A 71,034-nucleotide genomic window follows, 5' to 3' on the forward strand; every position below is an offset into this window, starting at 1 on the left:
TGCAATGAATCGTGTGCTGGGTGAGTCCAGTTTGATAATATCCTCAAGAGGTGTTCGAAAAAGGTTTTATTATTCAGAAACCCGGCCGGTTGGAATTTATTCCAGAATAATAAATAAAGATTTTGAACTAGACAACTCTTGGAAAAAGATATTAATTAATTAAAGTCAAATAGCAGACTTAAATTGATTAATGGATATTTATATCTTTAACACGGGAAATAATAAATTAAAGAGGTAAAAGCCCGGATTACTCGTAATTTGGGATTGGACGGGCAGTTAATATTATTATACTATAGTGGATGATAATAATATTCTGTTTGGACTTATATTAAATTGGGGCTCAATTTAATTAGTAAAAGTCCAACAGGTTTGGCCCAAGTCCAACCTCCATGGATCCCTAATCTGGCCCACCTTAGCTCAATATAAAAGGAGATTAGAAAGGAGACTTAATAGAATTTTAATCATTAATTTTCGTGCTCCCCTCTGGGAGTGGACGAAAAATCGGTTTTTGACAAAACTGATATTCTGTCTTCTTTCTAATCAAGCCCTTTTCGATTCTGACAAGCTTTGCCCACCCAAATGTCATAATCTGAGTTTGAGATACAGATTAGAAGATTTATGGTTGAGTACGAAGATCATCTCGTGGAGAAGGCGCAAGCAATCGACGATTCTTTGGAGAATCAGATCGGTAATTCTAAACCGTAGGAAATCATGAATTAGGGTTCTTATTCCTTAAACATGATTTATTTGTGTTCTTGAATGCAATTTGATTTGTTTAACATGTAGATAATTAATCCCATAATCGGTCAAATAGATCTGTAGATCTGATTTATTTGTGTATGCATGTCTTCCGCTGTGCAAGGGGCACCAATCCCCAGCAGTCCGTTCTTAGTGAACAACACTCCATGTCCTGGAGTTCCTTTCAAATATCGACAAATCCTTAGTGCTGCCTCCATGTGATCCGTCTGCGGTTTATGCATGAACTGACTAACGACCCCCACTGCATAGGCAATATCCGGCCTAGTGTGTGAGAGATATATGAGCTTTCCGACTAGTCGCTAATATCGACTACGATCAGTCAACTTGACTCCTTCTCTGATTTGCAATCCATGATTAACTACTATAGGAGTGTCTGCTGGTTTACATTCCAAGAGACCTGTTTCTGCTAGGATGTCCAAGATATACTTCCTTTGTCGCAGAAAAATTTCTTTGGTTGACCTTAGTACTTCAATCCCAAGAAAATACTTGAGATTCCCCAAGTCCTTCATCTCAAATTCTTGAAATAGATTCTTCTTTAAGTGCTCAATCTCTTCTAGGTCATCACCTGTAATAATCATATCATCAACATATATGATTAAACATGTAATCTTATCACCTCGCCTCTTCAGAAATAGAGTATGGTCTGAATTACTCTGTGTATATCCATAACTACTCATTGCCCCGGCAAACTTTCCGAACCACACTCTTGGGGATTGCTTTAATCCATACAATGTCTTCCTTAGTCGGCACCCTTCACCTGCTTCGAAATCTGATGCAAAATCCGGAGGTGCCTCCATATAAACTTCTTCTTCCTTCCTCAACTCACCATGTAGGAAGGCATTCGTTACATCGAACTGGTGTAATGGCCAGTCCTTATTAGCAGCAACAGATAACAGTACTCGGACAGTGTTCATCTTGGCTACTGGAGAGAAGGTCTCCGAATAGTCCACTCCATATGTCTGGGTATAACCTTTCACCACGAGACATGCTTTATATCTTTCAATCGAGCCATCGGGTCGTCTTTTGATGGTGAAGACCCAACGACACCCTACAGGTCGTTTCCCTGCTGGCAATTTGCATTTTTCCCATGTCAGATTTCGGATCAATGCATCCATCTCTTTCTTCATTGCTTCACTCCAATGTTTGCAACGCATAGCTTCCTCCCATGTTTGTGGAATTTCTTCTTCCTCATACAGTGCATTCTCAAAAGCTAGAGCCATCTCTGATAAATGGCCTTTAGCTAGATTCACAACAGAGTAGCGCGTTTTCTTGTTAATCTTTTCGGGTGTGTACCTCTTTGGTGGAACTCCTCTGTTTGGTCTTGGTGGAAGTATGTATCTCCCAGTGTCAGGATCAACTCCTTCAACTTCGATTTCTTTATCTTCCCCTTCTTCATCCTTGGTTGGGCTTTCTAGTTCTTCTGGGCTTACAGTATTAGTTAAACAATTATCTGTATCCACAAGAGAACTTACATTGGATAAACTTAATGGAGAGACAGTTGGAACGATGGCACCTTTCACGGTAGACTCCACCACATCAGTGACTTGCTCAGCGGTACTGCTTACTGCCTTCTCTGTTAAGTCTGCCTCATGATTACTTGACATTGGCATTGGCACTGAGATCCAACTTAGCGGGTCCGTACTACTGTTACTTTCAATATTATTCTCCCCCTGACCGCTAAGGTGGGTAAAGAAATACTCGGTCTCAAGGAAATTACAGTTCATAGTAGTGAACATGCGATTGGATTTTGGATCAAAGCGCCTATACCCTTTTTGATGTACCCCATATCCCACAAAAACACATTTAATAGCACATGGAGATAATTTGGTTCTTTGGTGTTTAGGAATGTGGACAAACACAGAGCATCCAAAGACACGTGGTTCAAGGGTTAAGGGTGGAGGAATTTTAGCGAGGGTGGATAAGACTTGTAGTGGAGTTCGGTGTTTAAGGATACTTGTGGGCAATCGGTTTAAGAGGTATGCTGAGGTGGCAATGGCTTCGGGCCAAAAATGCTCTGGGGCTTTTGACTCTATAAGCATTGAGCGGGTCATTTCAAGGAGAGATCGGTTTTTCCTTTCGGCTACACCGTTTTGCTCGGGAGTATAAGCACAAGTGGTTTGGTGTATAAGACCTTTTTTTTGGAAGAATTGCTTCATACTCGAATTTACAAACTCCCCTCCATTATCTGACCGAAGAATTTGAATGGTTTTTTGAAACTGAGTTTGGATGAGATTATAAAAATGGGTAAAGTGTGAAAAAACTTCTGATTTCTGTTTCATGAAATATACCCAAGTCATGCGAGTGCAATCATCTACAAACACTAAATAGTATCTAAGACTTTGCCCCCCAATAATTGGTGCGGGCCCCCAAACATCAGAGTGTACCAAAGAAAATAGGGATTCAACCCGAGTTTGACTTAAAGGATAAGAATTTCGATGACTTTTGGATAGAAAACAAGTTTCGCAGTACATGTCATGCTTAGGAATAATATTCGGAAATAACAATTTTAAGTAACCGATAGAGGGATGTCCCAAACGCCGATGCCAAAGCCAAGCTTTCCGGTCGGCTGACCCGTGAGTTAGCATGGCAGTCCCTTTTTGAGCTATCTCATCCACGTAGTAGAGTCCATCGCGTTCAGTGCCACGCCCAATTATCTCCCCGGTTCGGATATCCTGTAATAGACAAAATTGTGGCTGCATTAATAATGTACAATTCAACTCCTTAGTGACATGACTGATGGACAGAAGTTTATGAGACATCGAAGGGATATAGAGACAATTTGATAATTGCAAAGTGGGTGAGATGTTGACAATCCCGGCCCCCTCAACTACCGTAAATTCTCCATTGGCAGTCTGGATATGGGATTTTTGAGGTTTCTGAAGATCGGTGAGGTCTGAGGCATCATATGTTATTGTATCGGTTGCTCCACAGTCAAATATCCATTTGTCATTTTTTTCTGACTATTGGACACTGAACACGCAAAACCAAGCTTCTCGAGGGGCTGAAATTTATTTTGCAACAAAATCTGGGCATTTATAGAATTTTTAAGAGATTTAGGGGCTAATTGTGGCTGAATATTTTGGTGGGGTATATTCTGCCATTTTTGCAAACTTTGGGGGTCTCTAATAAAAGAGCCCCCAAACCCTTTTTTACCTGATAGATGCGCCGCCCCTTCTTCTCCCAATAATTCACCACTCCAGTCATTGACGATGCTCCCACTCCCTTCGGCGACGAAGTTCGCCGCCCCAATCGTGCTCGCCGGCTGGACAGCAGCGGTGTCGGCCCTTTTTGTCGGCTGGGCAGCGGCGCCGATTTGTGCGGTCTCCTGACCGCCGTGGACAGCGGTTCCTCTATCCCCTCCGACCGCTACGGCGGCGTGCCCGCCGCGGTTCCAGGCTGCTCGCGACGGTGGTGGCGGCGGCTTTCCGTGCTTCTCTTCCCACCACTCTGGATAGCCGATGAGCTCAAAGCACGAGTCTTTTGTGTGTGTTTTTCGTTTGCAGTAGGAGCAAACTAACTTTGATTTGTCTTCTTCATCACTCCGTCGATTCCTGTAAATTCCGGCGCGCCCGCCACCCCGAGAGCCGTCGGCGTGGTTCTGCCACCCACGGACGGCGAGACCCGCGCCGATTCCTTCGGTGGTGACCGCACCACTGGTGTTCGCCGGCTGCAGCACTTGGAGGCGTGTCTCTTCTTGTTGGACCAGATTGTATGCAAAATCAACTGAGGGAAGTGGATTTAATTTCAGTATCTCCCTTTTGGTTGATTCATACTTGCTATCAATTGCATATACAAATTGACACAATCTCTGATCTTGTATGAATTTATCGTGAATCTCTATATCCTCTCAGTATTTCATTGGGTTCTTCTGCTTTTGGTCGATCGCGATCCAGATTTCTTGTAATCTGCTCCATATCTCGTCTAATGAACTGTGTCCTTGCCTCAGTGTGCTCGCTTTGAACTGGAGATCATACACCTGGATTCTGTCTCCTCCGCTCCCATAAGTGACAGCCAAAGCATCCCAGATGTGCTTGGCCGTCGGATGCTGTGAAATTCGACTAACTAGTCGAGGCTCGATGTTTTGAATCAGCCATGTGAACACGCAGTGGTCAGCCTGTTGCCACTGTGCGAAAGCTGGATCGGTTCGTGGTGGGGAAGGAGGCACTCCGGTAACGTGAGATACCATTCCTCGACCGCTTATCGCCGTCTTCATGAGCACAGACCAAAGGGAGTAATTTTCTCCATTCAATTTGTTCCCACCGATGTCGAGGGGCTGCGTGTCTATTTTATATGGCTGAGCAGGGTTTTCTGGTGGATCTGTGTTGGATTTGTTCATCGCAAAACTATTGCGCATGAAATTTGCGAATTGCCGGGCAAATTCGTCGGCCATGGCTGTGTTTGTGGTTTCGGTTAACTGATTCTCTTCTGACATTGTGTGCTACTTGCACAGGTTTAAGATGCGGGGAAGATAAAAATGGAAAAGAACAGGAGGGCCGAGAGAGGTATCATGGACGATGATGATACCTAATCTGAGTCCTAACCTGCTCTGATACCATGTTAAATGGTATAGGCATCATACTTAGAGAAGAAAGTAATAGATAGCAAAAGATTGTATTGATTCGAATGAATGAAAAATACCCAACACCCATGTATTTATAGGGATGTTAGGGACTTTTGAAATACTACAATAAATGTGTTTCTTGGAACAACTCATATTGGAACAAGACATTATTAATGTTGAGTTCTTGAAACTCTAATTTCTCTTGGAACCCAAATATTCCTTTTCTCAACACGCGTTTCTATCAGATTAAAATAAATTCCAAAGAAAACAAAGTTAGAGAGTTAGAGGGAAACGAGAGGGCAGAGAAGAGATCATTAAGTGCAGCATGAGAGATATGGAGAGAAGAGAAACCGAGATAGAAGACGGTGAGTAGGGGCGGCGGTGGTGCTGTGTTTTGTCGGCAACAACCAGCGAAGCAGATGGGAACGGAGAGGCGCAACGATACGGCAGCGGCAGCAGCGATCGGTTGGCACTGGGAAATAAGAAAGAGAAGAGCGAGAAAGGGGCGGTGCTACCAGGAGCAGGAGAGAGTCGTTGGCAGCGGCGAACTTGCCGCTGTGATTTCTGCATTAACGTCGGGTTGACGAAGGCGACTGATTTTAGGTGATGCGAAGAGAGAGATGGCAGGACGCCGGTGACAGAGACAACGGCGTAGTGGAGCTGAGCGACAGAGGCAGAAGGAGGAGGGAGCGGCACGGGAGGCAGCGGAGGCGATTGTTTTGAACTGTGAACTGCCCCGATTGGGCAGGAAATCAACGACGCTAGTTGAGAGAGAGATGAAGGAGATAGACAGAGGTGGAGCTGAGCTTGTCGAGCTCATCGCCGATGAATAGAACGTTGGCAGCGGCGGTGCCGAGTTTTGCCGGAGAGAAGAAGTTTTAGAACAGGATAGAGAGAAAGAGATGGGAATCTGTTTTGGGGACAACGTGAGCAAGAGAGAGATTGAGAGTTCTATATTGAGGTGATGCACGAAGGAGTTGAATGGGAGAGATTGGAGTTATATTCTTGAGATGATACAGAGTGATGAAGAAAGAGGAAGACTCCTCCATTTGTGTTTCAATTGACTTTAATAAAATGAGTTGTACTCATTTTGATGATGGGTTAGACGTTGGAAATGTTAGATGGGCTTGGGATTTGTTCTAACTTGAGCCAAATTAATTGAAGAAGAAGTGAAGGATGTGCTAATATGTTCGTTTAAAGATCGGCCAATGATGGGAGCGTGAATGGACAGCCGACGTCACCCGCAACGTCTTGGGCGGTGCCCTCGAAAATAATTGAAAGAGGAGGAGCATGGACTCAAGGAAGGATTTTTCTTCGCAAATAAAATTGGAGTCGAAGTAAGGAAATTCAAATTCAGAAATTAAACGATCGAGGTGGGCTTTCGAACTAAAGTTTTCAAGAGCTTTCGATTTAATATATATCGGTTTGAGCATCATTTTATGTGACTGCAATTATTTAAATTCCAAGCATGATGTGAAATTTGTGATTAAAGTGAGAGTATTGAAAGTGATGTTATGTGATAATATGTGTTGATTTATTGAGTGATATTGTGATTTGTTCGACTTGTTGATATGATGTGAGATGATGTTCGACTTTGACAGAAAAATGATTTATGTTTCAAATAAGTTTTATGAGAAAAATGGAGTTTGCAAAGGGTATGTCATGCCATGTTTTTGTTTTGAGAAATGCCTATCTGTTTGTTTAGCAAGGGAGTTGTCCCTACTAGACCTATTGAAATCGAGTTCGGGTCTGACTAGGGAGTGAGTCCCTACTCAGACTAGTGTACACAATTGGGGATCGTGAGCCGTCTTTTGGGTCGGCCGATCTGGTGATCGAGTTTGCGGCCACATTCTCGTTTCACATGTTGTTGATGTTGAGGTTGTTGAGATGATGATGTTGAGATTGTTGAGATGATGAGGTTGATGATTGCTTAGTGGGGAGTGAGTCCCTACTATGAGTTTAATCGAATTCGGGTCCTAGCAAGGGTGCATCCCTACTTGGACTAGTGTACATGATGAGGACTGTGAGTCATCGAATGGGTTGGCCGGTTTTCGTGCTCGTGGAAAGTGGCCCCCTTACACGGCACTCTAAAGAACAGATATGACAGTTTCTTAAATAACTCAAGGAAAAATGGTTGTGTTTTGAAATGATGAGGAAAAGGATTTGAGGATGAGATGAAAGTTTGTGCTTGAAATGATTTTAGTGTCTCGGGCCTTTTTAAAGTTAAACCCTGAGGTCACTCAATGGTGGCATGACATAACTGTTTTATAAAATTGTTTTGGCATATGTTCACTAGTACATCAAGTACTCAGCCCTGCATTTGTTTTCCCAATGTGCAGGTTGAGCTGTGACGAGCGCGGTGGGTGTTGAACATAAAAGTGAAGAATGTCTATCAAATGTTCAGATTATGTTGTGTCTTCATACATAGCATCATTCTACTCTCGAAATGCTTCCGCTGAATGTTGTTTCTTTTAAAGTTCGTGTATAGTCGAGATAGTTTCATTTAGAGTTATTTCTAGCTTTATTCGAGCTATTTCTATTATATCGAGCTTTGGCCGAGTTTTGTTGTTTACCCCTTTCCTCCCCGCTTCTTTAACCCTCCCCTAGTCACGATTCCACTGTCTTTTCTATCCTTAGAAAATGCGGGCGTGACAATATCTTAACGAAATTCGGTGAACCGTACTTTTACGATATACCCGACTTTCAACGTTCAATGAAAATAGAATATTTGAGTTTTTGAAATAGTATTTATATTCTATAATTTAAAAAATATGTTAAATATATTTTTTATATAATTATATTTATAATTCACAATAAATTGTATAATTTTAAAATATATAAAATATATTTTATGTATAATTATATTTAAATTTGACTGTATACACCGAATTTCGGTATGTCGCAGTATATTGCGGTACCGAAAGTTCGATATTTTTGATATTTTTTCGGTATAATAAAGCCAATATTTCAGGATTTTTCCGCAACCCTACTCAATCCTTATAACACTACCTTTAAGAGGTTCCAAAGTTAAAAAATGTAGTACCAAAATTGCAAAGTTACAGTAGGAGATATTTAAGCTTCACAATTACTAACAAAGATGATATGTATAGAATTAAAAAATTCCAACTAATAAAGACGGAAGATAAACTAAAGATAATAATAAATCTAAAAGAAATACTCTCTCCGTCCCTAAAAATTTGTCACTTATTTTCTTTTTCGCCCGTCCCTAAAAATTTGTCACCTTTCACTTTTATCATTTTTGGTAGTGGACCTTACATTCCACTAACTCATTCTCACTCACATTTTATTTTAAACCTAATATATAAAAATAGGACCCACATGCCACTAACTTTTTTAACTCACTTTCTATTACATTTCTTAAAACCCGTGTCGGGTCAAATGGTGACAAAATTTGGGGGACAGAGGGAGTACTTCATCAATAAAGTTAATAACATACTTATTTCGATAGTCTTCTGGAATGTCTTTTTGGATTTCCCATGGATTTGAAACTTCGTTTTCCACTCTATAAATAGCGAGTTTGAATATGAGAAGTAGATCAAATACACTACTTCCGCTATGTCCACTACGGAACGATTTGATCAGCTATTGTCTCTAAATCACTCATTTCCCCTGGAGATATAACCTCTAATATTCTGCAGAGGCTGGGGCGGAAGAGATTCTTACAAGGGCCCTGGAGATATAACGAGGCTAGGGGCGGAGGAGATTCTCACAAGGGCACAGGCGGTGTGTACTAAATGGTGGAAGGTTTCCAAGGATCCCGTCTGGTGGCGAGTCATCAATTTCTGCAACCCTAGGCAGGGGCTTTTCAATAAAGAGTACAATGCTATGTGCCGCCGCGTAGTGGATCGTAGTCAAGAACAATTGATTGACCTCACCGTCCAGTACTTTGGCGATGATACACTCATGGACTACATCGCCAATAGGTAAAATTATATCAACTGTTACATGGGTTGCAATTTCACCTAAATTAGATAATGATTTTCAAGTTGTTCATTGTGTTCTAGAGTAATTGTTGGAAAGGATTGGTTAATCTTTTTCTTTGCTAATTATTTCACAGATTCATTTTAAAGATTTTGAATTGGATTTCAAATCTGTAATTGCGTTAGAAGCTTTACAAATTGGCACTACATTGCCAAATTAGTAAAATCATGTGAAGAATAATGATTCATGTGTTATCAGTAGCTAACTCTTCTTAGATTACTAACTACAACTAATTAGAGACATCAAACTGTCGGGGATGATCAATTGCTAACTCATCATTTAATTGCTAATTACAACTAATTTAAGATCATAGGATTTTAGAAAACGTGTGGTCTACAATTTGCCACGTGTAATTATGTTTTTATTAATTAAATCGAAAAAAAAATTCCAAATTAGGGTTTTGGATGAAAATGTATAGTGTTTTGAAAATATCAACACAAAGCTTTGGGAATGTCGACACAGTGCTTTAAAAATGTTAACTCATTGCTTATATTGACATTAACATATTTTATATAGTATGTTGACATTTCTGCTGTACGAAAAAATTAAAAAATTTTGAATTTTTTTTAAATTTCGACGTCGGAACATATGCATGTAGGATATCGTTGGAATCCTTATAAAATTATCTTTAATTTAATATATGTTATATGAATTTAAAGTTTTGAGATTTCTTTTAAAAGTTAGTTATAATTAATTTTGTAGTTAATTGGCATTAATACTCCTATTGATATTTTTTGTGCATGATATGGCGTGTTCACCTTCTTTGTTATAGCCAAATAAGGCCTCATTTGTGTCCAATTTAGAGTGTTCACCTTCAATGTATTTATTCTTGCTGGCCCTAGAGATACACCAGGCCCGCACTGTACCTTGAAGAAATAGCCATTTTTCATTTCTTTCAAAAAGGGTGGTAATTATATATGCATCGATCTATGAGTCCAGAATTGACTGTGAATTTCCTTCTTTACCTATGCATTTTGGCTTTTGCAACCAGCCACCGCCACTCTCTCTCCACTCTTCTCTCTCTGACTTCTTCTTCTTCTTCCCTGATCTCAATTCCTCTCTCAAATTAATGCTACCAAATTCAAAAAAACAAACGAAGGTCGCCACCGTCTCTGCACTCTCCTCGCATGCCCACGCCGCACCAGTCGTTTCCCACACACGGTCATACCGCAGACGTATTTTGCTCCGGTTGTGAAACAACGATTTGACTACAGTTTATGTAAATTACATGGTATGCGATTGTATGGATGCAAATGGATTTTGGGATCGATTTTTGTAGTTTCTGTAAAATGCTATGAACAGCCTCTGTATGTGTCATGAATGAAGTGAGGAAAAGTGGCTAACTTTGGGGAACTGATGAAAGTTGAAATTGTGAAGAAGATGAGAAAGCTCCTTGTTGGCTTCTGATAAAGAAAACTTCATGGGTCGATTTACAAAACTAGTAATTTAGAGATTGCAGATTTTTGTTTGATTGGAAAAGGAAAACAGGAATTGAAAGGGTGGGGGTGGGGGTGGGGCTTCTTCTTCTCGTTGAAATCTGCCAAGAACTTCCATGAGGTAATTTTTCATTCATTAATTTCCTTTTTATTCCACTACTAGTTTCCATAGATCTCAAATTAACAAAAAAATATGCTCTACCACACTCCGCCATTGGACTATTCTAGTTGGGATAATTTTTTGATTTTTTGCTATTATGTGTTTTAGAGAGGAGAGAGAGACAGAAACACAGAGTAAGGGGTATTATCGACCAACAAAAATTGAAGGAAAAAATTAAATTCAAAATTAAATTCCATAATATCAAAACTTGGGCTATTTATAGAACACTAAACAATGGGTTATTGGTGTAATTATGTGGGCCACCCAAGCCACATTTCTCATCTAGTTTCAATTCTAGACAAAAGAAATCAAAGCATCAGCAGCGGTGCTCAAAACGCCGTCCGTCCGTCCGTGCCAGCGGCAAAGACGATCTCGTCCGCCGCTGCGAGCAATCCGTCCGTGCCGCTGAACAGCCCTACGTGGCGGCGTTTGATTGGCCAACGACATAGCCGTTTGCAAATTCGATTTTTAAATTTTTTTAAAAAAAATTTGAAATTTATTTAAAAAATTGTTTTTAAATAAAAAAAAATATTTTCCCACTTCCCAAAAAATTATATCCGTTTTCTACCCACTTTTAATTTATTTTTCAGTTTTTTTTCCCCAAAATTCACATTTCATCTATAAATACCTCCACTTCAACACAAAAAAAAATCACATTCTCATCTATTCTATCATCTACATTTCTCTCATCTTTTTTCTCATATTCTCTCGTCTAAATTCTCACCACATTACACAGTGTCCGGATCCGGCGATCACCCCTCCGGCAATCGCGGTTGGAACCACGATTGGTTCGACTCCGACTCATTTCCTAGTCTGAAAACGCAATTTTACGGCCCCTTCTCAAAACCAAGGTTCGCAAGCTCCGGGTGGCTACCGTCCTTACCCGGTGCACGACCAAAATGCCTCCGGGTTTGGGTGGGCACCCGAACCCGGATCGGGAGGGAGCAGCAGCTCTACTCCTACTCCTACTTCTATTCCTACTCCTACTTCTCCTGTCCGTGGCACCCGCACCCCGTACACTCTGGGTCAGATGATGGCGATGTTCAAAGCCTACTTGGCAGTCTCCGAAGATCCGGAAGTTGGCACGAACCAAACTGGGGAAACGTATTGGTGGCGCATCACTCGTCTTTACAATGAAACCCGGCCAGGGGAACCATCTATCGCAATGATAGTATGGTGCGCAATTGCCTCTCCAGATGCAACGAGGCAATCGGTAAGTTCCAGGGGTATTACCTCCAGGAAGAGCGGTCGGCGGGGAGCGGCACGATCGAGCTCAACATCATCACTGCCGCCTTGGCGACCTACCAACGCATGGAGTTCAAAGCGTTCAAGTACCTCGATTGTTGGCAGGAGGGGCGCCTACATCTGAAGTATAGGGGTGGCATAGTAGCATCCTCCTCTAGCTCCTCCAGCAAACGGTCGAGGACGGTAGCCCTATCTGACGGCGCCTCCGATGATGTGGCTATCCAGCTTGCCGAAACTAACTTGGGTAGCTCCGACGCTGGCCCAAGCAGTTTCCGCCGGCCGCAAGGAAAAAAGAAGGCGACGACCACCCGCCGTCGCGCCTCGACTCCATCCGCCCCCGCCCCCGCTCCCTTTGTGCCTCCTCCACCCCCGAACAACACGTTGTGGACCCTCTTGGGTCAACTCTATTTGAACGATACGTCTAAGATGACTCCGGATCAACTTGCAACACATGAGCAAATGATCCATGGTCTCAAGAGGCAATTGGGGATAGAAGACTAGTCTTCCACGTGTGTAATTTTTAATTTGTAGGATTTTAATTATGTATTTTTTAATTTTCTAGGATTTTAATTATGTTTATCTTATTTTTTAAGATTTTAATTATGTAATTTTTATTTTTTAGGATTTTAATTATGTAATTTTTATTTTTTAATGCATTTTAATATTGTGGAAATGTTTTTATTTAAATTGAATAATAGATTGGTGGGACCCTTGAGCTTGTTCTTAGCTAAGAGCACGAATGTGGATGTTGTGCTCTTAGCTAAGGACAAGGAGTAAAAGTGGGTCCGGAGCCACTTCGTGCTCTTAGCTAAGAGCACGGATGAGGATGCTCTCAAAGAAGGTGAACTCAAGGGTTGAATGATCTTCACCTTTAATTTAAAATTCTAATGCCTATTATTTAGTTGTAGTTAGCAATTTGGTGGTAAGTTAGCAATATAGCACACCCATATAATTTATTAAATCTATTAATATGATGCCTTGAATATGCAACATCGTATTGACATTTTATATGTATTATATTGATATATTTGATAGTTGTGTGATACTAAAATGCTTCTTGAAAAATAGTATGAAAATCAAATTTTGACATTTAAGAAATTTATTAACTGGAAAGAGAAAGAATAATTTATTTATTTTCCTAAATTTATTGCTTCTGTTCAACCTTTTTTATATTTTGCCCGATTGATCATAGAAATTATAATTTATTTATTTTTTAAAATTTATTGCTTCTGCTTCGTCCTTGCTTATATATTTCTTTTTCCCGATTGATTATACTTCCTCCATTCATGAAAAATAGTTTCATTTTTCATTTCGATACGTATATAAAAAATAGTCTCATTCAAAAATTAAAAGTTTTTCTTAAATACTTTAACCATTTTTTTCTCTCTCTCATATTTCCTATCTTTTACTTTATCAGTTTCTTATTAAAATTTGCGTTATCTACTTATGGGATTCACGAAAAATAGTCTTATTTTGTCATTTTGGGACGTCCATAAAAAATAGTACTCCCTCCGTCCGCGATTAGGAGTCCTGATCACTTTTGAGCACTCATTTTATAAAAATGATAAAAAATAGTTAAAGTAGAGAAATGGTAAAGTAAAAAAGAGAATAATGTTGTGAAGACTCTTGTCAACATTATTCTCTCTCTTACTTTACCATTTCTCCACTTTAACTATTTTTAATTATTTTTATAAAACGGGTTTGCAAAAGTGACCGGGACTCCTAATCGCGGACGGAGGGAGTATCATTTTTAAAAATAGAAAATTTCTCTCATACTTTACCTACTTTTTCTTCCATATCTTTTACTTTACCAATTTCTCATTAAAACATTCGCCCCTCATATGAGACTATTTTTTGTGGACGGATCGATTGAGTAGTATAATGTAGTAGACATGAGAGATATGGCTTGTTTAGAAAATTTTCTCTTTATTTTATACCGGGGCTTCCTTTATCTTTAAAATTTATCTAATCATTTATTTGTTTTTCAGATCACCAAATCTGAAACGAGTTAAACTTAGAACTTGCTTTTTCATATCAGGAGATTGTGCAACTAGAATGGTTGCAAAACCAAGACACTTGGAAGAATTACACTTTACTATTAGATCAGGGATTGGTAGTACCCACATTGAAGCTATTGGTAATTCTTGCCCAATGTTGACATCATTTTCGTGCAATGGATTTAAGTGCAAGCTTCCAACACATGAATATAATGATTTTGATGATCAGTTTCGGAATTCTAGTGATGATTTTAATGAGCAGTTTCGGAATATATTTGCTCTTGCAATTAGAAAAAGCATGTCTAATCTATGACATCTTCAAGTTTTTGCTCATTGGATGGGAAATGAAGGACTTGAACTCATCCTTAACGGTTGTCCGCACCTTAAATCACTTGATATCCGACGATGTTTTGATCTCGATCTTCAAGGGGATTTGGGGAAAAGATGTCGTCAGCAAATAAAATATCTTAAACTCCCTCATGACTCGGTTAGTGACATACCGTGGCCAAATTGCGATGGTGGTGATCCGTTTAGTACTTCTGCAGCTTTGAACATTACGTATTAGACTATTTTTTATGGTTAGATAATAAATATTATAATCAGCCAGCGTTTTAAGTACAACTGAAGTAGATAGTAAAACTGTATTTCCTCTATTGATTTTTGACTTTTATCTATATGCACAAATAACAGGTACTTTTTTTCATTAATGTGTTCTGTGTTTAAATAAGTTGTGGTTATAACTGTTCTATTTTCGGTGTATCAATAATCCTTTATGTCTTTATTACTACTCTTTCTCATCAATAGACTTTATGCATATATTTTATTTTAATGATTACTATTCTCTCCATCCCATTCAAGATATCCACCTTTCCTTTTTAATTTGTCTCATTCAAGATGTCTACTTTCTATATTTAGAAATAAATCTCTCTCTCTACTCTTTCCTCATTAAGTTATTCAACTACATTTTCCTTTCTACTTACTCCACCTAACAATTCCTCATAAAATCTCGTGTCACTCAAGAATGTGGACATCTTGAATGAGACGGATGGAGTATAATAATAATGCCACTCTAGGCAATTTTGGGCGGGAAAACTGCTTATGTAAGAGTGTCTACAGTGGTGAGCGCCGCGGCGGAAGAGAGCGTGCCGCGTACGCGGCGTGGACGGGGCGCTGCCGCAGCGACCTATTGCACACCGCTGACCCCGCTGCGGCGGTGTCATCCGATTTTTATATTTTTTTTTTCTTAATTTATTTCTATAAATTCAACATATTCCTCTCATTTTTCACTTCACACATCCACATCTACACTACAATTTCACAATCATATTTTTATCTTTCTAGATTTCTTTACTCAATATGCAAGGCCACGATAGTGATTCCCTCGTCACTAGAGAATCCGGGTACCCGAGCAGCGGGTACTACAATAGCGGGTCTGGTGTAGCGAGTACCGGCACCAGCACTAGCAACCCCGCAGTCGACTCGGGGGCAAGCGCCGGCTATGTCAACCATTATTATAGTCATGCTCCGCCTCCATCCCAGCCCCCATCCCAGACGTGGAGATCCAGTCCCCCTCCCCCTCCATCCCAGGTGTGGGGTGGCCCTCCATCCCAGACATGGCAACATCCAGCCCAGTTGCGGGGTCAAGTCCTCTTACTGTGGGTCGTCCCCAATCGCCGTATGAAGAGTACCGACCCAACATGGACGCGGTCAACAATCCACGCGCGGATACGACTATTATCACCGTCCTAACCACCTAACCACTCGCTGGGTGATTTTGATACTTTCACATTCGAGCTGAGTTTGAGTCCGGGACGGTGGGACCCCGCTGTACCGCCCCCGTCATTGGCGTCGGTACAGGGACGCATGGAGACGCCGGAGAGGCGGAGGCTGCGGTCGCGGTGGCCACGGCAGTGGGAGAGGCGAGGCGGCGGCAGTGGCGGAGGGGTAGGGTCTTACTACTCGAGAGATGAGTCCATTGTTGTTACAAAAGCATGGGAGGCCATCACGACAGATGCGGCAGTTGGTACATATCAGACAGAAACAGGCTGGGTCTGCGTCCTGGAGGCCTACAATGAGTTCAAGCCGGAAGACGCCGCGCGGCGGAATGAGGATCTGGTCCGCAAAAATGGGCAAGGATTGCGGCCGTCGTCAAGAGGTTCTTAGGCATCTACGAGAACAACCTCCGCACAACTGAGAGCGGCCGCAGCGAAGCCGACATAAGGGCTATGTCATACGAGATGCATCGAGTTGGTGGGCACCGCAGATTCACCTACGGGGAAGAATATCTCATTCTCAGGATTCTCCGAAATTCAAGGCTATTAGTGAGGGAGAGGGTGGGTCTGGGCCGAAGCGGACGAGACTTGGCCTAGCCGAGGACTATAGCAGCAGCAGTGGCTCACATTCTATCGACCTCAACGAAGAGGTCGAGGAGGAGCCCCCTCCACATTCTCCCGCCGCCGACGTCCCCAAGCCAGCAATCGCAATCCAGTGTCCGAGACGCTAGAGCCTCCGGTGCCGGTGCTTTCGTGTCTGGATCCCGCTCGGGATTGTCTGCCTCGACTGAGGTGCTGGACAAAAACTTGGACCTCTAGAGGACGAGGCAGCTGATTGAGGTCGCTGGAAGGTACGAGAGCTTGACCGACCCGATCACCAAGGGGGTGTACTTCGACCTCATGCAGAGGCTGAGGGGTCAGCTAGAGATGACGGGGGCATGACGGAGATGGGGATGGAGATGAAGCGGCAGATTCTGATGATGCCACCAAGTGAGCGACGGTTGTTTTTTTTTTGTGTTTCGAGTTAATTGCTTGGTTGTTTGGTTAGCCTATGGCTAGGTTGTGGGAAGTCCATAACGATGTGGCAGGCAGAGTTTTTGGCTAGCCTATGACTATTCCGTCCCTTATTGTGGATGCTCTTAAAACTAATCAGGTCATTTGAACTAATGAGGTCAGAAATGCTAGTCAGTGTGCCATCACACTAAAACTAACTTTCCACCCATCTACACTGCCGTTCATAATCTCCTATTCCGAGTAAGATAGTGGAGTAATAAAAAAGAAGTGACACGGTTTTATGATCTCTATACATTATCAGTGAGATAAATGCCCCAACAAAGTAACAACAGTGAAGCATAACACAATTAGACACATTAAGTTACAAAAGAGCAAAGACATTATAGCACATCAGCTTGTCACTACAATACAACTCTACAACCAGTTAGGTGTCGCCTTCATTGGTAGTGGCTTTGAAGATGGACTCTCTGAAACTTTAGCTAGCGAGCGATATTGAAGCTTCACGCTTTCTGCATTATCCAAAGTCTTCACCACGTACCTAGCACGTTGTATAGGTGAAGCAGATTGAGCAAAACCGCCATACAATAGTAAAAGACAAACCAAAAGGCACATCAATAATCAACGGATAATATTATTTCAATAAAAAACAGAGGAAGGAGTTCATTTCATCTGTTTTGTCCTGACAAGCTTTGCTCTCCCTAGGATTGCACATTCAAGAACATTGAAGTTTTACATGCATCACAGCCACCTGGGAACTTGCAGATGTGAATCTAATCTGAGTATATTTTTCATCCCTCAAAGAAATTTAGAGCATGAATACTCAAAATGCTCTCTGACAGCCTGATGTTGCACACAAGAAAATTGCATCCGACTTGGAAGGCATTTTACCAGCTCCTACACTCAACTTTCTTTGGTAATCTCGATTCGCTATCATTATCTTTTTTCCTACTAATCAAGACGTATAGAGATTTAGTGGAACAGATGCTACTCAAACCATGATGATAGGAAATTCATTTGCAATTATTTAAACTTCCTCCAAAAGATCAATCTTAAATCTTCCTAATAAACAGGGAGTGTATACAACATATGCACATAGAGTATACAGTAACAATGCCCATTTATCAGATAAATACCCACATAATAATGAAGGCTATCATATAAGAATAGTACTGCAAGGTTTTAGGACTAAGATTTACCATCCATTCAAGCACTGAGTGGTAACAATTGCCTCACGCCCCACAAATCGTTGAGGTGTTCTCTTGTTACCCTGATTCAGTTATTCAGAGTTAGAAATAAAACTTGATTCACCAAGTTGTGCACAGGAAATTTTGATATTCTTCAGATAAACCTTTATTATAACTCGATCCATAACGGAAAATGGGAACTGGACACCTTTTGCCCTTGGCTGATCTGTGAGCATAGAATCAACAAATGTCCCCTTCTGCTGTACAACAGGACAATGGAAACTTTTTTAAATTCAACAAATTATAAATGAAGCCCTGGGCTATGGAAGGTCGAAAAATTAGTGTAGTTAGAGAAACCAAAGTACATATTTAATGGTTTATTCCTATTGGCTTCTCATTTTGAAGGCTTCCTATATTTAATTACAAGAGAAGAATAGTAGAAGATGAGTCGATGACTAACCAGATCATATCTTTCTCTTCTTCTTTTTGGCACATAATTAACATGTGATTCTTCTTCCCTAATGAAAGCCTGAACAGCTGCGCGTAGAGCTGTAGAAAAAAAAGCCAAAGAAGTACATAAAAAGTTAAAAACAGTTACATTTTCGTTATACCAACTATCATTTGCAGAGCTTTTAGCCATTCATAATTCACGAATTTGCGTAACTGAGAGTCCAGATATTATGTCAAGAAAAGAATTTTTAAATGGATTTTACATGTGTTTAGTTTGCAAGCTAAAATATATGATGAGCCCTCAAAACAACCTCAGAGGCCTGAGCATTTGTCATGTAATAAAACTGCAAACCAAACATCCTATCATTATATATGCTCCAAACATAGTTATAGAACCTAACCCTATCGCGACTTGTCATATCTAGTCACCCAAAGTAACCAGACCCTAAGGGTAGGTACTGGGTTGAATAGAAAAGAATGATAATCCAACCTCTATTTAAAGAGCCCAAAAGGATGATTTGCAAGAAGTACTTGTGATAGAAAGTGAAGGCAGAAGTGGAAACGATGTATAGAAAAAAACACACATCAAAGTCCATAACATACTTGTCGAGAGAAAATGGTATTGACATTCACACCCCAAGAGACACTAGGGGACTCTCAAGTTTAACAGTTTTTCTTTCCCCAATAACAGAAGTGTATTAAACTTACAGAGGTTTGGCATAATTCTGTCCTCTGACACTGGTTGCGAGCATGTATAGCAAGCTTTCTGAAAATGCATTAGCTATTTTTAATTGCATATTGTGCATTGTTAACATAATTAATAACACTAGTTAACTGGAAAAACCTAGAAATTCGATATTTAACTGTATCAGTTGTTTGATATTCCTTTAAACATAATTCAAAAAATATTCTCATGTTAAAAGAAAGTAAACTCAATATAGACAATCATAGTAGCATATTAGCTGTTCTTGTAGGGCTTAAACTATCGTTTGGTGCACAATGTACTTAAGTTTGCGTTTGACAACATGCATCACAATATAGTTTATTTGTATGCACATTTGTATAGAACCTTTTAATTTATTAAAGTTCTCTAGTAAGTTCTAAAATCTCAAACTAGATTATGCATAGATTGAAATTTTAATAAAAAAGTAAATATGTGATTTAGAATATTACTCCCTCCGTCTACCAATACAAGGCCTAGTTTGACCGGACACGATTTTTTAATAAATGTTGTGGAAGGTGGGTCCTACTTTTATATATTAGTTTCATAATGAAATGTGAGTGAAATAAAGTTAGTGGAATGCGGAGTCCATTAGAAAAAGTACTAAAAAGTAAATGGTATCAGTGGAAGGACGATAATAGCAAAATGAGATTATTATTGGTGGACGGAGGGAGTATAATGCTAGCTGGAGCATACTGAAGTTCCAGTTGGTGGTATATATTATGTGGCTGGAAAAGAAAGAATCATTTCGTACTTGTATCATGCAGTTTCCGTCATTGTTACTGTATCATGCAATTTGGCTGCATACCAAAGATGCTACTGTATCATGCAGTTTCCGTCATTGTTGCATTCCTAAGTTCATACGTTCATCCCTTTATTTCTATGACAACCTATAGATTTGAAATAGAGTGCAGATTTCTGAATCCATTAAGTTACTATATATATGTTAATATTAATGAAAACTAGTTTGAACATGTGAAAGGGGAGACTGATTGATTGGTTGGATATGAAATTTAGATAGATTGTAAGCCAGGGGTTAGAATCTCTTAGCTACTAGTCCTTGCAACTTTGCAAGCATTATTCCTTGAGAGAAAGTTTAAAAGGTAAATTAGTTACATTGCTATTACGAATAAAAATTCAGTGTTATAAACAATAAATATGTTCTCTCTCAAGAGTGAACTTATAGCTTTCCTTGGAAACTTACCATTCTAACAACTTGTTGTATTCCATCACTGCCGAAGGAATGCCCACAAGGTAATATCATAGCTTCTTCCATAAGTGTCCCGCTGTAAAGAGGGAACATTAATGCTTTATAATATCTACTGACATTACATAAAACCTACTAATATATCATAGAAGATAAATGATGACAGATAACACTATTTAGTAGCAACCACCTACATGTTATTCTTTTATGTTTCATTTTCCCAAAGAAACAAGTATTCCCTCTGCCCACCATAAGCGACTCGTATTCCTTTTTGGGACGTCGCAGCTAAAGTGAGCCATTTACTTTTTTGATAAAATATAACACAATTACTCGCTTTTACTTTATTCTCTCTTCACTCCTCTACTTTATTCTTTCTCCACTTAACTCTCTAAACATCATTTTCTTAAATCCCATGCCCAAAAGAAACGCCTCGCTTATGCCAGGACAAGTACAGTACTATTATATGCCATTAAATATACTGATTCTTTTACCATGGGCCCATGAGATACAAAAACATTAAATACAGTGAAGCAATACATAAATAAGTCTGCTAAAGGTATAGAAATTCCATTAAAAGATAGTACTACTCTATAAAATAAAATAAGTGAAAGACACTAACTATCCTTCTTTTCAATCACAAGACAAACCAGACAGAAATATATCCATTAGGCTAATCTATCAAAATACATGTTTAAGAATGATAGCTGCATGTTACTTTCCAGAATCAGGTACTCATTTTCAAGAAAAGACAATTCCTTCCTAATTTCTGAAAATGCGATTACCCTAAAATGATCATCATCTCCAATTCAACCGACCACTAGTGTTAGGCACCAGAAACTAATAAAGAACTTTGATCCCTTACTCCCTGTCCCAATTTGAGTACTTGAAAAAATATGTGTTGCACTGATATCCTTCACAGTTAGGATCAGCCATTTAGTAAATTAACAAAAATATGTGGGTGTACTTTCGATTCAACTACGTTTAGGAATAATCAAATACGTATAGCCAAATTGCAGTGTGGACCAAAACTCAAATGGCGCGCAATAATTAGCCACAAATAGAATGCAAAAACATGTAATGGAGAAGCACATACGTTAGCGGGTCCAAAAAGGTAGCCCTCAAGGAATCCCCCGATTCACTTAGATGTGAGCACTCCTTACTTCCACTAAATCCACAACCATTCTCTGCGGTTGGAATCTCCTTCTGCCCCGATGAAGTGCTGGGACCCTCTGCCCCATTCAAATACTGCGAGTAGTATTTTCCAGACTGTCCCATATTTGCATCTTTGAAACCTAAATGGCAATAGAGGATAGATGAAGTTCAATAACATTGGAAATGCAACTGATCACCTCTGAGTTTAAGGGAAACAGGTACACGAATAAACATTGGTTTGATTATTTCTTTCTCTCTTTCAACTCACCTAATGATGAAATGTGTTTCATCTTGTGACTATTACTGTTAGCACTATACCTATCTTTCTGATTGCTGTCACATGCTTTAGCAACAGTAACAATATTCTCCATATCATTTCCAACTTCTTCCTCCTCCTCCTCCTCATCGTCCCCGTCGTTGTCTTCGTCATCATCGTTGTCGTCGTCCACGTCACCAGGCTCCACCGCGTCACCGCCAGAGGTGCGGGTGCTGGCATTCCATTGGTGGCGGAATTGGGACGGCTGAGGGTTGAAATAGTGGTGGTGATCGAGGAAGGAGGCGGTGAGCTCTCGGGTGGCAGCTTTTGGAGCGGGATCAGCGGCGGCGGAGGGACGGCGATGCGGCGGTGGAGGAGTGCAGGCGAAAGCTTCTGGGAAGACTAGCTGGGGATGCTGGTTGAGAATTTGTTGGGAGGGGACTATTCCCAACTTTTCAGATGCCATTAAGATTAGGGTTTTGAGATTGGGGAGAGCGATTAGGGCGAAAATTGGCGATGAAGAGAAACGATGGAAGAGCTCTGCCTGGTCTAGCCTAGGCACATATGTCAAATCATCTGCTGCTCAGCCGCAACTTCTTGTTTTTATAACTTAATTTTGATTTTTGATAGGTGGATCAAAAACTAATTTTAATATATCCTTAATCACTAAAAAATATGAACATTTACTTTGTTACAAATTTTAAATTATAGTAATTGGTAAAATAAGACATAATAAATGATAATTAATATAAATGGAGTCAGTGGAGAGTGAGCTCAACGTTATTAGTAATGTAGTGTAATGATATAAGTTGTAAATAAAATGACGCGTAAAGGTATTTAGTTATTCCAAAATTAGAAAATTCATACTCTCCGTCCATGAATAAATGTCTCATATTTGACCGGCTCGGATTTTAAGAAATTGTTTGACTTTGTAAAAAAAAAGTAAAGTGAATAGAAAAAATTAATGGGATGTAAGTCCTACTTTTATATATTACTTTTATAATAAAATGCGAGTAAAATGAGTTAGTGGAATAAGGAGTTCACTTACTAAATATAGTAAAAGTGAAATATGATATTTATTGACGGACGGACAAAAAAGAAAAAATAAAATATTTAATGATAGACGGAGGGAGTACTTTTTTAGAACAAACTAATATGGGAATAGTTGTTACATTGGTAAATCAAAATTAAAAAAAGAAAGAAAAAGAATTACATGGAAAAAGTATGATTAATTTTAAATAAACGGACGTAAGTATGTGTTGCATATTGGCTAGCGGCTATTTCAATTTTCACTCCATCAAAAATTGGAATATAACGGATCCACGTTTTAAATACAAAGGAAATACATAAAATTGATTAAAATATGCTCCTCCGTCCAATTAGAAATGAAATATTTACTTTTTAGTACGGAATTTTATGTATTATTGTTTTGTGAGTCAATAAGGAGAAAATAAAGTAAAAAAAATTAAAAAAGTAGAGATGATGTTGTTTCCATTTAAGGAAACATTTTATTTTTAATCTGACAACTTAAAAAGGAAAACGTTTCCTACAACAAAAATATTATGTCACCTACAGTCCATCAAGTAACCTATAAGCGAGACTTGTATTCTCCAATTTGGGGTGTTCATATATCAAGAATATAACAAGAAGTCTTTCTAGTATGTAATGGGCTAATGGCTTTGTAGAGAATAAAGTAACAGAGAGTAAAGTAAAAGAAATAATCAAGTGGGTATGATTAAATGTGTTGTTTTTAGCCAAAAAGAGAAATGACTCAAATAACTTAGACAATCCAAAATAAAATACGACTCAAGTAACTTGGGACAAAGGGTTTATGAAACTTTCTTCGCCTCGGAGAAAACTGGCATATTTGATGGATGATAAGAAATTTTAATAATATAGCATTAAACTTTCTTCGCCTTGGAGAAACAACATATTTGGTGGATGATACAAAATTTTAAGAGATACAACACACGAAAGATGATTCAATCTCATCTCCATCGAGTAATGATAAGGCTAATTTCATGCATTGGTTATAAGGTTAAATTCTGCAGTTTCCCAGGCCTAACAAACCTTTTTGAGCCAGGTGTGTAAAGAAAATGTCAGCCCCAGGAGGATTACAGAGATCGCCTGGTAAAGGAAGCTGGTAAGGAAAATTGAGCAGAAGGATGAAGAGCCACTAGACTGAGGAGCATCGACTGGAGGGCAAAATAGGAATCACAAGAACAGTCTAGAAGCTCTATCCGCTATAAAAAGGAGCACACGACCTACATGAGGGATATACTTGATCATCACTTTTTCCAGCTCCTAATTTAGTTTTTTTTACACACTTGGGGGAAAGTTCAGGGGGTTCTCGTTTCATCGGAAGTTTGGGTGCAACACCGTCTCTACGGAGGCGAAGAAACAATTGTCTTTAAATTTATGTCTGTTTTTGGTACTTGCCGAGTCCTCACTGTTCGAGGCTCGGCTTTGGTGTTGTTTCTATCGTTGGATATCGCATATTTTGCTATGAATATGTCCGTTTATGTTTTGTTTATCTTATTGTGTTGTTTTTGGGTTTGATTTGCTGATCTTTGTTGGTTGATTGGAGTTTTGAAGCTGTTAATAAGAAATCTGTTGTTGAAGGGTCGAATTTACGTAAATCAGTGAGGATCGGAGATGGTAATGGTGTTTGGTTGTTGTGGATGGCTTGGATCCGGAGTGGATTAAGCGTCTCATGGTTAGATCTGCTTGTTTGTGTTTCATTTAGTTGTTTAAATTCTGCATTCTCGTTTTACCTCGTCTAGTAGCCGTAGATCTGCTTTAGTTTTAACTGTTCTTCGATTTTGTTGCTTTTAATTCGGTCTGCTTTGCTTTGATTTTCGTCCTTGCTCTGTTTTAACTGGTTGTTTCATGATAAATGTTGGAGAAGATAATGTCGTTGTTAGTTGGTCCTCTAGTTAGTTATTTTGCAGCTTTTCAATCGTACTCTACTTTTTCAGAAAATGGTCCCCACGTTAGTTGTTTTCCCAGGTCTAGGTTAATTTAGGAAACTGTTTGTTTGATCTGGCAATTGTCTCGTTCCATTTCCCTTAATATGCATACATCTAAGTTTCTGTCTAGATCTAGCTGTTAGAATAGCATATTTCAATCCCTGTGGAATCGATCCCTACTTCCACGTACTAGTTTCTTTTAGCTAAACAAGTTGAGGGTTTTTGAAGAGGGAGTTAAGGAAGTGATTGTGTGCCCGACGACAGGTAGCTCAAGGTTCTCTGAGTTCCTAGACCAGTGTCTAGCAGATTTCTTGGACCGAGGGTTTACTTCAGTATTTTTAAGAACACGCTTTCACTAATCATCATTAGCTTCTAGACACACCATCAAGCAACTCTTCAAGTGACCTACAACAAAAATATTATGTCACCTACAGTCACTTGATATTGCTTAAGCGAGACTTGTATTCTCCAATTTGGGGTGTTCATATATCAAGAATATAACAAGAAGTCTTTCTAGTATGTAATGGGCTAATGGTTTTGTAGAGAATAAAGTAACAGGGAGTAAAGTAAAAGAAATAATAAAGTGGATATGATTAAATGTGTTGTTTTTAGCCAGAAAGAGAAATGACTCAAATAACTTAGACAACCCAAAATAAAATACGACTCAAATAACTTGGGACAAAGGGTTTTTTATGAAACTTTCTTCGCCTCGGCGAAAACTGACATATTTGATGGATGATAAGAAATTTTAATAATATAGCATTAAACTTTCTTCGCCTTGAAGAAACAACATATTTGGTGGATGATACAAAATTTTAAGAGATACTACACACGAAAGATTATTCAATCTCATCTCCATCGAGTAACCTACAACAAAAATATTATGTCACCTACAGTCACTTGATATTGCTTAAGCGAGACTTGTATTCTCCACTTGGGGTGTTCATATATCAAGAATATAACAAGAAGTCTTTCTAATATGTAATGGGCTAATGACTTTGTAGAAAGTTAAGTTGTTGGCAAATGAAAGTGAAGAGGCCTGAGCGAAACACATAAAACACATCTCAATTTGGAGTTGAAGACTAAGTAGTCTGATTGGACAAAACATATTGAATCTTAAAGTCAAATAGAAGGTGACGAACATGGAAAAAATGGGTTGTGTTTGATCCGCACTTGAGACACAAATGAAGCTATGTTGTGTTTCAAATTTTACAACAAAGACAAATCTATTATCTTAGGTTCGATGTATCGACGCCTACGTAATGAATCATGCATTGAGACATAAAATATGTCAAACAATTTTTTTTTAAACAAACTCCTATATGAAAGAGGAAATTACAACTGAAGTCAAGAGGCTCGAACTCGTCACCTCATACAATAATATCTAAGCTTCATGCCGCTAGGACTAAGGCTCTGGACTACCAAACAAAGTTATCATTGATCAGTGATTAGGATCAATCAAGGCAATATCCAACGATTGAATAAAAGCCTGTGAATAATCAAGGCAGAACAAGATCAATATTAAAGAAATAAAAATCTTACATTGGAGTCAATTATTTTTCAATCCATAAGGTTATAAGAATATAGCTATCTACAAATAAATAAATTAAAACCACAATTAAAAACATTACTTGTCAACTAAATTTTGTGTTTTTCAGCCGTATTCTAATTTCCTAAGATCTCCTTTGGATCATAGATTCTTCAATGATTTTAATATGAATAACCGATTTAGATATGGAATTATATACTGAGATGATGTAGTTTACTATTTATAGGGCTCCAAATCTCTATTTTTGAGTTGAGATAGGTACTGATTAGGTATTTTTGGATTATGCATAATATAGCTCCTAGTTGGAAAAGATTTGGCTTCAAGTGGTATATATTAAAACATCTTGAATTTTCGCCAAAATTCCATAACTTTTGGACTGGACTACATAACTTCCGTAAAACAGTCATAACTTTATTTACGAACATCAATTTAAGCGTACGATATACCCACGCGAAGCTATTTCAAAACTAGAGACGTTGGTATCCATTGAAGACTTGGTCAGAATACACCAGCTTTAACTATTTTTCCTTCAAAACTTAGCAAGCATATCAAAAACACCAAAATTTTTATATATAGACTAAGATCGTAAGATGAACTATATTAATGCAATATTCATTCATTTCAAACCATAACCCCTAAACATCCGTGTTTATTAATTATTAGTTACCCTTGTGTTTATGGCATTCCTCTTGATTTTCGAGCGTATGCAACCTTTCATGAGTTGAACCGTGACAAAAGAGCAACAAAACCGACTCCAACAAAATATAATTGAAGCAATTTGGGCCACTTTGGCCACATCGATGGTCCGTAAATTATGTGTTTTTAATTTGAATTACGTATTGAGATTTTAGTTGTATAGTGAATTTATTTATTATATTTTATTCATAAATCTTAATTTTAACATTATATAATAAAAATAATAAATATAGATCAATGTCAAATGTTTGATTTAAGTACTCCCTCCGTCCCAAGGAAGATGACCGATTTCTTGGGCGGCACAAGATTTTATGTAAATTTATTTTGTGTGTTGAGAGTAGAGAGTAAAGTAAGAGAGAGAGAATAAAGTAGAGATAAAAGTGTTTCCATTTTAGGTAATGGTCATCTTAATTGGGACAAACTAAAAAGGAAAGTAGGTCATCTTCAATGGAACAGATGAAGTACTTTAGAGTGTACAAGATGTATGCATAAAATAGATTAAATCACATAAATTAATCAAGTAATCAGTTTGGTTGTTAAGATTTTATTTGAAAAAGTAATCTAATTTCTTAAATTGTAAATTTTTATATTTATCTGGAGATTAATCAAATTGGGAAAGCAATCAAAGTTCTGAAAATAAGGAAATTAGTAAAACATTCCTTATTTCTGTATCCTAACTTGTCTTGGGTATTATTTTTTCCAATTTAGGATTCATTCATATTTAGATATTTAATGAAGTATAGTAGTATAATTTTATTATGATTATTATTATTGGTATTAATTAACTAATTAGAATATTTCTAAAACTAATTTATTTTTTTAAAATTATAAATCATACAGTACTACTTAATTTCAATGTACTCCCCCCCCGTCCACGAAAATTTGTCTCAGTTTTCCATTTCTGTCCGTCCCCCAAAATTTGTCCCATTTCACTTTTGCCATTTTTGGTAGTGGACCTCATATTCCACTAACTCATTCCTACTCACATTTTATTATAAAACTAATATATAAAAATAGGACCCACAATCCACTAACTTTTTCAACTCACTTTCCATTACATTTCTTAAAATCCGTGTCCGGTCAAACCGGGACGAATTTTCGTGGACGGAGGGAGTAATAAATAACTATTATTACAATTATAACAAAATAACTATATTATTATATTATTTATAATTGTTACTATTATCATAATAGTAATTATAATTTATTAAATAATAATGTAATTAATTAAATTATGAATAATAATAATAATAATATTAATTATTATATTATATATTAATAATTAATCAATCAAACATGTAGTGAAATTTCAAATTTATTACTATAGAGTAAAGGTTAAAATTAGTCCTAAACATATAGCCAGAATGCGAATTTGGTAAAAAACATTCACTTTTTGAAAACCGGATCCAAAACATTTGAAATCGTTATCAAAGTGGTCCTAAACATTTGAAATCGTTGTCGAAGTGGTTTTTTTCCATAAAAAACTAACGGTCAACACCCAATTAACGATTTTTGACTTAATTTGTATAATGATGTTTAGTAATTTAATAAAATTTAAAAAAAAATCAAAATAGAGTTCTCTAGTCCAGAAATCTACGCCGCCGCCGCCTATCTCGACCCCAAAATCAGCCCTATCCGAAAGGAATGGGGGTTGATGGCGACAACAATGGTGGACGGCGACGGTTTTGATCTGGAACAGTAGCGATGCAGAGAAACATACTATGACGACAATTTGTGGAGGAGCGAGCAAAGAGAAAAGACGCGACGACGTTGAGCACCGGAGAGAAGAAGAGAGAGATTCCGATTTAGGAAGAACGAAGGAGAGATGGAAGAGAAGGAAAAAGAGGGAGAAATAGTCGATTTTGGAATTTCTTAGTATTTTATTAATTTTATATTTAATTTTGTTTAATTAATTATGAATTAGTATATTAATTAAGTTTTAAAAGATCATTAATTAGGCGTTGACCGTTAGTTTTTGACGGAAAAGGACTACTTCGACAACGATTTCAAATGTTTAGGACCACTTCGATAACGATTTCAAATATTTTGCACCCAATTTTAAAAAAGTGAATATTTTGGACCAAATTCATATTCTTGGTATATTTTTATGACCAATTTTGACCTTTACTCTTGACTATAATATCAATAAATATTATAATTATAATAATAATCGTATTCATTATTATATTATTTATGATTATAATAGTAGTAAATAACTATAATTACAATAATATATATTATTTTTATATTTTAAATTAATAGTACTAATCTATTAAAAACATCTTAATATATAATAATAATTATTATGTACAGTATATTTTATTGACAAAAAAGTAGTTATATATTTTTAGTTTAGTGTTTAAATCAAATATAAATCTTGATATTTTCTAAGCACGTGGATTCATTTTTTCAGGAATTATTTTCTAAGCATTAATCAAACATTGTGTAAATCTAATGCAGAAGATATCACTAAATAAATAAAAATAAATAGAAGTAATTAAAAGATACGGGTAAAAATATCTGAAATAGCAGCAGCAAAGATCCAAAGAGAATCCGGTTTCTATTGTGCCCGCGCAAAATACTTGTGTATCCCACTCTTCCTTTCCCATCACCGGCCGCTGATGGAGCCCTCCTCTCTCTTCCCCGACGACCCCTCTCGCCGGTCGAAACGCCTGCAAGCCGGTATAATCTCTAGAATCCATCTCGAGAACTTCATGTGCCACAGCAATCTCGACATCGACTTCGGAGACTTTGTTAACTTCATCACCGGTCAAAATGGGAGTACGCTCCCTCACTCTCCATATAACTATACCTATCTGTGTCCATGTGTGAATGTGTGTGATTTGGTTGCTATTTTTAATTTTCCCTGTTTATTTAGGTGGAAAGAGCGCAATATTAACGGCACTTTGCGTAGCATTCGGGTGCCGAGCTCGTGGTACGCAGAGAGCGAATACTCTTAAAATTTTTATCAAAACTGGCTGCAGGTTTGTTTTATTTTTTCACTTCCTGGAAAGGTTTAGGTTTAGGTTTGAGTTAGAAATTGCAATCAGATACATTTTGTGAATTTAGGGAAGATGCATGTGTGATATGTAGTACTACTTGTTTGATTTGAAATTTTAGTCTTCCAAGTTCGAAATCAAATATCATGTCTCCTCAATTCTTTTATGCGTAATTTATGAGATGACTTTGCGCATCTCATTTCTACAAATATTTTGAAGTGTGCCTACTATGTAATACTATACACATCATTCTGTAGAGTGTAGACATCATCTGTCCAATTTGGAGCTAGCAAGTTATTACTACGTAATTGACTAATTGTTTCTTGTTATACTGATCTTGCTACCAACCTTTTTTTGTTTCACATACAGCTCTGCACTTGTTCAAGTTGAGATAAAAAATCAAGGTGAAGATGCTTTTAAGCATGAATTGTATGGAGACGTCATCATTGTGGAGCGTAAAGTTACAGAATCGGCTAGTGGAGGCATCACATTAAGAAACAATCAAGGTTTTATTACTTGGTTCGAAGCTCACATTTGATATGGGCAGTATGAGCAGAAAGAGTTGAATATGTTTTACTTATTTACTTTGTCTAAGCTCACATCTGCTTTTTGTATATGTCCAGAAAAAGTTGAATATCTCCAAACTCCAAAGTTACAAACTCCATGCCATTAAAATGATATTTTAAGAAGTATATATAAGAGTAAGAGTGATTGTGAATTTTCAAACTCCTTTTGTAATGCCTTCTTTTAACTGTCAGATTTTTTGATGCTTTGCCTTGGGAAATTGTTTCTTATAAATAAATTACCTTCTTACATTTTAGTGCAGCTTACAAAAGAATTAGTGCCATGAGTATTTATTAGTAAAGATTGTCCCTGTATCTATACATATATATAGCTATAATTGATTAACCTATACCTATGACATGCTCTTTGTTACACTACTGAAATTTCCTTTTGACATAGGAAGAAAATTAAAGTGTAACATTAGTTTTCTCCCATGAGAAAAATTGTTGTCTTCGTTTTTTTCAGTGTTCAGGTAACAATACTTTTTGTAAGATGTGCTTCCTTGCATATGATGTTTTGAATTTCTGGCATCTTGGTAGTCTTCAATGTTGTTAGTATTCTCATGCATGTTTCTCTTTATATGACTCCCTCCGTCTCACTCTAAGTGACACATTTTCCTTTTTGGGATGTCCCAATCTAAATGACACATTTCTAAATATAGAAACATCACTCTCTCTTAATTTATTCTCTCTCCTTTATTATAAAACATCACAACATAAAATCCTGAGCAAAATTAGAAATGCTTCATTTAGAGTGGGACGGAGGGAGTATATAAGTTTACTATCTTTAGTTAATGACAACACTAGATATCTGAACTATTCTGATTGCTCACTCATCCAGGTAGGAAAATTGGCACCAAGAAAGAGGATCTTCGTGAGCTTGTAGATTACTTTAATGTCAGTACTACAAACTTTTTTAATGCATTTTTTGATTCATGAAAGATGAATTGATCCTGCTGCAAATTTTTTTATGTAATTTTACTTCTTTTATAACTTAGGGAAGCTATCCTTTTGGTTTGATATGAACAAGTTATTGACTTGGTTATTTGTCCCTTATCTGAGTTCTCAACTCTGGCCTTGTTGATTCAGGATTCTATCACTTGATGTTTATTGATCAAACTATATTGATTCACTTAGCAAATTGACGTAGTCATTTGGAGTGAAAGGGAGACCAGGGGACTATAATGGAGAACTTCATTAGCACTTACTGTACCTCAACTTAAAGAATATATGTTTGAGTCCAGACATATCTTCCAATGTTGTTTTTGTTCCACCCTTCCATGATGCTAGCGTGAGATAACATTATCTTGACACACTATATCCTACCTGACCGTAAAGTATGGTATTCTTTGTGGGCTATAGTCCTTGAGGTCCTAGAAATAGTTTAGTAATGCAAATTTTTCTAATATCTTTTAGTTGGTTAAGCTTTATATAATGCAGCGTTTCATGGAATGTTCGAAGCTTTAGTTGCTCAGCTATCTCTCCCAGTTGATAATTACTGATTTGCTACATTAGATATAATATCGGGAATCATTCTCTCTTTCTAGCTAGAGGAGAGAGAAAGATATCAATCTGCTACCTACAAAGCTATCCTCAACTGTACCAATGATTGGACCACCTTTATATGTTGATTTTGTACTAGCATGGTTGTCATGGTATCTATTCAGGAGAGGAGAATGCTTGCTAGTTAGAAGTGATCGTTGGTGGCCTGGTGGGAAAGAATTGTGGTGTGCCTCTTTTGACTTGGTATATTGTTGAAGCCTGAATAGGAAGTTGGGAAAAAACATCTCAGTGGGAGTACTACTAAGAAAGGACCATGTGACAAATATCCTTTTTCTCCAACTCTTTTGTATGTCTGGTGAGTAGAAGTAACTTGTAAGTGCTGTTAGTGAGTGAATTTTTTTTGTTGATTACTGAATACTGACATAACAATTATGGATGTTGTGTTTACTCTTAGGGATGTCGATCCAGTCTGAAACTGGTGTGTCGGTCATAATAAACTGAGAAAAATGGAGATTTAATAAGCCTGCACTGAATGGGAGGCATTGGAAAGCCAATTCAAAATATTGGCAATCATATGTTACTCATTTTGAGAGTTCAAGTATTTTAAGAGTGAACAATGTAAAATTATATAGTTAGAAGTAGAAAAGTCACTAAATATTTCCATTCCCCATGCCCCCCTCAATTTTCTTGTGTACATTAATCTTCAACAATCATAAATTCTTCTGAGAGCTGCTTATAGTGTACTCGTTCATGCAGGGATGATAATAAGTACCATTTTTACTAGATTTTCCATGGTTAAGTGTTCTTAAGGATCATAGTGTGACTCTGCTTAGCAATCCACCAGTGAACTGACACTGTGAAAACTTACCTTTTGATATTTCCACAGTTTTCAGATAGTATAACCATGCCTGTCATATGATATGCATGTGACAGAGTTCTACATATAGCTTAGCAATTTATTATGTATTTACAGCCCCATCAAATGTAAATTTATCTCATTAAAGAGTAAAAGAAAACAAGAGAAAGGTTTGATACTGGAGATAGGCAATCCTTCACTATAAATAGATACATTCAGTTTGCAACATGTAAGATCTCTTTGTTATATCTTCAATAGATATGACGACTACTATCAGAGTTGTATGCTCTTGACTGTGCTAGTTAATACAAAAATTCCATGTGTAATTTGGTATACTTCAAATTCAAACAATTGGTCAGCTGGTTTGAGGTGTCAATGTGCTAAATCACTTATTTGTCATGGAAATTATCAACCAAATCTATTAATGAGCTTGGCTTTCCTTATTTTAGTACTTAGATTTAGAACCTATGTTCATATTAACGTGGACTATCAATTTAGGAAGTGTCTTTATTTTGGGCTTGCCTGTAGCCAATCCTTTGGTGTAACTTATCATAGTATTCTGTTGAGCTATCATTACTGCATCTCATTTTAATATTTCATCATTATACTGTTTAAATATATATTGAAAAATGCCCCGCTTCTTATGCCTCAAATATGAGTGTGTTTTTGGGAACAAAAAGGGACACAATACTCTTTTATTAGATAATTTCATATCCTCTAATTTAATTATTTATATCCCCTCCCCTCTCTTTGCCTTTAGTTTTGTGGATGATACTGTGATCTTTATTTTCATGTGGTTGACCTGTCTTGTGATTCTGCTATATAGATTGATGTAGAAAACCCATGCACAATCATGGGTCAAGACAAGAGCAGAGAATTTCTACATTCAGGGAATGGAAAAGACAAATTCAAGGTAACAATGAACTTGTAATTAACTAATTTGTCACTTCCGCATAGCAACTGAATCTCGTTATTTTGGATAAGTGTAACCACTAGTTTTACAGTTCTTTTACAAGGCAACACTTCTTCAACAAGTGGATGACCTACTAAAAGGTATTGGAAAACAATTAATGATGCAAAGGGCCTAGTTAGTCATTTGGAAGATTCCTTGAGGCCGGCAAAGAAGGAACTTGATGAATTGCAGGAAAAGATAAAAAACATGGAAGTTATGGAGGAGATAACACAACATGTGCAGTTATTAAGGAAAAAACTAGCTTGGTCGTGGGTATATGACGCTGATAGAAAACTTGATGCGCAACATAAGTTGATTGACAAGCTAAAAGGAAGGATACCTAGCTGTCAAGCGAAGATTGACCAGAATCATGTATGTAGATTATTTTCCCCTGGAAATAACATTATCCATTCTTTGTCTGTTTATTTGTCTCCAAAGTGCCTGGACACATTGCAGATCTTATGTGTTAATGTTTAATTTCCTACCACTGAGTAGTGAAAATTAGCTGGGGGTGATGTCATTCATTGCCTTGGTTGTGAAATTTAGTGGAATCTAAAACCTTATTCTTCAGAGTACTCGCTAAACCCTATTAGTGCACCCATCCTGCTCTCTCCAGTTTGGCCAAATTTCTTTTGCCAGATACACATGACCTCTTGTCTGAGATTTGATTCAAAGACTTAGCTAACAGAAAAACTCCACATTGCTTATCACAGCACAAGATGGAAGAGCTGAATGATCGATTGGAAACAAAGAAAAATGAAATATCAAATATGATGGAAAGAACATCTGAAGTTAGAAGAATGAAGGTGGATCTGCAGCAAAGTCTTTCTATGGTATGATAATTGTATTCCACTATATTCTATGTACGATCAAAGGCTGAAAAATGCAGTCTTGTTTAGATCTCCCACTTCCCTTAGGTTCTAGTTTTGGCATTCATTTTCTATCATGTTCTTCTGCTTGTGCCAAATAAATGTTCTTTGGAGTTAGCCTCCATAAAATCTTCAACTGTATATCTTCTCCTTTTCTTGTTTCATTAAGAATACTTGTTTGCCTCATCTACTTTAGCAACTGCTTGACTTGTTTTCTTTTACATTCAGCAGCATAATTAGTGTTCTCACTCTTTTAGAGTTTCACAACAGGGTTGTTTTTGTGGTTAAGATCCTTGCATGTAATTTTTAGGCTGTGAAGGAGCAGCTCGAGCTAACTGGGGAACAAGAGCGCATAAATAGGCAAATTGCAAATATGGTTAAACAGGTCAGATCACTCGAGAGGCACATTCAGGAAATGAATGAGCAGTATGAGAAAAATACACAGGTAACACACTTGCTGAAAATATAATATACAAATGCCAAGCGGCCCTTTAAAACTCACATAGGTGAAACAAACTAATCTGGGGTCATTGGTGTTACTTTGAGATGTGTCTAGACGATATTTATCCTAGGAATCTGATATACATTCCAATGTATTTGAAAAACTGCCTCTCATTACTTCCTGTTAAAACCTCTCTTATTCTTGTCCCACATCGACTTGGTGATGATCTTGTCTCATCTACATAATCTTGGATAACCCTCCCCTCTTATGAAGCCCTTTAAGGGGGTGAGTGGCCCATTTCTAACACATCCCAATAGCTTGTGCCTGAAGCTACATTTGATTCCTTATTATTCCGTGAACAGCATTGTCATGTCTTTGAGAATATTATATCAAATTTATCTGAGAATAGAAAATAGATCCTATTGTGTTTCAAGCTCAAATAAAAATGGATTATTGTATGTAATGCCCTATTTTTTTTAAGAGTATCTATCAGCTTTTAAACACCAAACCAGATGACTATAAAAAGGAAGATAAACTAGATTCTTTGTTGATGTGTGATTTTTTGACATCAATGTATTTCTCCCATGTCTACAAATGAAGGATTTTGCAGCTGTTCTGATATTGAGATTTACACAATTTTTCATAAATTTAGGCCTAATGACTGAATTATAATCCCTCCGTCCCATTTCACGTGACACATTTTTTTTCCGCATGTGTTTTGAGAAAATCATAATAAATAGTTAAAGTGAAGAGAAAGTAAACTAAGAGAGAATAATGTAGAGGAGAGTCTCATCTACATTATTCTCTCTCTTACTCTAGTTTCACTCTACTTTAACTATTTATTATGATTTTTCCAAAACACGTGCAAAAAAGAAATGTTTCACATGAAATGGGACAGAGGGAGTATATCATATCTTGGCATTATTTGTTCTCTCCACTTCTTATTATCCAAAATTTAACTTATACAACAGTTGTAATATATGCTCTCTTTTTTAGTAGGTGTATCATAACTTGCCTTTTTTCCCCCTAGTAATATTCTCTTTCTAAAGTATTCCTGTCATTGTCAAAATTTCAGATATGTTCAAAAGTGGATTTAGATGCTAATATGATTTGGCAGAAAATAAACTAAGTTTAAGGGTTCTGAACTTTAGTGCTAAAGTGAACTTCAACACAGCAGGATGCAATTACTGTCTTTTGCTTAAGGCTATAACATGCAAAAATAATGCCTTACTTCAGTTTTAATTGTCAAATTGAAATTATGCATGAGACTAGAGCATTTCATATTTGGTTAATGAATTGATGGCTTTTACCTTTGGTTAGCAAACCTATCGAACTTCTTTGGGTAGTATCATAGAATGCTAACTAGATTATTGAATTTAGACCCGTTCGTAGAGTGATTTGGTGGTTTTGAATGTGACATTAATATGAGATCATATTAAATCTGTTCATATGTATACATCTGTCACTAAAATACAACTGAATTAGCTATAACTTGCACAATAGGCTGAAGAAAGTGAGATGGAGGAAAGGTTTATGGAGCTTCAAGTTGAAGTTGAGGAAGCCAATGTCAACATTCAGAGGTAGCATTCCATTCCAAAATTCTGTCATCTGCTATGTGCTTGCTTTCATGATTTCAGAATTGAATGGTCTTTTCATTAAAATGAAATTGTCATTCAGATCGAAGGACGAGGAGGAAAAGATGAGGCAAAGGATAGCATTGGTAGAAAATGAAATACAGCAGATTTCCTATCAGGTAATGGTATATGTATGATGCTTCAACTTGTGCAATAAGCTAAAGGCATGAAATGGAATTGCATACCAAGAACTGGTTGTATATCATTGATGTGAGGAAATATCAACGGAATTCAAGTCTTTTCAATGTCCTTTTTTCTCTCACCATGGAATTTGTATTTGAACCTCTGCAATATGTCATGTTTCTAGATGTTTCCTGTGCCTGTGTCTTTCCATGAAATCTTAATTTATGGATATTTTAGTCAGTAAGTTTCTCCTTCTCCAGATTGAAGATGCCGAGAAAAACAATCGTGATATTGCCTCGCGGATACGTGAAATCCAAATGCATCAAAGAAATAAGGTCCTGAATGATCATTTTGTTGATATGCGTATATTATGTTACATCTAATTTCTTCTATGATCTCAGTTTTTTTGTCCTTGAAGGTTACTGCATTTGGAGGTGGTCGGGTAACTAATCTCTTACAGGCGATCGAGCGGAATCAGCATAAATTTAGTATTCCACCCATTGGTCCTGTAGGCGTCCATGTGGTATATTATTGAAGTTCACTGGCATGCTTCATCTTGCATGATACTACCTATTTATGCTTGTTGATGGATCTTCATGGTTTACTATTAGTTCTTGCTACATAATATTCTTTTTCTGTTTCTCCACATATCCCTTAGTGAAATATAACCAGCTAGTGCTGTTTGAGATGAAAAGCATTTGTCTAACAAATATGCTGAAAAGGAAAAGCAGATCACTTAAGCCAAAGTTTGAGTTTGAGAGCAATTAAAAACAAGCCATAAAATCTAATGTACCAGATTTGTTCTGGCTGAATTAACTTAAATGTGTATCCACTTGGAAGATACATATTAGGATCTATTTTTTTGTTCATTGTTGTGAAACTTTGAAGTATCATCGTGTTGCATTGGTTTCTTATCAAAGTAATAGCAACATGCCCTTTTATGTATTTTTTTCTATTTTTTGTGAAGTATTTGTACTGTGTCTATGATGATTGATTAAGTAAGTTGCATCATTAATCCCATCTTGGTTTATGATTAGATTCTAGAAACTTGTGGACTTTGACTGATGATAAAATGGGTCATATTAAAAGGATTCTTGTTCCAAGTGAGTTGATAACAATTTCAAATGCTTCTTGTTGAAAAGTAAAAATGCGGAAAATAAAAATACTCAAAGCTATATCGACTACATTGTATTTGGTTTGAATTGTCCTTTGTGATACAATGGACATCTCTATTTATAGGACTAGAGAATTAAAGGACCTAGGGACTTATAAACTTGGGGACTCTACCATAGTAATGATATATTCCCTTGAGACCATAAAGTTACTCTCTTTCCCACAATCTTGAGACCCTCATATTCTATTTCCAACACTCCCCCTCAAGTTAAGTATCGAGTTTTTTCAATACTTAACTTGCACGATTTTCACTTTGATAAATAGTTTATACTCGTATTTAGGAGTGCTTCAATTTTTCTGATGACAGTTTAGCTCGTGTCTAGAGCCATCTTTGGCAGTTTTAGCTCATGCCATTAGGAGCCATCTTCGGCAGTTTTAGCTCGTGCCATTAGGAGCCATCTTCGGCAGTTTTAGCTCATGCCATAGGAGCCATCTTGGCAGTTTTAGCTCATGCCATTAGGAGCCATCTTGGCAGTTTTAGCTCGTGCCATTAGGAGCCATCTTCGGCAGTTTTAGCTCGTGCCATTAGGAGCCATCTTTGGCAGTTTAGCCATTCTGAGTGGCCTCTTCACGGATTCTCACCATTATCTTCTCGGCTACAAGATCGACTGGCCATCGTCCCTTTTCCAAAAAATTCAATCTTCAACCCGTCAGCAGGCAACAACCTCTCCGGTCCACCGTCCGAACACTGTGAGCTCTTCATGATGACCTCTGTCTATTCCGTCGGCTCACTCTGCTCTATCGTCGACCTTAGGCTCTGCAGATTTCTCGACGGCATCTGCTTGGTGCCGGTGCCGATCCCGCTCTATTCCCGGCAATCTTCCAGGCCTCTCATAGGCTGCCCTATTCTCCCTGTCAGATGAAGGACTCCATTTTAGGGTCTTTCCTGTCTGCTTCTTTTCCGGACGGCAACACCAGTATACTTTCTCGACTCAACTCAATTTGGTGATGAGTTTTTCGGTCAGATACTTCCTCTCCTCCGGTAAGGTACTTCATTTCCCCTCTGCCGGATAACTGCTTCTGTATTTTCTTCTCTTATGGAGGTGGAGACTCATCTCTTCCATAACTGCTCCTCTGCAGTCTTCTACTCCGTCTATGGCGGCTCCTCCGCCAACTCGTAGGTGTGTGTAAACTTCGGCCAGCTGCTTCTTCATCGGTCGGAGCTTCTTCTCCCCCTCGGCCGGACAAACCGAGGACCCCTCCTCTGTTTTCTTCTCTTGACAGCGGCTGGGCGGCACCGCTCTATTGGCACCATTGATCTCTTGGTTGGGCTGCTCTCGACAGCCACGGCTCTTCTTTCGGTGGTACACACTGTCCTGCTCTCTCTCGGCATTCTTCTAGGCACGATGAATCGTTTGGCAGTGTTTGTCGTCTCCCCCTCGCCGGACGATTCATCAAATTCTCTTCTTCCATTTTTTGTGTTTGTAAGATTGTGAAAGATGCTTGGTTGGGCTGCTACTCTGCGGCCTTTTTGACAGCATCGGTTCTTTCCTCTGCTATGGCTGTCCGACGACTTCACTTTCAGAGTCTTCTTGCCTTCCTCTCTTAGATCTCTCTTGCTCGCTTCCACCTCCAGATCGATGCTCACACCGGCGACCAATCGACCCCTACTTGCTAGTTCTCTGTCGGCACTATCGCCGCTTGCTGCTGCTGGCAATGAGTTGGTGTCTGCATTCAATCAGCCTTCTCTGTTTTGAAGAGGGAGACTTGGCTCATGCTGTGGCTTTGAAGTTGAGTGGAGAGTGGCTGAAAAATTAATTACTTCGGTGGACAGAAGGCTTGAATTTTGGTGATTTTTTTTTTTTTTTTTTTAACAAACTAACAAAGGATTGTTGGTGAAGAACATTCTGTTGGGTAGAATTTCAGCCTCTTGCTAACTGCAGGGCCTCCTCATTTGATTGTTTTTTTTTTTTTTTTTTTTTTTTTTTTGCTATAGAGACAGATCGATCCATACGGAGGATCGAACCTGCTCTGATACCATGTTGAAAAGTAAAAGTGCGGAAAATAAAAATACTCAAAGCTATATCGACTACATTGTATTTGGTTTGAATTGTCCTTTGTGATACAATGGACATCTCTATTTATAGGACTAGAGAATTAAAGGACCTAGGGACTTATAAACTTGGGGACTCTACCATAGTAATGATATATTCCCTTGAGACCATAAAGTTACTCTCTTTCCCACAATCTTGAGACCCTCATATTCTATTTCCAACACTTCTCCTCCGTGCATGTCATTTTTTAGTTTCCATGTAAAAATTTCACCCAAGAGCATTATGAAACTTAGTAATTAACTAATTGTAGAGGACATTTTATTCTAGTAAGGATATTATTGTTGTTATTTGTTAAATCCCTGACTAACCTCACCTACATCCAAATCCAGGAGTAACAGGATAGACACTATTGTTTGACTTTGTGAATAAAAGGACTCTTGGTTGTTTTTCTGGCATGAGAGACTTCTGCAATTATTTAAGGTAGTGTAACTCCTTACGTTCTGAATTTTTTATTGCAGGAATTGGAACATGGAGACATGTGGGCTATAGCTATCGAAGCTGCAGTTGGCAGGTTGCTCAATGCTTTCATTGTCACAGATCATAAAGATTCTCATATCTTAAGAGCATGTGCAAGGGAAGCAAACTATAACCACTTACAGATTATCGTACATGATTTTAGAAGACAGGGGTTGTTAGCATGTCTATGCAGTAGCATCAATTTCTGACAATGTGTTGCAGTTGATTGGCTCTCACAGTTTAGTTGTTTCTATTGGTAGGATCAACATTCCGAGGCACATGCTTCCTCAGACTAATCATCCCACTGCATTGTCAGTTCTGCATTCTGACAATTCTACAGTACTTAATGTTTTGATTGATATGGTAAGCTTTCAGCATTTCTTGCAACACCCCTTGTTTTTACATAAAATAAACCTATTTTCTTAATGTTTTACACTATACATGATGGCCCATTCCTTGTATTGCTTTTCTTTTGGTGTTAATAAAATACTAAAGTGAAAAAAAGGAAGATTGCGTACATCCAGTGGTGTTTGGAAACGGTTCTTGTTCTTTTTTAGGGGGAAAAAGTTCTTGTTCTTATTGTAACTGATTCCTCATATATTTTGCCATTTCTGAGATAGAGTATGTATTTTCATGATAAAAAAATTTACATTCAGAAAGTTACTGCCGACATATTTTATGGAGAAAAGACTTTTGGTGTTGGGTGATGAAGTGTTAACTTTGATTCCCACTTGATATTTAATCACGAGTCTCCCTGTTTATGTTCTCTATCTTCTGCTGCGTATTGGCGATATTTCGTTTTTTGATAACATGTGCATCACTTGCAGGGTAATGCTGAGAGGCAAGTGCTCGTCAAAGATTATGAAGTTGGTAAAACGGTTGCCTTTGATCAGAGAATACCAAACCTTAAGGAGGTTTACACAACGGATGGGTACAAAATGTATGTTGATATGGAGCCTGTGTACATACAAACAACACGAGCCATCTCTTTATGTTTATGCCTTTTCTTTTTAGGAATGCATCACACTGATTCATCTTATGCTGAAAAATGATCATAATCTTGTTTCTATAGAAAACCAATGGGATGTGTAGTATTCAAACAACATGACCCCTCTGTCCCGCTATAGTAGCCTGCGTACCTACCTTATTGGGCTGTCCCACTATAAGTGCCCTAATCCAAAAAGGGAACTTCTTACCCTCAAAATGTTAATCAACTTTAGTGGACCCTACCACTTTATACACAATAAACAACTTTCTTATTCTACGTTCCCAATTTGTGTAGGCCACTAATAGCAGGGTGAAGGTGATACTAAATTTTATGACTGATTGGCAGATTTAGTGTAATTTTGATGTACCACTTGTTAAATTTATATTATAATCTACTAGACAAAAGAGGAGGGTACAGTTGCACTCATTATTTTATGGGTTCTTAACTTCCTAAAGAATAGTAAGTACATTCATATCACAGAAACTGATCTGAATGCTTATCTATATCAATTTTCTGTGTAGATAAGTAACATTCATATCTAATTGCATTATCTTCTTTGAAAATTTGTGTATTCAATTTAATTTGTTGATTAACAATTGAGTTTCTTTTCCCTTTTTATTTGCGTGCCAGTTTTTAAGTGGTTTCAACTTTCAAGTTTAATTTTTAGGTAAATTCAATGATGGAATTTCGCAGGTTTTACCGCAGTTCAGCCCAAACTATTCTTCCACCAAACAGAAACATGAGGGCTGGCCGTCTCTCTGGTTCATTTGATGATCAGATTAAATATCTAGAGAGAGAAGCATCAGAAACAAAACTGAAAGCCCAACAAGGCCGTGGACAGAAACGGGCCATGGAGGAAGAGGTGATTGATCTTCAAAACACCTTAAGCAATGTAAAGGTAACCCTTCACACCCTTCAACTTTTTAGACAGTAACAGTCTCTAATACTCCCTCCGTCCCACTATAAGTGAGGAGTTTCTTTTGGGCATGGGATTTAAGAAAATGATATTTATTGAGTTAAGTGAAAAGAATAAAGTATGAGATAGGAAAAAGTAAGAGAGATAAAGAGAGAGGGAATAAAGTAAGAGGGATAAAGGTGTTGCTTTTTGCCAAAAAAGAAAATCAATCACTTATGGTGGGGCAACCCAAAATGGAAAGTTGAACGCTTATGGTCGGACGGAGGGAGTATAATGCATTAATTGTGATCTCAGTAATTCTGATAGAACTGTATCGTTTAAAGCCTCGGAACAATTATTGGCTTATCATTTAATCACGATTGCCTATTTCACGGTGACAAATAAAACCAAAGCAATTGTAAGATTATGGGGCTTAACATTGGTATATCAATGATTGGAGTTTCTAATAGTCATATTCCTTCATATTTTTAAAGAATCTCTGGATCATTATTTGCCTTGATTGTGCTTCTAGTCTTATAACATCTGATGATATGCGCTGCATGTATTCCTAATTTATGATGCAAAAATTCTGGCTACATTTTTTCCTGGAATGTTGCTTGATTATGCTGATTCATATTTGCTTTAACTTCTTGCAGAGAAGGCGCATCAATCTGGAGCGGCAATGTATGTCGAAAGAATTTGAGCTGAAAGATATGAAGAAATTACTTTCATCCGAAGATAATGCAGCAGATGACTCTAATCTGGATGAGACTCGTCAAGAGATATCTGTGCGTCTATTTAATAAGTTCCACCTTAATCGTTGTCCTACTTTCTTGAGCTGATTTAATAGTGTGTATTTGGAGATCTGGTCTGTGTAGTGGGCATCTTATATAATAATTCATTCATGTTCCCTGACTTGGAATTTATGTGTAGAAACTGCAAGATGAAATACCAAAAAAAAACGTATTTGCTAGAGAAGGTTCAAAGTCGAGTGAATGAAGCAGGGACTAACGCTAAAGATCTTAAAATGTCATTGGAGAATCTTTGTGGTATCCTCTTTCTGTATTCGATTGTTTTGTTCACTCTTAGTGGTTTGTTTATGCCTTATTTTAGTATTTATAATGTAGATTCAGCCAAGGCAGAAATTGATGCATTAGCAGAAGCAGAGAACGAACTGATGATGATTGAGAGAGATTTACAAGAAGTCGAAAGGGTCCATTTCATTTACCGTGTTATTTATTCTCCCATCGTTTCTCTTCTTTTGCTATAATTTCTTTGCAGTTTACTTGTATGATTCTTTTACAGGTTAAAAAGCACTATGAAGGAATTATGCAAACTAAAGTCCTTGCTGACCTAAAAAACGCTGAGACTGAGTATCGGGAGCTTGAGAATAGCTGTCAGGTGCTATAGAAAGATACGGATTACATTTTACATTTGTAGTTAAAATGGTGATGTCTTTTGCAGAAGTTTCTTCTGGTCCTGATATATACCTTTTCTAATATCTTTGCCATGCCACATCCTTTTTAATGCAATACTTTCTGATCTTAATCCCCTGCAATTGTCCTTTTGCTCATTGTCCCGTTACTCTTTTTAAATCACATTACTTGGTCCCTGTACTTCGTAGTTGTCAACTGTAATTCATTTGTTCCCTAAAAATGTGGGTTTTTGGTTCTAAGTTTGTTCTCAAATAAAACCTAGACATGGTTCATGGTGAAATTGCAGGAGGGTCGTCACAAAGCATCAATTATAATTCCCGAGGATGAGATTGAGGCATTAGGATGCTTTAAGGAAAGCAATCCTGAGAATCTCAGTGCCCAACTCACTAGGTTGACTGAAAGACTTAAGCGTGAGACCCAAAGTTAAGTAAAATTTGGAACACTTACTCCTATCAGACGTTAAGTTGTTTTATCCTTCTGTTGTTTGAAGTGATGATTTCTTATGCAGATTTCCGGAATCTATTGATGATCTCAGAATGTTATATGAGAAAAAAGAGCGGAAAATATCAAGAAAACTGCGTACTTACAAAGCCTTCCAGGAAAAAATGGAAGTGGGTTATAGCATCCTTAATTTATCATGTTTCTTCTCCACTATTAATGTGGTCTATGGTTGCTTGATATCTTGAAGCATGTTAATTTATACTATCTACTTTAGGCATGTGAAAAGGCACTAAACTTGAGAAGGAGCAAATTCAATAGGAACGCAACTCATCTGAAACGTCAGCTGTCATGGCAGTAGGACCTCTTCTCTTTTTGGTTTTCTCCTCATTTCAAGCGTCTTTTTGTTTCTTATTGTAGGACTATGATTTAAATTAAGTATAGCTGATCTAATAATTATGTCTAATAGATTCAATGGTCACTTGAAAAAGAAAGGGATCAGTGGTCAAATCAATGTTAATTTTGAAGATCAGACTCTCTCAGTAGAGGTAAAGTGCCTGAATGAAATAAAACTCTACTCTCATCAAGAATGGTTACTATCTTAGGTCCACTGCTTGCGATCTAAAAATAATTGATAGTTGGCTTGGCTGGATAGTTTCCCTCATTTCAATTGGTCCTTACCTGGTAAAGATGCCACACGATGCATCAAGCAGCTCTGTTCATGACACTAGTGGACTTTCAGGTTTGATCCTTCTTGTTTAATCAACTTCTATAGAAGGTTGTGCTGATTTTCTCATTATACGTTTCTATGTTTTGACTGGTTGTCGGAAGTATGGAATAGGGATAGGGAAAAACACTGATATATCGAAATACCGCACTAAAAGAATACCGAAAATACCAGTTTTTCGATATACCGTAATTTTTGGTACATTTGATACCGTACCAAAAGATTTTGGTACGGTAACCGTATCAATTTTCCTATACCGGGTATACCGAATCCTCGATATATACTGAAACCGGTATATATTGAAATATTATACTATATATTTTATTATATTTAATATATTTGTATACAAAATAGAATTAAAAAGAAAGACCCTTCAAAACCCTACTTTTAAATATTTTGGGTATGAAATAGGTTTTCTTCGGTATAACGCAATTACGGTATGCCGTACCATATTTCAGTATAATGTAAAAGTACGGTATACCGCAATAAAGTATAAAAGTCAACCATGATGTTCTCGGTATGGTATAGCGACCCACCCCTAGTATGGTTTTTGTCTCATTTGTGCTAATTTATAATAATTGTTATGAATTAATTTGTATATTGCAATAACTAAGTACCAATTCTCTGAACATGTTTTTGTAGTAATGTCATAGTGTATGTAGTTAGTTTCACACATAACAATTACGAGTACAATAATATTCTCATTTCTAGTTTAAATAAAACTTGTCAATAATTCTAAAAGTTAATTACTCCCTCCGTCCCAGTTAAGATACTCTCTTCTACCTTATTCTCCTCTTACTATACTTTCCCTCCACTTTAACTATTTATTATGATTTTCCCAAAACACGTGCGAAAAACGAAAAGGGTCATCTTAACCGGGACAGAGGTCCCAGAGGGAGTATAAGTTATTGCAATTAGTGAATGAGGGTACTGACTGTGTTCGCTTTGATTCTTCTGACTTTCTATAAATGGATAAAAAACAACTGAAAAAATTAGCTGAAAACTCCTTGACGTATCCAGTTAACAGCATATGTCAACATTGGCCATATATATATAGGATACTCATATCCTGTAACACCCTCCTCAAGCTGGAACATCTATATCAATCATGTCCAGCTTGGTACAAAATGTTAAAATGCTAACTGAAAATGTTAGAAAGCTAACTGAAACAAAACAGAATCGGCTAGGATACTGTTGTAATTATCTCTTATTTGATGTTTTAACAGGTGGTGAAAGATCTTTCTCCACATTGTGTTTTGCCCTTGCACTTCATGAGATGACAGAGGCACCTTTTCGGGCAATGGATGAATTTGATGTATTTATGGTACGTCCTTCCACAGCTACTTTTAACTTCCTATCGTTAAATTGCTTCCAAGACGACGATATATGTGTTTGTCATTTATTTTTATCTAATTGATGTAATTATGAAAATCATTTGGAGTTGAGGGTTGACATGTTTAGGTCTTAATATAATCTGAAATTAAGGTGGTACAGAAATTTCATGAATTCTTCAATATATATTACCCTAGACTTTAAAAGTGGAAGGAACTGTATGAAAGCTTGGAAATTTCTTGAGATATCATAGACTTTAAAAGTGGAAGGAACTGTATGAAAGCTTGGATATTTCTTGAAATAGGACAATGCCAATAGCAAATACCAGCAAAATGCATTTCCTCACTAGTATGAATGAAGTGGCATCTGTAAGTTTCCTTGTTGGCTACAAAAAAGCAAGTTCATCCCAAATAAACCAGCTAAATATCATTGTTGTCAGATATCTGCCATAACGATGGCAGTTTTTCGACCAAACGCCACTGCCACGCTGTGACATGGAAGTTTTGTGTGGCAATCTATGGCGGCCGCCATGGCAAGATATGACACATCATTTGGTTCATGGCTCCCAAGTTGGGTTTGTCGATCCCATTAACCCACCAACCCAACAACCCATTCAGCCAATTAAGTAGTGGTTTAGGTCAGCAATCTCGATTCTCACTGAGCGAACTGCAATGCACACCTCCATTTTCTGGATTCCACTCTACCTTCGTCATTCCATTACTGCACCGGCGACCCACCTGTGCCAGCAACCTACTACTCAGCCGAAATTTTATTTTTTCTTTATTCTTTGATGTTATAGAATATAGAATTATTGAGTGATTGCAATAATGTCCGTTGGTGAAGAAATTTCTTTCAACGGTTGCTAGTGGCAAAGGTTATAGTTCACTACTAATATAACTGATCTGGGCCGGAAATTTTGCACTCAAGTTGACAAAGGATTGACAAGCAACATAATGTTTAGCTTTTATGCAAAATTGATGAATGGCGATTTGCTAGAGGCAAGGAGTATTTAGGAGTTATTATTTCCTAGTTGACCTTTTATGATACTTTATTTCATATTTACTGATTCAACAGCAGTGAAGTCCCTAATTGTTTCTCTTATTATAAATTGCAGGATGCAGTAAGCAGAAAAATCAGTCTGGATTCTATAGTGGATTTTGCTTTGGGCCAAGGTTCCCAGTGGATATTTATAACCCCACATGACGTCAGGTAACAGCATAAACTAATTCATTTTCATATGCACTTCTGGTCCTTTAGTTACTTCTCAAGTCCTACTGACTTCTATTGAACATCTTCAAGCATACAATCGGGTTTTGTGTCATCCAAGGTGGTGTTCGGTTGCCAAGATAAAATAATACCAAGATATCTAGGATTGAGTTGTTAGATTATTTTAGTCATAGGGAGTTAGCTATGACTAATTATCCCATGATTATCCATCTAGGATTGAGTTGTGAGATTGAATCTCATGAACCAAACACACTACTAATTTAATGCCGGATACAATCTTGCAAACCGAACACCCCAAGTGTACGTTTAGTCCTATGTCAATCATGAAAATGAGTAATTCTCAATGACTATAGCACCGTTTTGACTTTTGAGATGACTACTGCTATTTCAATATAACATTACTTTGTTTAGTGAATACTGAAATCTATTGTCTTCTGCATATGATTCAGTATGGTTAAAAATGACGAAAGGATCAAGAAGCAACAAATGGCTGCTCCTCGCGGGTGACCATTGAGAACTTCAACTTGTATCATAAAGTTCTGTCTATTCTCAAGGTTTTTGTTTGATTATATCCTTTCCATTGGGTGGTCTAAGCTTTATCTATTGAAGGTTCTCCCGTAGGTTTAACTGGGTTCGGAAATGGCACAGGTTTTTGCCCACAGGTTCACTTAATCTATGAGCCATCTTGATTAGTTGTTGGTGAACTTGTTTTTCCAGATGGAATTTGTTTTGGCATTTACTTTCCTCATTTGATATTTGCCATAATCAATTATGCATTTAATTTTGAGTGAACGAGGGATGTAACAGAACAATCAAGCATATGATCATATATTTCAAACACTAAAACCTCTAGCACAAAATTATTTTTCCAAATGTATTTTTCAGTTTCACATACTAAAAAGCAAAATAGTACTACTCCACAAATTAGTTAAAAATCTTACACAGTCCATCAACAGTAGAAGGGTCAGCTTGTCACAAATTATTAATTCCACACATTAAAAAGCGTGTTGCCATAACCGCGATTTAGAATTGAGAACCACTAAATAAAGGCATAACCCCATTCTAAAACCCACTCAATCTAATCTTCAGCTCAAAATTTCTCCAGTATCAATTTGGGTAGAGATCAAAGGTATTTTTCTGTATCTCAAATTCTCTATCTACCTACTTTCCCATCTTTCCTCCCCACCATTTTTGGGGAGTTACTCGCTTGGTTTTTCATTATATCGTCTGCCTTAATCCTCTTTAGATTTATTGGAATTTCTATTGATGATCTTGCTAAGACAGTATTGGCTGGAGATGGCCTATTAGGAAATTGGAATTGTTTATGTTATGGAATAAGATTTTCTGTCGTGAAATAACGACAGATTGTAAAATGTTTTGTAGGTGTATAAGTAATTTTGGTTGGCTGGTTTAGCTTGGTATGGAATCTGAAATTCAATCGAAAAGAACTTTTTTTTCAAATTCATGTTTCAGTTTTGAACCAATACAGGACAAATGATTTTCAAATAAAGAATAAATTTTTTAACATAAATAAATTAAAAAAAGAGGATAATAAATATATAATGAAATATATGATTAAGAATGTCTGTAAATTACATTATTCATAGTATTATAAACAATTAATAACATTATAAGCAATAACAAAAAAGAAAAGAAAAATGCACTTCTCCCACCTCACTTTAAATGAAATATTTCATATTCGGCAAACAATACCTACAACTTTAGTTTATGAGAGTGGAGTACATAAAAAAAGAGATCGAACAAAAAAAACTGTAAGCGGAGTAAAATAAAATAAAATAAATGAACCATGTATTACAAATGCTATGCACGGGACATAAGAAATCTGAGTCTAACTCGTCCCGAAACCCGACCTTATAAGGTCCCAAACCCTAAACGTACGTGTCCGTATCAGGTTAACTTCGTACAGATTCGTGTTCGATAAAAAAATTGCCAGCGTTGCTTTGTTTTACCCCTTTTCTTTCATTAATTAAAATATTCAAAGTCCATCATTTATTCTAGAAAATATATAAACAATTTATTATATCTCTAGATGTACAAATAATTAATTCAGTTGTCGTTAGATTAATTAAACCCCACCACCTGTTGGAAAACTTTCGGCCTTAATTCGCCAGCCCAGTCGAGCAGAATACATGTGGTCAAACCAAAACAAAAAAATTTACGAGTAAAGATCTAAAGTTATTGTAGATAAATTTAAATTAATTACATAACATTTATGTATCTTTCTAGAATACTCCCATTTTATATATGTATAGATAGATATGTAAAACATTAAAGGCTTGTTTGATAAGAAAGATGAGATATAACAAGATTTGTTAAATAAGATAAAAAATGCGGGCTTCGTGTCAAGATAAGCTCGGATGAAGGTTTTTTCGTTGTTGTTTGGTAGACAAGAAATTATCTAGATTTTGTATTAATAAATCATAATAAATGAGGTAGAAATGCTATTCGACCAAATTTGTGAGATACATATCTTTGTATTTTAAGAAAAAATTTGCAGGCTCAGATGGGCCATAGAGAAAACCACGGGCTGACATAATAGGTTAACTATGATATCAAACACTTAGAAATAGTCATATAAGTATCTATATCTAGGCATTACTAGGTTAAATGGAATAGAATAAAATGTTATTTTCAAGGAGCAAAAGTTAGTGAATTAAACGCAGCAGTTACAGTGTAATTTCATCTTTTTGGTTTCATCCATTTTATAATCTACATTTAAATTTTTTTGGACTTTTATAATGTACTCCATATGTCTAATATGTCACACTTTCTTTTTTAATTTGTCTCACAAAAGATGTCACATTACCTTTCTTAGAAAAAGTTATTTCTCACATTAATATAAATATAGGAGTACTATTTTCTCTTTCCACCTAACACATAAAACAACATCTCCTAAAATCCCCCGTCATTCTCCAACTATGCCATCTATTATGGGACGGAGGGGGTACTCCCTCTATCCCGACTAAGATGACACATTTCGTAGTCGGCACGAGATTTTATAAGTTATTGGTTAATGTAAGTATTAAAATAGAGAGAGAAAGAAAGATGAATGTATTTAAATATGAGTGAGAAAAAGTGGTTGAGTGTATTAATTGGAGAGAGAAAGTTACCAAAAATAAAAATGTCAATTTTAATTAGGACAAACTAAAATGTGTCATCTTAAATGGGACGGAGGGGATACTATTTTAGTAATTAATAAAGGACATTTGTGTAAGTAACAACTTTCTTACTAATCATTTTTAAGATTGATGATTAATAGTGTACTTTCATATTTTTATTTCTTTATCCATATATTTTATATACTTTCTTATTCTATTAAATATTAAATTCTGTAGAATTTTTGTATAGGTTTATCTTTAATAATTATTTTCTTATGAGTATTTTTTATGATTAACGATTTCACATACAAAATCGATGTGCCCAAGCTTTGAAGATTTTAAAAATTAATTATAAAAATGATTTATAATTACTTTTAAATATTCAAGAATTCTTACCTAATCTTTTGTTGTTTTATGACATTATTAATAAGTAACTACTAATCATCAATGTTAAAAAAAAATTATGGAGTATATAAGTATTAAACATAACATAAAAAAATTCTAGATAAAATAATAATAGAATGAACTAATAATTATATTCTACATTATATAAAGCTTCTTAATAAACAACATTATAATAAAATCAAATGTGACGTCAACTAGACTAAAATTTTGTGACTTTTGAAAATACAAAATACTATAATTGACCTTTGACATAAATAATCTATATTGAAAATTTTACAATGTACTTTGAGATTATCAACAAATAAATTAATAGAGTACTAACAAATTTAACGGAGTTCATAAATCAATAATTCCTTGATAAAATAGATTAAAGTACTACCAAATAATGAAAAATCAACCACACTTCAAAATATATAATTATTAAAAAAATTCATGTAACTAATTAAAAAAATATTTATATTTAATAATGAAAATTTATAAATAATGCTCAAAACATTCATTTATCAAAATAGAATAATAATATCATAAAACAATAAATTATTACTCCTGAATTATAATTTTATGAAACAAATAATAAAATTCAACACTCAAATTAAACTCTATTCAATTGAAAAGAATATCAATTTACAAAATTATAAACCAAAATCTTAATTTCAGAATCCATACTATAAGCCCAAACATCATGCATAAACCAATATTCCTCAAGCCTTAGAGAAAAAATTCAGTGGTTAGGGCATCCGCATTGCTGTGCGATGTTGTCTCGATCTCGTCTCGACGAGACGAGACGGCATCGAGACAGCGATGCGGGATCCTTCTCGTCCCGACGAGACGAGCTGTCTCGATGCGTGATGCGTCCCGGCGAAGCCGGCCTCGAGCTGGCGGCGCTGGCGGGTGGCGTGATGCCCACTCGCCGACCAGCGATTATGACGTCATAATTCATTTTTTTTAAAAAATCAATTTTTCAAAAGAAAAAAAGGTCATATGACCGTTCAACGATCATATTTTAAAACTATTTATTTATTTATTTATTCTATAAATACTCTTCTCATTCTCCATTTGACACACAAACACACATGTATTATTCTCTCATCTCTCTTTCTTTCCTCTCCAATCACTTCTATAAAATCATTCATTTATTTTTTTCTTCTCCCAAATTTAATCCATTATGGATCCATTTGAGCAAATGCATCAAATAATGGAAGCATCGCTAGAAGAAGATCGACGTAGGGAGGAGAAAGCCGTCGCGCCTCCTCAAAGGCGACCCCGGACTTACATCCATCCTAACCGGGAGGAAGCCGCCGCAAGGTTGGAACGTGATTACTTCAGTCCGAACCTGGTATGGGGAGATATCTACTTCCGTCGTCGTTTCCGTATGTCACGCGCGCTATTTTTGCATATCGCGAATACATTGGCGGGACGGGAAGAGTACTTCAGAGAAGGGTTCGACGCTGTTGGCTGTCCTAGCCACACGACGCTCCAGAAATGTACTGCAGCGATCCGTCAGCTTGCTACTGGACAAACGACGGATTCTTTCGACGAATACCTGTACGTCGGAGAATCCACTGGGAGACTTTGTTTGTTGAACTTCTGCAAAGGCGTCCGGGCAGCCTTCACCGACGAATTTTTGAAGAAGCCAACCACCGCAGATTGTCAGTTTCTGCTCCAACTTCACGAACAAGTGCACGGATTCCCCGGGATGCTCGGGAGTGTCGATTGCATGCATTGACAATGGAAGAATTGCCCTGTGGCGTTGAGGGGGTCATACACGAGCGGCCACAAACGCACCCACCCCACCGTTATACTCGAGGCCGTCGCCGACTACCGGCTATGGATTTGACATGCGTATTTCGGGGTCCCCGGCTCGAACAACGACGTCAACGTGCTCAACAATTCCGACCTCTTCGCTGAAGTTCTGAATGGTAAAGCACCGGCCATCAACTTCATCGCTAACAATCGCCAGTATAAAATGGGGTACTATCTTGCCGACAGCATCTATCCGACGTGGCCAACCTTCGTGAAGACGTTCAACAGGCCTGCGAACGAAAAACAGTCTCTTTTTGCGCAGAAGCAAGAGGATGCTCGCAAGGATGTGGAGAGAGCGTTCAGGGTTCTCCAAGCTCAATTCAACATTATCAAAGCCCCGGCTCGACAGTGGTTTATGGAGAATATGGTCGACATCATGTATACGTGCATAATCTTGCACAACATGATTGTCGCCGACGAAGGACCTGAGGCGGGAAATTGGTTCGACCCTGAAACCCCGGAGAGCTCAACCGCAAGTAGTCCGCCTCGAACGGGAGTGCATCCATCTTTGCAAGAGCGGTTGTCTATTCGGGCAAGGACACGTGATTCTACCGCCCACGCCCAACTCCAGGAGGATCTAATGGAGCACATTTGGGCAAAATTTGGCAACCGTTAGATGATCGTCACTAGAGAACTCCTTCTTCTGCTTCTTTGCCTCCATTTTTTTATTTGAGTTTAAGTGTGCAATTTGTAATTTCTAATTTTTTAAATTATGTCTTTTTTATTTTTTTAGGTATTTAAATTGTAATTTTATTTTATTTAATGAAGTGTGTTTTTATTAATTGAATTTGTTGGAAATAAAAATAAAAAATGAAATTGAATGAATAGTTAAGCGATGAGATGGTTAAGAGATGGATGGATGAGCTTAGTTAAGAGATGAGCTAAAAAGTACAGTGGGGCCCATGAATAGTGAAGAGATGAGACGGTTAAGAGACGGATAAGAGACATGGATGCGGATGGCCTTAGGACATACCAAATGGCAGTATGACGTGATATGCCCCACTAATAATTTTTTGACATGTGAATCTGAAATTCAATCGAAAAGAACTTATTTTTCAAATTCATGTTTCAGTTTTGAAGCATTCGACCTAGAATGGTTTTCATTTCAATTGAATACTCACTTGTATGTTTTTTTCAGTATTAAATAAACTGGAAATTCAACTCTTTGCCAGTAGAAAATTTATAAATTTCATGTGTTAGCCTTTGATATCTGGTTTGGAGATTGATGCCTAGCCTTCGCCAATAGCTCGAATAGTGAAAGAGTCAGTAGAAAAAGTTTATATGAACTAGGGAAATCGTGAAATCTTGTATTTTCTGACTGATTGTTGATTTGGGGGTTTAGGGTTAGGGGAGGATCATATCAATATTCAATACACCCTCCGTTTTTTAAAATAACAACTCTTTTCATTTTAGTCCGTTCAGTCAAAATAACAACTTTCAAACTTTCTATTTTAGGAAATCTTTACACCCCTATACATCACTTTATTTACCACTCATACCACTTCAAAAATATATTATGAAGCCCATTTAACTGTCCTGAATAATATATATTCAATGTTTCAACACCACATTACAATTATTTATTTTAAACAGATAAATTGCTGCACTTTGCTAAAATCAAGTTTGCAAGATGGTGAAAAGTTTGACACTCTCAAATCATCGAGGAAGCCATTTTCTCCACCATCGAGTAGAAGGTGGCGTCAGAAGCTCAAGCATCGCCTCCTTCTCCTTCGGAGTCAATGGGACTCCTCGGACGAGGTCTAGGGCCATGATATGCACGTTGTTCTTTCGCCTGTATCTCTTGAATGCCCATATCAACACGGCGCCGCCAGTAAGTGTAAGCTGTTTTCAAATTTTGCATAATCGACAACATTAGTGAGGTAATTGGGGAGACGAACGTAAATTTCAGAGTGCGTCATGCTACTAACCGGTGCCAGCCATATAGCCGCTGTTTGTATATCGAATTTTGGTGCATAAAGCACTGTCTCTCCAAAATCTTCCTCCAGCTTCTTGTAGATCTCTTTGTCATTTTTACCAGACCGAATCTCATCTCGTATTAACTTACACAAACAAAGATGCAAGAGATATCAAAATCAAATGTATACACATTACAAAAGCTAGTAGAGAAATGGGATTTGCTGTGTATAGCAGAAGTGCCTATAAACTGAACCTTGTCAAATAAATGTGTTCCAAATTTATCAGAGTGATCCACAAATGACGAAAACTTCTCTTTTAGTATAGATTCATCAAATTTGTTTAGATCTAAAATAATAACATACCCCTCATACGATCCCTATATACATAATGATATACATATAAATCAACCAACTTTAAATTACAGGCTTTAACAGAGATGAAGTTCCAGATAGATCATCACAATTTTCCCATCTCACAATAGCATCTTAGAGAAGAAGCAAAAGCATGGCATGCCCAGAAAGAATGAAATAACAGGCACCTTGCGGAGGAGAATGGCAATGTCAGCTTGCGAGTCTTCAATAGATTGACTACCACATTCAGTGCACCGCACGTTGTGGCTTATATTTCTGGCCCGTGCTTCAACCACTCGATCTTGTCTCACTTCATCCCCATTCTCCATAAACCTTTCACTCCAATGTAACTGCTCTGTGATATGAATAAACAAAGAACACGTGTATTTCAGCTATCCCTAAAGCCACCATTCAAACAATTAAATCCAAATTATAGATGCAACCATAACGAAATCTGAGCTATTATGATGTACACATAATCAAGCAGAGGCGAGGACAGAAAAGCCGTCTTTCTCGACCTTCAAGTACAGCTCCAAGAGTAATATGAATATTGATATGATCCTCCTATCCCCTCCCCTAACCCTAAACCCCCAAATCAACACTCAGTCAGAAAATACAAGATTTCACAATTTCCCTAGTTCATATAAACTTTTTCTACCGACTCTTTCACTATTCGAGCTATTGGAGAAGGCTAGGCATCAATCTCCACACCAGATATCAAAGGCTAACATATGAAATTTCTAAATTTTCTACTGGCAAAGAGTTGAATTTCCAGTTTATTTAATACTGGAAAAAAATACAAGTGAGTATTCAATTGAAATGAAAACCATTCTAGGTGGAATGCTTCAAAACTGAAACATGAATTCGAAAAAAATGTTCTTTTCAATTGAATTTCAGACTCCATACCAAGCTAAACCAGCCAACCAAAATTACTTAGAAAACATTCTCCAATTTGTCCTTCTTTCACAACAGAAAATCTTATTCCATAACATAAACAATTCCAATTTCCTATAAGGCCATCTCCAACTGATACTGTCTTAGCAAAATCATCAATAGAAATTCCAATAAATCTAAAGAGGATTAAGGCAGATGGCGAGTAACTCCCCAAAAATGGTGGGGAGAAAGATGGGAAACATAGGTAAATAGAGAATCTGAGATACAGAAAAATACCTTTGATCTCTTCCCAAATTGATACTAAGAAATTTTGAGCTGAAGATTAGATTGAGAGGGTTTAAGAATGGGTAGGGCAGGTAGTTCGGTCATCGGTTAGTCGGTTAACCGATGACCGAACCGTTTATCACATTTCTCGGTTAACCGATAATCGAAAAATTCGGTTATCGGTTCGGTTCGGTTCCAAAAGAAAGGTGTCTTTCGGTTATCGGTTTGGGTCGGTTCCAATCGGTTAGAACCGATTGGAACCGATTAGAACCGAATTACACATTTAATATTTATTTTTATTAAGTATATTCTAAATAGGTTGTTTTTATTTTTTAAATTTCTAATACAAAGCACCTACATAATTTTTTCTACAAATTTAAATACCAAAAACTCAATGCAGCGCAAATGGTGGTGGCTAGGATGGGAATTTTTCGTATGCAGATTGATACCTATGAACTGCATATATATATTTTTTTAATAATTCGGTTCCGGTTCGGTTAACCGGAACCGAACCGACCCTATTCGGTTAGGAACCGAACCGAACCGAGGCCAATTCGGTTTCGATTTCGGTGCTTCAATCTCGGTTACTTTTGTGCTCGGTTAACCGGGTTGTCGGTTCGGTTCTAACCGAACCGACCGAATTACCTGCATGGGGTTATGCCTTTATTCAGCGGTTCTCAATTCTAAATCGCGGCTATGGCAACACACTTTTTAATGTGTGGAATTAATAATTTGTGACAAGCTGGTATGGACTGTGTAAGATTTTTAACTAATTTGTGGAGCAGTACTATTTTGCTTTTTATGTGAAATTTGGATAAATAATGTTGTGCTAAAACATATGATCATATGCATAAAAATCCGAAAGATTATTTTTTACAGAGAAGGAAGAAGTTGTAGGTTTTAAATGGGCTTTGGGCTGATAATTTTAGTAAATAAAATTAATGCTATATGAATTAATTTGCATATTTATTTAGGATTAGGAGTGCTTTAACATTTGCTATGGCCGCCGTTGAAGACAATAACCCAAACAAAGCTCTCACCACCACTAGGTTCTCCCAACTCCAACCGCCACTCTCCCAACCACTGCTCCAAGCTATTTCAGCCGCCGGTTTTGAGTTCTGCACACCGGTTCAGGCCGCCACCATACCCTTGCTATGCACCTACAAAGACGTTGCGGTCGACGCCGCCACTGGCTCTGGGAAAACCCTAGCCTTCCTCCTCCCCCTAGTTGAAATTCTCCGCCGCGCCGCCCCTCCCAAACCCCACCAGGTCTTCAATTTTACTCTAAATATATGCATAAATTAGCATTTTTTTTCTCGACCTATTATTCTACAATTCCTTCTCTTTTTATTTACTACTACTACTACTACTATATGATAAAAAGCAGATTTATTTCTCAGACTTACTGAATTGATTATTTGAAGGAGTTGTCCTACTGCAATTGGTGTTAAAATGCACTTCTTTCCATTCTTGTAGAAAGAAAAAGCTTGTAACTTTAAGAGCCAAAATATTGTTATATTTGAGTGCCTTACGTGTATACAGGTGGTGGGAGTAGTAATTTCTCCAACTAGGGAGTTGGCATTGCAGATATTTAAAGTTGCAGAGCCATTTATTGCGACATTGTCAAATGTTAGACCAATGCTATTAGTTGGAGGAGCTGAAGTGAAAGCTGATACCACTAAAATTGAAGAGGAAGGTGCTAATTTGTTAATCGGGACGCCTGGAAGGCTTAGTGATATAATGGAGCATATGAAAATGCTGGACTTTCGAAACCTTGAGGTTCGTTTAAGTTGCCTGTCTTTTTGGAAGTAATTGCATACCTCTTTTTGTTTCTTATCTGTAAATTACGTTAGCTTTATAACGAATATGTTGGCATAATCTGTATCAATATTCAATGTGATTAAGATGCTTTGTCATTTTCTAGCTCTGTCAATTTAGATGCACCTGTAAATTATTCTTTATATATTGTTTTAACTCTTTTAGATTCGGTATTCTTTTTCCTACTGGAGGTTTTTCTTAGTGGGTTTTGTCTAAAGGTTCTAAATTCTAATAAGGTGCAGGCTCGTTGATTTTCCATTCGTGATTTCCTGGCTGTTTTAGGACTCTCTTTGGCTTTTTGGATCTTTTGTACACTGTACTCATTTCTTTAGCTCTTGATAAAAATCTTGTTTCTGATTAATCTGAACATGCTAACACTATTCTTCATCATCTCATATTGGTTATTACATTGTTTTTTTGTGTTATTATTTAATTCAACATGTTTTTTTCAAATATTATTTGGATGTGCTAATCTTTATAAGCAAAACTGAATGGTAAAGAAAGCTTTATTTTCTGCAAGAGGTTTAATAACTGATTTTTCTTTGGTTTTAGTGGTATCTGTAAGGTCAGTCAAATTTATTGTAGATATTCTTCTTCTGTAACCAGGCTATTCTGGTTCTGTGTTTAGTTGAAAGTTTGTGGATAAGATTATTGTGATTAATGATGACTTTTCTTTCCCCATTTGTTCTATTGGTAGTTGATGTTGGTGGTGAAATTATTTGGTGTTCTTTTTGCCACCATTATTTCTCATTTGCAAACTGTCACTATCTGAATCATTCCCCTTTTATGCATTGTAATGTTACTTGTTTGACCTTGTGAAACAGATATTGATTCTGGATGAAGCTGATCGGTTGTTAGACATGGGATTCCAGAAACAGGTAAGTTCAATCATATCTCGCTTACCAAAGCTTCGTAGGACCGGCCTTTTTTCAGCTACTCAAACCGAAGCAGTTGAAGAGCTAGCCAGAGCAGGATTAAGGAATCCTGTGAGGGTAGAAGTGCGATCTGAAATAAAAAGATCAAAGGATGTAACCTCTTCACAGCAAATTGCCTCTTCTAAAACTCCTTCAGGGCTCCAAATGCAGGTTTTCATCATTTTAATCATGCTGCCTCGCTCATTTCAAGATCCAGAACATAAATGATGCTTAATCACATGAACTGATATTTGTACTTGTTTCCATGGTTCCCTGACTCTACAGTATTTTCAATGTGAAGCAGACCAGAAACCTCAACAGCTCATTGATCTTCTCCTAAAAAACAAAGCCCAGAAAATAATTATGTGAGTGGTGATACAGTTTTACATTTTGAAACTGCAGTACTCTTTTATAAGTTGCTTCAGCTGAAATAAGTTCTCACTTCTCATACATGCATTGTATTTCCTTTCTTCTGCAGCTATTTCATGACTTGTGCCTGTGTTGATTACTGGGGAGCTGTACTTCCACGACTTTCCTTATTGAAAGGATTCTCTCTGATCCCTCTTCATGGAAAGATGAAGCAGGTAGTTTTTAGTATGGAAAAATCTTAGGAAGCTTATACATTGACTAAGCATTCCTCTGACACTATATTATGCATGCAGGCTGCAAGGGAGAAGGCATTAGCATCATTTACATCTCTTTCAAGCGGCATTCTTCTTTGCACTGATGTAGCAGCTCGTGGGCTTGACATTCCTGGTGTTGACTGCATTATACAGGTAGCTACTGACTACTGAATACTGACTTGTTATCTCAAGTTCAGCTATTTGACACAATGAAATGACTTTGAAATTGGTTCGACACTTCCATAAATGGATGTTATGACATGTTAATTTCAATCTTAACATTATTATTTATGCTAAAAGATATAACATGGTTATAGATTTTGTCTTAAATTTAAAGCTGACACTGATATTTTGAGTTGTTCATTTTTCTTGTACAGTATGACCCCCCACAGGATCCTAATGTGTTCATACACAGAGTTGGCCGAACTGCCCGAATGGGACGACAAGGAACTGCTATTGTGTTCTTGTTACCAAAGGTTTGATACTGCAGAACAGCATAGCTACTTCTTTTATTGGCAAACTGCTGCACCATTGTTTTTGTGTTCATAGAACTCATCTCTGATTAACAGGAGGAAGCATACATTGAATTCCTCAGGATAAGGAGAGTTCCACTCGAAGAGAGACAATGTTCGGATGAGGCTCCCGATATCATACCCCAGGTAAATACCTTTATGCTGACATTATCCATTATTCTTTGCACTGTTCTTTTTCCAGTAGAGTAATTTGTGCTTCTCATGGATGGAGCATGTGAGTTTGCTTGTACAAGTTAGGCCAATTGTTTTTGCTAGTCTGCCTCTTCTTCTGTCCCTTGTCCCAGAGCCTTTTGATACACTCCTGGCCGCTGATTAGGGAGGTTTTTCTCTCACATAATAATTAGTCTGTTTCTCTAATTAGTGAATCAATAACTTTCCAGATACGTTTAGCAGCCAAAAAGGACCGTGAAATTATGGAGAAAGGAGTCAAGGCCTTTGTATCTTATGTTCGTGCTTATAAAGAACACCAATGTTCTTTTATCTTCAGGTTGTTAATTTGTTGCCCTTATCCAAGATATTAATTGTAAAATTAGTCAGTTCTCGTTAATTGCTCTGATATGCAGGTGGAAAGATCTTGAAATCGGGAAGTTGGGGATGGGATATGGACTGTTGCAGCTCCCGGCGATGCCTGAAGTAAGGCACTACTCTCTATCCACCCAAGGTTTTGTTCCCGTTGAAGATATAAAACTGGAGGATATCAAGTACAAGTAAGGGTTGTTTCGGAAATAATCTTCTTTGCTAATGGTTTCTTTCACCTGAAAATATATGAAGTACCGAGTCAGTAACATTATCCCAAGATGAGCGAGTTTTAACACATAATTGTTTACTTATAAAGTGCATAACTAGATAACTGTTTGCTTTATTTCAATATTATCAGAGAAAAGTCTCGGGAGAAGCAAAGGAAGAAAAACCTGGTAGCGAAACAGGCTGCAAAAGAGCAAAAAAAGCAGCAGTCAAAAGCAACGACGAAAGCTTCTAGCTCTGTGGCCACAAGTAAGAAAACAGCCAAACAGAGACGAGCTGTTCAATCAACAGATGATGCAGATGAGTTAGAACGGGATTATCGCCTCCTGAAGAAATTGAAAAAAGGTAGGATCGATGAAAATGAATTTGCAAAATTAACTGGAACAGAGGAATTATGATACTGGGAATAGGAAGGGGTTGTTGCGCGAACAGCTACATACGAATAGTAAGATGATTACATCATATCTGAACAACGCGGTTTCGTTGAGATGAGGTGACAAGATTAACAATATTTGCAACTGGTATCAGCTTTGTTTTGTTGATGGTTTGTATCCAGTCATTAGCGGTTCAACTTGAGCTGATAGTTTTTGTAGGAATACTTCCATAGACGTCGGATTTCATGTATCTTAGTTTGTAATTTAGTTGAGAATGGTCATCTATTTTTTACTGCATGCTTTAGTTTTTTCAATTTTTTTTGGAAGACTCATTTTTCCGTTAATTAGTAATATTTCCATTTTGGGTTTAATTTATCCATGGTTCAATGAAAAATTATTCGTCCAATCTTAAATGTTATTGGTCTTGTTTAAATTGATTGCCCAATTTTGATATTCCTTCTGAGCTTTACAATCCCCATTAGAATTAGAATTATAATTAAAATTAGAATTAGAAATAGAAATAAACAATAAAAATATCCTGTAAAACTTAAACTCCAAGATGAGGAGAAACAACAGTGTCATGTCATTTGCTGTTTCATATAATCGGGTTAATCTTACAAGACCCTCCAGATTATGTCAAACTAAACTACTTGAATTCTATCAAATACTGAACTAACCAATGCCTCTACCCAAATCAATGCAGTTTTAAATCTTTATACAAATAAAAACCTCCTATGTGGACGTTTGTAGGAGAAGCCAAATCTGGGTAGTAGACGAGTCATCCCGAATCACATCACAACTGTACATAGCCCATTCAAATGCACCTGCGCATTTCGTCTGGCTGACAGGTCGCCAAATTCTCATCCATCACTGTTGCACCTTTGAGCCGGTTGTCTTATCCTATGTTAAGGCGGCAGTTAAGTTGTGCCGGAAGAAGCACAGGTCTCAAAACTCTATATACTGCATCGGTAGTGAATCACTTCCTTGATGTACACATCTTCTCTATGTAATTTATCTTCAGCAGCAGCCTCAGACCTTTGCAAAGTGAGCATCAGCAATTGAATTACTGAGGTCTTCTCGAGATTGGGATCTCCTACTCTGAAGGCGCATTTGACTTCCGTTTGGTGTCCAGAAGTTGTAGTCAAATTGCACATTCCCTAAGCTGCCTGAAGAATAACTATGCGCTACACTGCTAGATGAAGAGTACAACGATGAATCGGTGAACTGGATGCCCCCAGCACCAAAACCAAGTCCGGCATCGAATGGCCTTTGCTGATTGCTTGCAACTGTAGGACTCAGCGGCATCTTAACCCTTCCATCCCCTAAACCAAAATTATCATAGGGGGAAATGATATATTTATAGGTCCATATGTTAATACTAAATTAAGAAAGTAAACACTGCATTACCATCCTTTTCTAATTTATCAGACAAATATGAGTTTACCTGTATTCATTGGACTCCAGCGCTGGAATCGGAAAGGAGCTGGAATATTGAGCACTGATGCTGATGATCCACTGTTATGGCTGAAAAGAGGGAGATATGACCTTCGGAAGAGATTTGGAATCCGCCAATGGCCAATACATGATAGTGCACAGAGCAAGACGAAGAATGAAGCAAACAAAATGGCAAAAAAAACCAATGGATCTATCTTGACCCTCAATGTCTGGTAGCTGTAAAGCTTTCCCACATTCGGAAATGCCTTGCCTGCTTCAAATAAAGCAACTCCAAGTGTCCAAGTGATGCTTCCAGAGCCAACCGATACCTGCTTATCCTTAATATGCAATCCTTCTCTCAAGAGAAGAACGATATATGGTGCCCTGAAACAGTATTGTTCTACAAAAGGCTGAGGTTTAACACTTTTTCTTGCAGCATCCCAACTTTTGTCACAAAACTCACGACCCTTCTCTAACACATGATCCAGTGTAGCATCAGGAGTCAAGTTGAAAAACCTATACACCACAAAGAAGCCAGACATAGCATAAAACTGGCCGACAGGGCGAGGAAGTTTTTCTGCAAGTGCACAAGGCTGCAAATTGCAATCAATTCCCGGCATATGATCTGACCATTCAGACAAATTGACAGCAGCTTTGGCTAGAGCACTGCATGCTTCCCACTTTGGCTCACCAACAAGCTGAACTGGAACGCCGCGTTTTGCCGCTTTACCTAATTCTTTCCTTTCGTTAGGAGGAATCCCATCTTTTAGCCTAGCAGATGCACACAGTGAACATAGATATCGCTCTTTGTAACCAGACTGCAAACAAGGATGTCTGATCTCCACTCTTCCCTTAACCAGATCTGTGTTGCTAATTTGAGGGACCTCTTTTAAAAGACGAGCTACAGATTTGTCAAAAGCATCATTGAGTCCATATCCAGTTAGGGAATATGCACTTAGATGATGGTTAACAGGGCCAATACTCAGCTTTAAGCTTGATTCCTCATGGTTACCAGGGTTACCTTCAAATGTGACTTGCAGTGACGAGCCACCTAAGTCGAGCGCACCATATGTTTCCTTTTTTGGAATGGACCCCAAGACCTCTGTATGATAATTTAGAGCTATCCATCCATAATAAGCTTCCTCCATGCCAGTGAGAGTCTTTACCCACTCCTTCTTGCACAAGAAAGGGGAACTCTTAAGAATTGACCAAGCACTATTAAGAAGCCAATCAGAATCTGAATTTGGTAACCTTCGAACTCCAGCTGTAGCATATAGAAAGAGAGAAGTAGTCTTATGAGATTTTTCTGGAATTTGTTTTTCAGCCCATCTGATAAGAGGTTTAATTGCTTTCTTCAACCCAGAAACATTATGTACTAATTTATCAAATCCAGGTTCAGTCTCCATTCTGTTGTATGCCCGCCCAGACTGGGATCTAGATTTTCTCTTGAAACTCTCAGGTAGCGATCTTAATACGATAGGAAGATTATCATCTTTTTGATGATTAACTGATGCCTCATACACATACACGCGGGTGCCGGTGCTTCCACAGTCAAGAACAACATAGAATTTGGAACGTCCACCAGACCAGTTTGAGTAGAGAAATAACAAGGCAACACAAAGACAAGTAAACACCAATAAACAAAGGAGAGAGCAGATAAATCTACCCCATTTTTTCCTTCCAGACGGACCTAATGATATCTTCTCCTTGGAAAAACTTGTTGCGCCATTTTCTTGCTGGTAGAAAGTTTGTGGTAGCACATGACCAGAATTTCTATCTGATCGAGAGCTAATATCATCTTCTGGATCAAGCTGGTTATAAGTAGACAGATCTTGAAGGGATGAAGAGAATCTCAGATTAACCTTATTTTTAGCACTGGAAAAGGTATAACCGTGAAGAGAACCAGAAGTAGGAGGCAATCCAGGTTTATGTTGAAGAGCAGATGTCTTTGGCACTGTTAGATGAGTTGTTGCAGAGGAAACAAACTCCACAAGTTTACTGAAGACCATTTTAGTATAAAGTAGCAGTTCAAGTATTTGTCTCGAAACCTTTGAGCTTGTTACCACAAAAATAACCAAAATACAAGACTTGGTAGATCACACTGTCATTCTTGGCAGTCAACTAATTGAATCAATAAATTGCATCCTGCAGGATCCCAAACAAGAGAAGAGAAATTATTGGATAGAGGATAGATTTATAAATGACCAATATGGTTTAGGATATACTATATCACTGACAACTGTCTGAAATGAAAAAAGTCATAATGTAGCATAGAGACAAAGTAGCATATTTTGTTACCAAATTATCAAAATCATAGACAGTTATAGCTGCATTTGTAAATATCAAATATAATAGTTTGAACATTTTATATAATTTTTTTAAAATAATAATAATAATCCTTTAGGAGAAGAAGAAATGAGAGGCTAATCAGTAATCAGTACCTTCACATGACTGAAATAGAAGGAAACTCAAATATCTAATTAACTCTTTGACAACTACCTGGCACTGGCATCAAAGGAGATTTTAGTACTATAACATTATAAGCTATCTGATGGTGCCTCATCACATGACAAAGACAATAATAGGTGATCACCTTATAATAAACCCTATATTGTCCATTGAGGGTAGAAAAACATAATTTAATCTCAGACCACAACCCAAAACCATAACTATTAGTCTTGTCCAAATATAATGAAAAAATCACTAGGTTCTTTCCGAGATAGACAATGGAAAAAAGAAACAACTGTTTTAAATCTGGGATTTGGAAAATAAAATTTGATTCACTAAAAATGCAACACAGCAGAGGACCATGAAAAGATAAAAATTCCACAATCTTCACATTCCCAGTCAAGAGCTAGAACAAACACTCAAAATTTTCCAGTTGTAACTGCTTACTTATTTCACTCCAAGACCAATCCAGCAAAACCTCAACCACACTAATTGGTGATTCACTAGAGACGTTAAGCGGAATCTCAATATAGTTCAAATTACGAAGCTATTTATTGATAATGCACCACAAGTTAAATAAAACGAACTGCTAATGTTCCTCATTCTCCTTGTTCCGTGTTCTCAACCAAAACGCACTAGATTGTGAGTCACAGAGATCAACCCTAATCGACATTTGGAGTCATCCACAGCTTCCATCATCGCAATTTTAAATCACATCAAATTCGCATCTCCATTAATTGCAGTAATAGACAAAACCATAGATCTCTGAAAGCAGCAAACACAATAAGAAGAACCACACTGACGCATATAGACACGGAAAGCATCCACAAAAACCAAATACAAGTATGCAAAGATTTGAACTGACCATCAGATCATAAAAGGGGGTTATGAGTTGAGATGCAATGATTATACACTCGGGCACCATGCTGTAGATCCAAAAATTGAAAATGGGGGTTTTTGATTCTCAATCGAAACAAGCGACCTGCAGCCAAACTCCGGTGCTTGTTTCAACTAGCAATTATCGCCTCCTCTCTCTCTCTCTCTCGCTCGATTAAGAGGGTTTTGCAGTTTGATTGGTTTAGTTTTGTTGTTAGAAATAAGAATAAGGAGCAGTTGTTTGTTTGTCTTTCTGGAAGACCAGTCTCACTACTATTCATACTTATCCGCGCTCGTATAAATAAATCATTTTCGTATTTCTATTGACTCATAAAATATACTATAGGATTATTAAATCAATTAAATTGAAGCAAATAAATTATTGTTGTGAGCATATTTTCAGAATTTTTTATAATAGAATGTCCAATGCATTATGAGTGTAATTATCTACATCAAATATTGAATTCAATTGAACTATTTAAATAGTCATTTGTTTGCTTATTTTCATTTATTTAAATAGTCATTTGTTTGCTTATTTTCATTTTAGTCTCGTATAAATATATCGTTTCAAAACATGATTGAAGTGACTAGCATCCAAGGTAACAACAAGAACAAATAAACTGTAGGTCCCACAAGTCGAGTACCTTCGTACTATCTAAACTAAGCTAGAACCATAATGGACAAGTGGAAGGAATAAATGCAAAATAACAAAAACTACTACCTCCGTCCCCAAATATTGTCCCACTTTAATCCGACACGAGTTTTAAGAAATGTAATGGAAAATAAGTTGAAAAAGTTAGTAGATTGTGGGTCCTACTTTTATATATTAGTTTTATAATAAAATGTAAGTATGAATGAGTTAGTGGAATATATGGTCCACTACCAAAAATAGTAAAAAGTGAAATGAGATAAACTTTGGGGGACGGACAGAAATGGAAAAATGAGACAAACTTTCATGGACGGAGGTAGTACCATAATAACAAAATCAGTCCACATCTCTGCGTCGGAAGCGAAAGTTAGGATATCCCAGCCAGTCCATCCTAACAAGTGCCTTCAGCAACCGAGGCGCAGAAACTGAGTCATAAAAGGGCAGGGCAGGGGTCTGGGCCCCCCTCCCTGCAAGGAAGTCGGCGGCGGTTTCCTTATCTGTAGATGTGTGAGAATCTAACGTGCCGCTGAGAAATCATGCTCCGAATCAAAGGCATATAATGTCTAAGATCCGCAAGCCAAAGTGTCCAAATGACAGTTAAGTAACCAAAGCCGCTGAGTCCATCTCTATCCAGATATGTGTAGAAAAGTCCATGGCCATTGAAAAACTTCGAATTAGAGCCATAAGCTCCGTCTCGAAGCTCGACGATGCAGCAAAAAGAGCACAAAAGGCCCGCAAAAGACCTCCATTAGAGCCACGAACCAAACCTCCACCTCCCACCTCCAGTGATGTAGAGAAGGCTCCTTTATGTGCTGAGAATAGTCAATAAATCGAAGATTTCTGATTTCTAAGATATTATACAATGACTTAAAAACGTTTACAAGTTAATGTCACCAAATTAAATCTATTCTAGAACGTAACTTAATACGCTACATATCTAAAACGAACCTCTTCCGTCCCATAATAGAAGTCATATTTGGTATGGGCATGGGTTCTAAGACACTTAAAGAATAGTGGGTTACAAAAGTTAGTAGAATATGAAATCCATTTTTTTATATTGGTTTTATAATAAAATGCGAGTGAAGTGAGTTAGTGGAATGTAACACCTACTTACCATTTATAATAAAAATGAAATGTGATTCTTATTGTGGCAAAATATGACTCTTATTGTGAGACGGAAGGAGTAAGATTTTATAAGCATGCTCTTATGGATCATAATATACCTTTTTTTTTAAAACGAGGGCTTAACAACTCTTCATCACTCCACCAAATAATTTAACCTTGAATCTCTTAGTCAATTACACTTACTAAAAGTTTGAATCGCATGAACAATAATCTATCAAATAGTAAATTTAGAAACGAGAAGTAAAAAATCTGAATATTCCCAAAGGATAATTTGAAATTTGCATGCAGTGCAAGTCAATGAATTTTGTTATATAATTTCCATTATAATTTGCATGAGTGAGTCGCTTCATTTTTTTGCATAAGTTATGGAAAAATTAATAAGTAAAGAAAGAGATCTTTCTTACTTTATTTTTTCTCCATTTCAATTACTTCCTCGGTCTCATTCAAGACTTCTACATTCTTGAGTGACACGAGATTTTAGAAGGAATTGTTAGATGGAGTAAGTTAGGGGTGACCATTCGAGTTTTGATTCGTTTTTTTGCCCAAACCCCGAAAAATCGAATTTAGTTCAAAATCCAAACTGAATCGAACAAGAAATATCGATTTTTTTTTTAATTTTTAAAACAGAACGGTACCGGAAAACCGAAAAAACCAAACCGAATTTTAAAATTTTGGTTTGGTTTGGTTCGGTTCGGATATTTGGTTTTTGGTTTTTTTGCTCACCCCTACTCCCCTAGAGTAAGTAGATTGAAAAAATTAGTTAAATATTTTAAAAAAGAGAGAAAAGAGAGAGATTTATTTCCAAATATAGAAAGTGGACATTTTAAGTGGAACAAACTAAAAAAAAAAAAATCAACATCTTGAGTGAGATAGAGAGAGTATAGTTTCATTTTCAAAAAACATGTACAAAAAGAAGTGCCTCACTTATCAACCGCGTGATGAAGAGAGTATTAATAAACTTGTCTAGAGATCCAAGGAGATTGGATAAATAGATTGGATCTACATGAATTGTTAGCCTCTCTGCTCAAGTGACAAAGTTTCAATTAACACCAACATTGATGGAACTAAACCAAAAAAAGATAGATTTAAAGAAATTGGATGAAATGAAAGGGATGTAGAAAGTGTATGAGATAGGAAACCTCCTTGAAGACTTATGAATCTCACCTAAAATAAGATGATAACCAAGACAACTTTCAGTCTTTCACTAAAACAATCATTTACATTCGTTCCACAAATCTAGCTACACTCAAGCTAGATTTCACACCTTTACTTAATTAATTGGACAGTTAATCAAACAACTCTTCAATATTAGAATTTGATAAACTCGTTCTAAAAAATACAAAATATGCAAGTCATGAGACTAAAATGCAAGATTTTAATGGAAACTATTTCCATCTAGAATCTTGGCACGTAGTATCCACATGTAGAGGTTTAGCAAGAAATAATTCATGTAGCATGATCACCGCTTTGAGGACGATATGAACATATTGTGAAACTGTTTGATAGGATCTCCAAAAATCAAAGTCTACTACACGATTTTTATGATTATGAAGAACACGTAACAAAGTTGCAACTTGTTCTTAACACAAACAAACTTTCCATCTTCTAGTCCCCTGGCTCACAGAATAAGATGCATAACATACCAAATTAGTTTTGATCCATTCGTAGGTTATCAATACAATCTCGATCAGTTACTCCAACCTAACCTCTGAATCTATGGACTTGAATGGGATCCTGTGCGGCTGGCTAAATTTATGCCTAGGTCTCCTTGGGTTTTAAGCACTAGCACCATCTCTTAGCGACTCGTGCTCATACAAACAACAGATACTGCATATATAATGCCCACGAAAAATTCCAACAATGGACATTTTTGGATAAATTGGATCGATTTCCCTGGAAAAATGATTGCATGTATTTGTTTAAGAAAACTTAGTCTGATATACCCATACATATTCTACCTAATTAGCCTGGTTGAAGCTAAATACCTTGAATTCACGGAAGACATAAAACATGTAAAAAGGATCCCTAGAGTACACCTTGGTTGGCATTGCTCATTTCAAACTCGATACACACGACATTAGGGCTTATTGCATAATGAGTTGTTGGAATCTATGCCCGGTCAATGAACTTTGACCAATTATAATTTCAACGAGATATTTAATTTTGTGAAATTAAATAATATAGTGTCGATCTACGTTTGGAGTAGATGACCGTGGTATATTTATTTTCTCAAATCCGATTCCCGGTGAGTGAGAAATAATGGATTAAAGTTGTGCAAAATTGCAAACTTAATGAGCTATGAGAGAAGCTTAGGGAATAATTAAGAGAGTTAATTATTCCACATTGGAAGTTACAACCTTATTAAACTAGTATTTAATAAGAAAGATTATTACATGTAATAATTATAGTGGACTAAGATGGGCTGTAAGAGCCCACACGCGCACACGCGCGCCGCGTGCCGCGAGCCTCTTGCCCTTGCCCTTGCCCTTGGCAATTGGTCTTTGGGCCTGGTCGTGGGCTTGGTGCTTGGGCCTAGTTTCGGGCTTGGCCCAAGTCCAGTGGGTCTAGTTCTTTTTAGACCACCACCGTTTCCACGTTAGCGAGCCAAGCGGGATGCCACCTCGTTAAGCCAACGTGGCTGACACGTGATAGTCCACGTCGTGAACGAATCTAGAAGCTTCTAGACTCAGCCTCCCTAGCTCTGAGCGTGTAACGGCTCGTAACGCCCGAACGTTACAGCTCGTAACCGACGACCGTTACGGTCTGGCATTGATGACAGCCATCAAGGCTGCGTTGACCCCTACAGTGGACTGAGCCTATATATAGGCTAGCCATTCTAGCATTCTACACACATCAGAAACTAGAATACACACTCTGCATCCATACACTCTCTCCTCCCTCTGCATAGTTCTTCTGTCGAAGCTCTGCCCTCTCCTCCATCCAGTTC

At 37.2% G+C, this 71,034-nt stretch overlaps 5 protein-coding genes and 2 pseudogenes across 7 annotated transcripts; 3 read left to right on the forward strand and 4 right to left on the reverse strand.

Moving 5' to 3' along the window:
- Nucleotides 1-3,667: 3,667 nt before the first annotated feature.
- Nucleotides 3,668-5,191, reverse strand: LOC148926353 (uncharacterized; annotated as a pseudogene).
- Nucleotides 5,192-6,222: 1,031 nt separating this feature from the next.
- On the forward strand, nucleotides 6,223-14,473 carry LOC148926354 (putative F-box/LRR-repeat protein 23). The gene is made up of 3 exons (XM_089059098.1): nucleotides 6,223-6,281; nucleotides 8,980-9,264; nucleotides 14,152-14,473. Exons 1-3 carry the CDS (start codon nucleotides 6,223-6,225, stop codon nucleotides 14,471-14,473), a joined length of 666 nt encoding a protein of 221 aa, XP_088915224.1.
- A 2,727-nt stretch (nucleotides 14,474-17,200) lies between these two features.
- LOC125186144 (U-box domain-containing protein 62-like) lies at nucleotides 17,201-22,496 on the reverse strand. Of its 2 annotated transcripts, none has more exons than XM_048082478.2 (8): nucleotides 21,929-22,496; nucleotides 21,602-21,800; nucleotides 20,506-20,587; nucleotides 19,289-19,346; nucleotides 18,591-18,679; nucleotides 18,295-18,387; nucleotides 18,143-18,213; nucleotides 17,201-17,484 (listed from the first exon to the last, which is right to left on the reverse strand). In XM_048082478.2, the coding sequence occupies exons 1-8, from the start codon at nucleotides 22,380-22,382 to the stop codon at nucleotides 17,361-17,363; spliced, it is 1,170 nt and encodes a 389-aa protein (XP_047938435.1). In that variant the 5' UTR covers nucleotides 22,383-22,496; the 3' UTR covers nucleotides 17,201-17,360. The 2 variants fall into 2 exon arrangements, with proteins under 2 accessions (XP_047938435.1, XP_047938434.1); XM_048082477.2 differs by having other exon boundaries at nucleotides 18,295-18,390; nucleotides 21,929-22,492.
- A 7,170-nt stretch (nucleotides 22,497-29,666) lies between these two features.
- Nucleotides 29,667-48,592, forward strand: LOC125190805 (structural maintenance of chromosomes protein 6B-like; annotated as a pseudogene). The gene is made up of 28 exons (XR_016130877.1): nucleotides 29,667-29,911; nucleotides 30,009-30,114; nucleotides 30,499-30,635; nucleotides 31,534-31,589; nucleotides 33,878-33,964; nucleotides 34,056-34,375; nucleotides 34,717-34,836; nucleotides 35,183-35,317; nucleotides 36,818-36,894; nucleotides 36,992-37,067; nucleotides 37,332-37,406; nucleotides 37,490-37,594; nucleotides 40,757-40,926; nucleotides 41,015-41,117; nucleotides 41,582-41,694; nucleotides 42,436-42,640; nucleotides 43,294-43,425; nucleotides 43,571-43,686; nucleotides 43,765-43,850; nucleotides 43,943-44,038; nucleotides 44,360-44,494; nucleotides 44,580-44,684; nucleotides 44,789-44,868; nucleotides 44,981-45,058; nucleotides 45,195-45,253; nucleotides 46,465-46,562; nucleotides 47,685-47,779; nucleotides 48,247-48,592. The product of XR_016130877.1 is annotated as a structural maintenance of chromosomes protein 6B-like (transcript).
- Nucleotides 48,593-54,702: 6,110 nt separating this feature from the next.
- On the reverse strand, nucleotides 54,703-55,747 carry LOC125186452 (cytochrome c-type biogenesis CcmH-like mitochondrial protein). The gene is made up of 3 exons (XM_048082818.2): nucleotides 55,580-55,747; nucleotides 55,053-55,184; nucleotides 54,703-54,966 (listed from the first exon to the last, which is right to left on the reverse strand). The coding sequence occupies exons 1-3, from the start codon at nucleotides 55,718-55,720 to the stop codon at nucleotides 54,781-54,783; spliced, it is 459 nt and encodes a 152-aa protein (XP_047938775.1). The 5' UTR covers nucleotides 55,721-55,747; the 3' UTR covers nucleotides 54,703-54,780.
- A 1,786-nt stretch (nucleotides 55,748-57,533) lies between these two features.
- Nucleotides 57,534-61,869, forward strand: LOC125186378 (DEAD-box ATP-dependent RNA helicase 18). Its single transcript, XM_048082736.2, has 11 exons — nucleotides 57,534-57,818; nucleotides 58,092-58,328; nucleotides 59,192-59,452; nucleotides 59,567-59,646; nucleotides 59,760-59,865; nucleotides 59,944-60,057; nucleotides 60,282-60,380; nucleotides 60,474-60,563; nucleotides 60,818-60,924; nucleotides 61,001-61,144; nucleotides 61,315-61,869. Exons 1-11 carry the CDS (start codon nucleotides 57,549-57,551, stop codon nucleotides 61,577-61,579), a joined length of 1,773 nt encoding a protein of 590 aa, XP_047938693.1. The 5' UTR covers nucleotides 57,534-57,548; the 3' UTR covers nucleotides 61,580-61,869.
- A 207-nt stretch (nucleotides 61,870-62,076) lies between these two features.
- LOC125186377 (GDA1/CD39 nucleoside phosphatase family protein) lies at nucleotides 62,077-66,576 on the reverse strand. Its single transcript, XM_048082735.2, has 3 exons — nucleotides 66,303-66,576; nucleotides 63,000-65,134; nucleotides 62,077-62,877 (listed from the first exon to the last, which is right to left on the reverse strand). Exons 2-3 carry the CDS (start codon nucleotides 64,996-64,998, stop codon nucleotides 62,585-62,587), a joined length of 2,292 nt encoding a protein of 763 aa, XP_047938692.1. The 5' UTR covers nucleotides 64,999-65,134; nucleotides 66,303-66,576; the 3' UTR covers nucleotides 62,077-62,584.
- Nucleotides 66,577-71,034: the final 4,458 nt, after the last annotated feature.

This window comes from Salvia hispanica, chromosome 5 (genome assembly GCF_029641045.1).
Source record: "Salvia hispanica isolate PSC_SH4W2 chromosome 5, Shi_PSC_v1, whole genome shotgun sequence".
Taxonomy (NCBI): Eukaryota; Viridiplantae; Streptophyta; class Magnoliopsida; order Lamiales; family Lamiaceae; genus Salvia; species Salvia hispanica.

Bases quoted from the DNA above. Each gene is read 5' to 3' on its own strand.
- LOC125186144 (XM_048082477.2), bottom strand. From the start codon at position 22,382: ATGGCATCTGAAAAGTTGGGAATAGTCCCCTCCCAACAAATTCTCAAC. The intron at 18,680-19,288 runs GTAAGTTTAATA...TTTTTTCTACAG, and splicing joins CAGAATTATGCCAAACCTCT to CTCTACGCGCAGCTGTTCAG. The intron at 17,485-18,142 runs GTAAATCTTAGT...ACAACGTGCTAG, and splicing joins ACTCAGTGCTTGAATGGATG to GTACGTGGTGAAGACTTTGG.
- LOC148926354 (XM_089059098.1), top strand. From the start codon at position 6,223: ATGGGAATCTGTTTTGGGGACAACGTGAGCAAGAGAGAGATTGAGAGT. The intron at 6,282-8,979 runs GTGATGCACGAA...AATATTCTGCAG, and splicing joins ATTGAGAGTTCTATATTGAG to AGGCTGGGGCGGAAGAGATT. The intron at 9,265-14,151 runs GTAAAATTATAT...TTTGTTTTTCAG, and splicing joins ATGGACTACATCGCCAATAG to ATCACCAAATCTGAAACGAG.
- LOC125186377 (XM_048082735.2), bottom strand. From the start codon at position 64,998: ATGGTCTTCAGTAAACTTGTGGAGTTTGTTTCCTCTGCAACAACTCAT. The intron at 62,878-62,999 runs GTAAACTCATAT...ATTTTGGTTTAG, and splicing joins CTGGAGTCCAATGAATACAG to GGGATGGAAGGGTTAAGATG.
- LOC125186452 (XM_048082818.2), bottom strand. From the start codon at position 55,720: ATGGAGAATGGGGATGAAGTGAGACAAGATCGAGTGGTTGAAGCACGG. The intron at 55,185-55,579 runs GTGCCTGTTATT...TGTTTGTGTAAG, and splicing joins TTGCCATTCTCCTCCGCAAG to TTAATACGAGATGAGATTCG. The intron at 54,967-55,052 runs GTTAGTAGCATG...ATTTGAAAACAG, and splicing joins CGGCTATATGGCTGGCACCG to CTTACACTTACTGGCGGCGC.
- LOC125186378 (XM_048082736.2), top strand. From the start codon at position 57,549: ATGGCCGCCGTTGAAGACAATAACCCAAACAAAGCTCTCACCACCACT. The intron at 59,453-59,566 runs GTTTTCATCATT...CTGACTCTACAG, and splicing joins CTTCAGGGCTCCAAATGCAG to TATTTTCAATGTGAAGCAGA. The intron at 61,145-61,314 runs GTAAGGGTTGTT...CAATATTATCAG, and splicing joins CTGGAGGATATCAAGTACAA to AGAAAAGTCTCGGGAGAAGC.